The following is a 72,089-nucleotide window of genomic DNA, read 5'->3' as shown; positions in this document are numbered from 1 at the left end:
ATAATAGCACACACAAAAACAGCCATAGGTTGGCAATAATAGCCCACACACAAACAGCCATAGGTTGGCAATAATAGCGCACACACAAACAACCATAGGTTGGCAATAATAGCGCACACACAAACAACCATAGGTTGGCAATAATAGCACACACAAAAACAGCCATAGGTTGGCAATAATAGCCCACACACAAACAGCCATAGGTTGGCAATAATAGCGCACACAAAAACAGCCATAGGTTGGCAATAATAGCACACACAAAAACAGCCATAGGTTGGCAATAATAGCACACACAAAAACAGCCATAGGTTGGCAATAATAGCCCACACACAAACAGCCATAGGTTGGCAATAATAGCGCACACAAAAACAGCCATAGGTTGGCAATAATAGCACACACAAAAACAGCCATAGGTTGGCAATAATAGCCCACACACAAACAGCCATAGGTTGGCAATAATAGCGCACACAAAAAACAGCCATAGGTTGGCAATAATAGCGCACACACAAACAACCATAGGTTGGCAATGATAGCGCACACACAAACAGCCATAGGTTGGCAATAATAGCGCACACACAAACAACCATATGTTGGCAATAATAGCGCATACACAAACAACCATAGGTTGGCAATAATAGCACACACACAAACAACCATAGGTTGGCAATAATAGCACACACAAACAACCATAGGTTGGCAATAATAGCACCCACAAAAACAGCCATAGGTTGGCAATAATAGCCCACACACAAACAGCCATAGGTTGGCAATAATAGCCCACACACAAACAACCATAGGTTGGCAATAATAGCCCACACACAAACAGCCATAGGTTGGCAATAATAGTCCACACACAAACAGCCATAGGTTGGCAATACGGCGCACACACAAACAACCATAGGTTGGCAATAATAGCCCACACACAAACAGCCATAGGTTGGCAATAATAGCGCAGGCATTGATGGACCTACAAATGGCGTCCTCCTGCACCGCACGAACTTCCTTGCATTGGGGACTTCGGATCATCATGTCATTGCAGTCTGGGGACGAGTACGAATCACAGCACGGAGGATTTCACGAGGGAATTCGTACCTGCGGAGCTCCCGAGCGAGGCGAACATGGTGCACGTTTCTCCCTCACGCGCTCGGGGTCAGCCTCGACGATCATGGGTCGTTCGGGCAAACATCCCCTGCACCGGCAGCTCCTCGTGCCAGGACTCGGACCCCCCGGTAATGCCGGAGCGCTCGCGGAGAGTTCGGGGGACGACGGGGGTCTGCGTGCCGAAGCTGCCCGTGCTTTGCGCGCGTCTGGAGTGGGAGGGATGGGGACGCTCGGCTCGAGGAGACGAGGCGGGTGTGGAGTGGAGAGGACGGAGAGCGGGAGGGGCTGCCAATTAGACCGGTGGGTGTTGAGCCTCCGCACCATCATGTACTGTTTGGCTCAAAGAGCTAGAGGACACCATGACGATGAAGGTGAGTATCACCGATATCACTACAACGCTTATCATCACGGCACTAAAAACAACAACAAATATAGATTGACAAAATAATCGTTGTTGGTGGTGGCTGCATCATTTTCTGGGAGCAGTTGATGCAGTGCCCCTCTTACAAACCAATCATGTTGCCAACCTCAGAAGGATGTCAAGCTGAGTCAACCAACCTGGTATTAATTCAATGGGCGTCAGGGTCTCCAACTCAAGAGCCGAAGACCTCAACCCAGCCGGTTAACCGTTAGACCAACAACCAGACTTAAAATAATTGTTACGGATTATGGTTCAAATCAGTTACCTGGTTACGTTTCCATTGAGCTCGGACTTCGGCGGACACTGCACGTGGACACCTGATGGGGCTGGAATTCCATCCTGAGAAATGTTCCATCCCAAAACGGGTCCTGAGGTCGGTGAGCAATGCACAATCCAAGCAGAACGATGGAAAGAATCCTTGAAGAAGAATGAATCATCCCTCAGTGGACCCAATATGTCTAATTGTACAAATGGTGGTGCAAAAGGTCGTGGTCGAAGGTCCGAAAAGCTGATGCAGTACTTATGCTGCACATTGTGCAAACACTCCTCGTTATACGCACTCCATTCCTGGTTAACGTATTCCACCTGATATGCATTCACCAACACCTCTAAAGGGGTAGCGTATGTGCTGAGACCATGAGAACAGAAGGGGTAGTGTATGTGCTCTCGAGGTTGACTAAAGGTCATTATTCCATTGTAAAGCAAAGGGAATGAATATCATACTAACTACTATTATATAGTAACATTCAATACATTGATTGGTGCCATTAAACGGGTTTTTTTTTGTATTTTTAATTCGAACATTGTTCTGTACTTTGGACTGCACTACTTTCGACGTCATAATCGAGTAGTATCAAGTATCTTTTATAAAATTTTCCCCCAAACCCAACAATAAGAGTGGAAAACGCATGCTCACGTGCTCCCACCCCACTCCCCACCCCCCACCCACACCTCGGTATGCAATCTCCTCCTATTATTGGTGAGTACAATTCTGTACTGTTTATTTTTCTTATATTGTGCTGCTGTACAAGTACACCACTAGCTCCTATGGGAGCGGCAGGAAGGGTCAGGTTGTTGTCGTCGTTGTTGTTGTTGTATAGCCCAAGACAGGTCGCTCAAACAAGCTCGCAGCACAGAGACAACCGATCGATCTCGCAGGAGAGCGACCCAGAGATCCTCCACCTACAGGATGGTGTACCCCGCCTTCACAAAGGCGACAGAGTTGGAGAGTTCGGTTAGAGAGAGAAAGAGAAGAGACAGAGACAAGAGAGAAAGGGCCGGTCCATGGGGACCGATCGGCACTCTGACTGTCACTGCGCTGCCCTAACGGATCCAAGCAGCAGGGAAGAAAGGGGAAGATTTGGCCTCAGACTTGCGTTGGGGGGTAGGAAGGGTCATTTTATTAACCTCTCTGGGTATATAGATTACAGTAGATCTTGACTTGGGTCCATTAGTCTGTGGGTGACGTGATAAGCATATAAATGCTTCACGAACGTCGGGTTTCATCCCTTCCAGTTTAGTGTTAAACTGCAGTAGCGACTGTTTAAAAAGGCAACACGTGTTTTTGGTTGATAATATTTACTTATGGTGGGGGTTCCCCCACGAAACGCCCACAATAAGCTCTCATATTAACATAATTCACGATAATTATCGCCATAAGCCACGATAAATCAGATAATTCACGTTAGGGCGTTTGTCCAAGGAGGAAAAAACCCTTGGGGAGAGGGAATATTATTAGTATTAATATTGTTTTGTAATAACATTAATAACGTGCTATTATTAGCCCCCATTGGACTTGTAGTTTGAAATGGAGGCTTATGATTCGGTCTCGTCCGTCCGCAACCATATCTCGGACATGTATTAACCGATTTTGTTCATACTAGGCTCAAAGACAACACACATACATAAGCACATCATTTTGGTTCGCGATGCGATCGAAGATGGCCGACTGGCAGCGATTTTAGTTGTAAAAAACCCGTTGTTGAACACGTCCTCAAACATTTCTCGGACATGCGTTTACCGATCTTGTTCAAACTTCGCACACGCAGATAACGAATGTAGCTTACATAAGCACGTCATTTGTTTTCGAGATCAGATCCAAAATGGCTGACTGGCAGCCATTTTGTTACCTAAACGTGTCCCCAACCATTTCTTGAACATGCACGGTCCGATTTTGTTCAAACTTGGCACAAGCATGCCACATGGCGGCATACACGTGCACCTAACTTTATTTTGCGATCTGATCAAAGATGGCCACTGGTAGACTGGCGGCCATTTTTGTTGTTTAAAAAAAAAAAATCGGCATTGAACACATCCTCAAGCATTTCTCGAACATGCATTTACCAATCTTGTTCAAACTTGGGACAAAGACAAAATATGAGAGTATACATAAGAACTTTTTTTTTTGTAATCCGACCAAAATGGTCGACTGGTGGCTTTTAAATCCATACAGCAGAATTACTAAAACCTTGGAAGCTATGACATTTTATGTCTTTTTCTCCTTTTTATTGGTGTTATTACTTTTATTATTAGAAGCGGCCTTGGAAAAACGCCATGCTTAGCTGTCTTAACACTGATATACACCTTAACACAGATTTTGCCCAAGGCGGTAAACTCCCTTGGGTAAGGGGCAAATTAAGTCTACTAACAACGGTACCCGCCCTACGGGCGGGGCTTCAATTGGGAAGCCGAAATGAAAAGGCAAAATGTCAGAAATTGAAGGCAGATTTTATTTTATTTTAAACGATTCATATAAACATCCGTCAAATCATATCACACGTAAATCATCAAAATCAAAACGGTATCTTTAGAATTTCAATAAAAGCCACATCACTGTTCATGTCGGTAAATATTATTCCATCGTGTTTCAAATCGTGATATCAACTGTACGCTTTCACCTGTGTCTGTACGTATTTGTACTGTACGCTGTAGCTTCACCATGGGGCTGAATCCTGGCATGAAGTGCTCCTTGATTCCGATCGATGCCATGGCCAAGGCATTGTTGAACTGGCGTATCTTCTCAATAAACTCCTTTCGGTCGAACAGAACTTTGAAACCTTCAGGGTAGGTCTCGAGCAGATTGATTGCGATTTTGCCCTTCTCACAGCAGAATCCAGGTCGTTCCTCATTCCAACAGTGGGCCTTGCAGAAGGGGCACTTACGTCCTGTATCATACAGACTTGGCAGCTTGTGACCTTGCTGCTTTGCTGGATAGTCAGCTTCTTCAGACTGCTGGACATCAAACACTGCTCCAATCCTCCTCTTTTGCGTTCGAGCCACTTTAAGCTGGACTTTCCGAGCGCTCTGGTGTGCAGCTGTGTTACGATCTTGTTCAGCAGATCTGTATTCCTCGGACTGCCTCCGAGACTGGTGTGCAGCTACGTCATGATCTTGTTCACCAGATCTCTATTCCTCGGACTGCCTCCGAGACTGGTGTGCAGCTGTGTCACGTTCTTGTTCACCAGATCTCTATTCCTCGGACTGCCTCCGAGACTGGTGTGCAGCTACGTCATGATCTTGTTCACCAGATCTCTATTCCTCGGACTGCCTCCGAGACTGGTGTGCAGCTACGTCATGATCTTGTTCACCAGATCTCTATTCCTCGGACTGCCTCCGAGACTGGTGTGCAGCTGTGTCACGTTCTTGTTCACCAGATCTCTATTCCTCGGACTGCCTCCGAGACTGGTGTGCAGCTGTGTCACGTTCTTGTTCACCAGATCTCTATTCCTCGGACTGCCTCCGAGACTGGTGTGCAGCTGTGTCACGGCTTCAAAAATCCGCGTCACACACACGCCCCAGATCGACGTCTGAATGCGGTGAAAATGTTCGAAAAGAAACGAAACCGCGAGCAAAGCACAGGTCCTGCGCGAGTCAAAATGGCCGACGGCCCGGTCTTGTGGCGCACCAGCACGGCGATGATTCTCTCCTAAATCGATAGCAAAACCTCACACGCAGGTTAATTGGTCACAGCGATGACAACTCGGAATTCCTTTCCCGGAAACCCGAAAGTTCGCTCGTGACTCTTGCTCGCCAACGTTCGCTTCAGAACCCGGAGCAACTCGGCTTTCTTGTCCGACCTCTCTCGCTCCGCCCTCTTTGTTCTCCTTCCGCTTCATCGACGTCCGGTTCCTGTTTCATTTTAAAACAGTCCTTTTACCTTTTGACAATAATAATTGCTATTTCCCTCAAACAACAATAATAATAATGCATGGAACCAGAAATGTCTCAAGTGGATGAAAGCCACCACAACGGAAGTGATGAATCCGTAACACTGGTGTGCAGCTGTGTACTTGTTGTACTTGTTCCTGCCTCCGACAGTCCTCATCTAGCCTAGCCTTCTTTCTTGCAACAGCTTCCTTGGACGTTTTCGTTAATGAGGCTTTCCGTTTGGGAGGCATTTTACCGGTTTATCTGAAACGGTACCCGCCCAAAAACACGTACCAGAGAAAACAAATCGTTTTGGCAATGGCCTCTCCAATATTGTACCTGTTTGTGACGTTTGTCACATTGTCTCCAGTACCCGTTTGTGACGATGTTTTCATTGTGATGAAAATATTTGAATTCGAATTTATTTATTCGTATTTATTCGAATTGCACGATTATGTAAATTGTGATTGTGTTTCATTGTGATGTTTGTGCGGCGACGGGCGGTGTGTACAAAGGGCAGGGACTTAATCAAGGCGAGCTGATGACTCGCGCTTACTGGGAATTCCTCGTTCGTGGGACACTGTCTCAAGCCCCAGTCCCCATTACGGATGGGGCTAAGCGGTTTAGCCGAGCATTACGGCAAAAGGCAAGGTACACACTGGGCCGTCCAATGTAGTGCGCGTGCGGCCCCGGACATCGAAGGGAATTAAACGTTCATTAAACATGAAACTGTGGTGGACACGATGGCTCGCTGGCGCGGTGACATCATTCTGCGCACCAAGAGGGTGTCGGCCACGCCCGAGGGGTAGGCGTGGCCTCGGGATATACACGGGGCTCGCAGCCCCGAGCAAGTCAGTGCTACAGTTTGAGCTTTGTAATAAAGACTCTTTGGATACTACGCGTTGTTGCTTACCTTTTCTGGCAAACAAGTCATGCGCGTAGCACCGCACTACACTGGTGACCCCGATTTGGTTCAGCCGTCGCTGACCACAGAACGCGCCATGGCAAACAACATGGTCGCGGTAAAGCTCCCTGAGTTTTGGGAAGCCCAGGCCGAGGTATGGTTCGTGCAGGCCGAGGCACAGTTCCAGCTTCGAGGCATCACGGCGGATGAGACGCGTTACTACCACGTGATCACCGCCCTCGGGCCCGGCACAGCCGCCCGAGTCGTGTCCATCCTGCGGAACCCGCCGGCCGACCACAGGTACGAGACGCTCAAATGCCTCCTCATCGCCACGTTTGGCCTCACGGAGTGCGAACGGGCCGACCGCCTCCTGGACCTTCCCGGACTCGGCGACACACGACCATCGGTGCGGATGGATTACATGCTGTCGTTGCTGGGTGACAAAGCCCCGGATTTTTTATTCCGGGCGCTGATTCTACGCCAGCTACCGGCACAGGTACGCCTCGCATTGGCCGTTTCCAAAATAAGGGAACCCCGCGCTCTGGCCATTGAGGCCAACAAGTTCTTCGCGGCTTGTGACACGCGGGCGAGTTTCGGTGCGGCCGTCGTGGATCCCGAGGCTGATGCGGCTGCACACCTCGTGGATCCCAAGGCTGATGCGGATGCACACCTCGTGGCCTCCGCCACGCCCCACCCACCACCACCGCAGCTGCGAAAGCCGCGGCCTCCACCTCCGCCGCAAACCTGGTGCCGTTTCCACGCCAGGTTCGGCCACAAGGCTAAGAGGTGTTGCCCGCCGTGCTCGTTTGGCAAGTCGGGAAACGACCGAGCCGGCGCTCGGTAGCGGCCCTGAGCGTCGGCCATTCCGGCAGCCTCCTATTTATCATGGACACCTTGTCCGGGCGCCGTTTCCTCTGCGATACAGGAGCGCAGGCAAGCGTCATCCCAGCCCACACGTCCGACAAGCGAACCGCTGGCCGGGGCCCCGCGTTGCTTGCAGCCAACGGTACACCCATACGCACATTCGGGAAGCGCTGCCTCTACCTGTGGTTTGGAGGGCAGCGCTTTCAATGGACGTTCGTAACCGCCAGCGTGCCCATGGCATTGCTCGGTGCGGACTTCCTATGTGCAAATGGGTTGCTGGTCGACATAAAGCACAGACGGCTCGTCCAGGCTGAAACTTTTAGCTCGCTCGCTTGTTCGCTGAGCAGCTCGTTGAGCGGCTCACCGAGCGGCTCACCAAGCGGCTTGCTAAACGGTTCCGTCCCGGCGAGTTTGGTTTGTACGCTTTCGGCAGTGGATGACTTTACCCGCCTCCTCGCCAGTTTCCTGTCCCTCACGCGGCCCACCTTCCTGGCGGTGGCCGTGAAGCACGGGGTGGAGCATCACATCCCCACCGTCGGGCCACCGGTCTTCGCCCGGGCACGCCGCCTCGAGCCGACGAAGCTCACGGTGGCGAAAGCGGCGTTCGCTATGCTGGAGCAGCTGGGCATCGTGTGGCGCTCCAAGAGCACTTGGGCATCGCCGCTGCACATCGTGCCGAAGCCCGGCGGGGGATGGCGGCTGTGCGGGGACTACCGCCGCCTCAACGATGCTACCACCCCCGACCGCTACCCGGTCCCTCACATCCAGGACTTTTCCGCCTGGTTGGCGAAAATGTCCCTCTTTTCCAAGGTGGACCTCATCCGCGGCTACCACCAGGTCCCCGTCAGGCCGGAGGACATACCGAAGACGGCCTCATTACATCATTCGGCCTCTTCGAGTTTTTGCGGATGCCCTTCGGGTTGAAGAATGCGGCTCAGGCGTTCCAGCGGCTGATGGACAGCGTCTTGCGCGACTTGGATTTCGTTTACGTCTACCTGGACGACATCCTCGTCGCAAGCGCGTCCCGTGAGGAGCACCTCCGCCATCTCCGCGCACTCTTCGAATGCCTGGGCCAGCATGGCCTGATCATCAACCCCGCCAGGGTGCCGGTTCGGCATCGCCAAAAACGACTTTTTGGGGCACCGCGTCACCAGGCACGGGGCCATCCCCTTACCGGCCAAGGTGGAGGCGGTCAGGGGGTTTCCGCACCCCCGCACGATCAAGGGGCTCCAGGAGTTCCTGGGCATGGTGAACTTTTACCACCGTTTCCTGCCCCGCGTCGCCCAGCCCCTGCGCCCCCTGCACGAGGCCCGGGCAAAGGTGACGTTGCTTGGACCGAGCCGATGGACGCGGCGTTCGTGGGTGCAAAGCTCGTCTTGGCTGACGCCACCATGCTCGCGCACCCGGCGCCCCATGCACCGATCGCCCTCACCACCAACGCGTCGGACTACGCGGTGGGCGCGGTGCACGAGCAATGGGTGAAGGGAGCTTGGCAGCCACTGGCGTTTTTCAGCCGGCCGCTCCACCCGCACGAACGGCAGTACAGTACCTTCGACCGCGAGCTCCTCGGGCTTCACCTGGCGGTCCGGCATTTCCGCCATCTGCTCGAGGGCCGTTCGTTCACGGCCTTCGTCGACCACAAGCCCCTGGTCTTCGCGATGGCCAAGGTCGCCGAGCCGTGGTCGGCCAGGCAGCAGCGTCACCTCTCGGCCGTGTACGAGTACACGACGGACATCCGGCACATCGCGGGGAAGGACAACCCGGTGGCGGATTGCCTTTCCCGGTCCGTTGCCCACGCGGTCCACCTCGGGATCGACTATGCCCGGATGGCGGTGGACCAGACCGCCGACCCCGACGTCCAGGCCTTGCGGACCGCCGTCACGGGCCTACGTGTCACCGAGGTGCCGTTCGACGGCGCGGGCATGGCCCTCTTGTGCGACGTCTCCCTCGGCCGGCCTCGCCCCATCGTGCCAGCGGGCTGGCAGCGCTGGGTTTTTGACGCTGTAGGGGAATTTGTAGCTGTGAGACTCACAGGACTCCAATGACCGGACACAGGTTTACAAAAGGTCTGGTTTATTAACTGGTTATTCACTTCATTCCATTTACCAAATAATACCGCATAATATAATGGATCAGGTTAACTCTTTTCCAATGTCCTTCTCGTTCGGCTGATGTTCTTCCGACACTCCCGTTGGTCAGAGCTCCTCGCAGCAAGTACTCCCGACTTCCACGTTTGCTCCCGTTATATGGACAAACTGGATTTTAATCCCCTCTCCGCTGGTGCCCCGAGGTCATGCATGTACCAACTCCTGGTATCAGCTCGCTCCCCTCCTGTTGTGAGTTCCGTTTACCAAACGATAGGGGGGTGCTTCAGCCAGGGGCTGTGACCAGGTGGACAAAAGATTATCATGTTCGGGCGCATTCCTGACTCATTTACAAACTCGTCTTTCACAGAGTTTGCATGTAAAATATATCTGCTTTGTTACCAGGTTAATTAATAAGTTACCAGTGCCAATTAATAAGTTACGCTGAGTTACACTTCCACAATTCCCTCATCTTTTTGTTTTTTGTTTATATTAACCATTAATCTAAACATCAATATAAGTAAACAATCAATCACTACAAGTAAACATCATTACAAGTATAAGTAAATAATCAATCACTACAAGTAAACATCATTACAAGTATACGTAAATTATAATCAATCACTACAAGTAAACATCATTACAAGTATAAGTAAATAATCAATCACTTTGGTAATCAAATTCCCTTGGGCATACACCGTCATCCTGCAAGAATCACAAAACATTTCGTTGGTCATTGACTCCTTCCATATCGTTCAATCTATTGCATTTGCCTCACAAATATATTTTCAAAACAACACTTCACCATCACCAAGATACAACAATTTCACTTCATTTTCAAGTTTTGTAAAGCATCTGCACCATCTGGTAAAAAACGTTTGCCTCCACACAAATGTTGACTTTGTTTGAAAGGAAGGGCTGATCACTTGTGTTTGAATCCTGGTATGAAACATTTTCTCCTAATGTCTTCATAGCTCCTGCACTACTTCGTGTAGGATTTCGCTGTTGTGGTAACATTGCGGAGTCATAGACTGACCCTGCTCTCCTTGTAGCATTCTTGCCACTTTTTTTGCTGTAAACCATAGTAATTCCTGAACACGGCCTTCACCCAGTTGTAGTCGACTTGCCTCCACCCTCATTGTGAGTGGGCAGCAAGTATTGGTGTGACGTTGATTGGCCAGCAAGATGTGGAACAGGGATGCCGGATGCATCCACACTGATGTTGGGACCATGGTGTTCAGGTCATTCATGGTCCTTACCAGGAGCAACCAGCAGAATCGTGCACAGCTGTTGTGACAAGGGCACAGCCGTTTTTTTTGCAGCTCCATGCTGGTTCCCCGGACGTTGGTGAAGTAATAACATATGTCCCCGCATTTCACAGAGGTTGCAGGTAAAATGTCGTTGTCCTGCAACTTCTGATGTGATGAATGTTCGAAGCCTTCGAACAAGAGTAAGTGATCGCCTTTCTTTCATATGTTGCAGTGTGATCCAGGCAAATGGTCACATAAATTTCCTTGGTGAAGGTAAGCATTCATCTCCAAGTTACACGGGAGAATGTCTTCATCATTCTTTGAGAAAGAGGGTGTATGCCACGATTAACTTCATTTTTTAGCCACAAATTTTCTTTCTCGAACTTCTTCCCAATTCCGTTTAGCAATCCCTCCAAAATGTGATCTCGTCTTATCCTTATGCTCAGTCTCATCTGAATCTGCTTTCCGCACACACTGAATCAGATAGGGTACATCTTACCATGAAATCAGCATAATCATGTATGTCTTCCGACAGTTTCACATTCAACAATTTGTTGTTTTTCCTTAACACAAAAAGTTATATTCATTTATATGCGTCACACAAATAATATTCAATCAGGTATGTATTTTATTACTAAACTAAGAATAGCATTGTATATGATTACAATCACAAACGGGAATACCTAATTCCCAACAACAATTTTCCCAAACCAACAAATTAAGCATAATGTATTATTACCATAATTCCTCTCCACTTTTTCTTTTCCCTCTTTTTTCCTAACAATGTGTCACTCGTGGCGATATGAGTTCATTGATATTGTAATTGACACAACTCATAACATTGTCGTTATGCCATTATCTTAATTCTACTGTTTATGTCGCCATAAAAGTCTTCCTTTTCTGGTTCCACATTTCTTTCCTCATTTGTCACTTCATGCGTTATCATCGTGTTGTTGGTTACCTTATTCAAACACACCGTCACTAAGGCTTTCAAGCAAGCCACCACTAAAACAATTGCCAATATAACTACTAAACCAACAAACAAGTCTGCTACTCCTTGTATATATTCATATCTATGACATAGTTATATGTCGATGACATTTAACATTATATACCAAACTAACAAGCTTCCTAAAAGGTAAATAAAGAAAATCCCTTAATATGTAACATAATCAGATTATTTGTCTTACCCTGATCCCCCTATCTCCCGGGGTTGAACTCAATCCCCTGATCATGAGTGTAGTTGTGATACATTTTTCACTCATGTTGTATTAATATCAGCAGGTAATTGTATGTCATGTAGGCAAATAAATGTCACTATCCCAAGTAGGAATACATGTTGAAAATGTAATGTTTATCAATGCAAGGGGTGTTAAAATGTAATTCAAATGACTGTAAATCACGACTATCATTTATCTACCACTGAATGTTCTGCTGGGCTGCTAGGTGCAGCCTCATTTTCTGTGGGATCGTCCACCTTAGCCCCATGTGCTTGTTTGCACTGAGGGGCATGAATCCAACTTTCTATTTTGGGTCCATATTTTTTCTATTCTTATCAATCTCCTATGGTTTATCATTTCGTTCCAAGATACCGCAACCAAAGGTTTTAACCAAAGCTCTACCAAACTATTTCCAATTTGAACAAAAAATGCCAGTGAAACAATGATTCGAAGAATTAACTTCAAGGGGTCAATAAATTTATTCTATAGCCAGATCTAATTTTCCCATCCAATAGTTTGCCTTGCCACATGTCATATTATAACACCTTAATAAACCTTCGAAAAATGTTTCCCATCTCAACAAATTTCCTTTTTTTCAAATAGCCATGTGTAACTTACGTATTTAACTACAATTTCCTCTCAATTTGTTTGGCCTAACTGGCCGCAAAAGTGGCTGCCAGCATGCAGTACCGTTTTTTATCTACCAAGGAAGTGTTCCACACAAGACCTCTACCAAAATGTTGTTTGTAAAAAACAAATCTGGGATTTCTGATTACATGGATGCACACTCTCAGGACATTTTCAGGCTGCTGTTAACAATCCACTACGATGACTTAATTCCTTTACCCACAATCAAATAATTAGTACAAATTGAGGATATTATCCCTATCACATTCTTTTATAGATTCATTATGTTGGATCTAATTTTTTCCAATAATTTTCCACTGCTGTAAGGAAGAACAATAGCTCTCATAAGTCTTAGTATATCGTACTTAATTTGCCCAGCAGAGAATAATTTATTTACTATCCTTTCTCATCTGTTAACCAGTGACTTTGTTTAAACTCCAGAACTGAAAACCCACAATAGTTCAAACCAGCAAAATTTTCTTTACTATTTTCCCATATCATCTATGCCTAAAACACATCCATACATACAGCACAATTTATATGCTGATAAAATTCAAGTTTATATATATAAAATCCATGAGCAGAGTATTCTGGGAAGTCAGTGTAAGACCTCTCCCAAATTTGGATGATTTTGTACTTCCTCATTTCCTTTTATGAAGCTCATATCCATAAATAGATGTTATTCTCATATACATTCTATCAAAAATGGAATCCCAAAATTACTCACAATTTTACTATTAATTAATGGCTGCTCATAACCCAGCACATCAAATTTTTATATTCCATTTCCCTTGACAAAAGAGATAATGTTCATAATCAAATTATATTTCTATTTTATTTTACGGATTCTCTGGATATTCAATCCCATCCACATATCCCAATCCCATCCACATAAAACTATCCATTTCCAGACAGGCACACTGTCGGTGTCAACAATCTTGTAAGATTGATATACAAAACAACAAAAACAAAAAACACTAACATTGACACACATAAACACACACACACATGCATTATGCGTATTTGTTTGCGTTGGAACCATTATTTACAGATCAAGATGGGTGTCAATTTTATTTCAATTTCATAAAATTTGTCCTTCAATTTTATAAATGCTAATACACAAATAGACCAAAAAGTTTATTCTTAGAAAAACCCCTATAATGTCACATTGAAATTACCCTTTCAGTTCCCACCATAATTTATCCTAATTTGACTACACACCCATTTGCATGTCAGTCGACCACTGACCTATCAATCATGCGGAACACTAGTCCGAAATTCCCACCTGATCATCATGTGACTCTTGTCACTTAGTTTCAAAAATTTGCAAAGCAATTGTTCCAACTTTGTAAATTTAAAATTGTGTGCCCAACATAAAAGATCCAATTTCGGCATTTGGTCAATTATTACTAATTTGTTTACAAGCAAAAGAAAGAATGAATAATTCTTGCTCCGAAAACTTTTCAGACCCAAGAATCATCGACAGTTATTCATGTTTGTCCAGTAATCGAATCTGTTGAGGCCAATCATCATTTGGGATTTGCAGCAATGAAGGCCTAATCATTGTCTGAGGTACCGGTACGCACTGGTACCCTTGATCTTGGTTTGCCCCATGACCTTGTCCTCCTGTTGACGTACGGACATCTTCTTCTCCAATGTCCCATCTTTCCACACTCGAAACACCGGTTTCTGTCGTTTTCTGGTCTGTGCACCTGTGCATTTGTATTGCTGGGCTGCATCTCTACATCCCTGAGTTGCCACTGCAATCTCTCGTTGTCTCCTGAAACACGAAAAAATTCTCTGTACCGTCCTTTTTGGGGAGACAACTGGAAATCAGATGGGACAACCGTCACTTTCATTCCTAATTTCGAGGGCAGTTGTGCATTTGTCTCCTCCACTGTATCCTGTATCCTTTTTATTTTAAGTTCTAGATCCGTTATCCGTTCTTGCTGTTCCCGTTGTCTGGATTCACCATCCCAAAGATGGAATGCAAGCCAGTCTACCGTTAGATTCTGTCTCTTCCTGGCTTTCAATCTTTGTTCCAATCTTTCCAATCGACTTCGCTCAAATGTACCATCTCTTGGAAACTCCTCATCATGTCCCTTTGTCCACAAATACCAATTCTCGACCTGCCTTATAGCTTCGGCACCATAACGGTCGTACATATGATGTGTACAAGTACCTTTTTGAGGAATCTCTGGTTGTCCTTGTGTATTCTTGCAGGCTCCATTTCCCATTCTGCCTTTTATCAAAGTAGCGTTGGATGTGTTGTAGTTTGTTCCTCTAAAGCTTCACTCGTACCTTCAGGAAGGATCTCTCCACCTGTTCACACGGTGATTTCCAGAGAATCTCCCTCAGCTGTGGCTTTTGCACAATCCAATCTCACAGATCAGTATTTGCAGATGAGCCGGAGGGTCAGTATGAAATGGGTGAATCCTCAGGTGTCCGCTCTGTTGACGGGGAAATCACACAATGGTAACCGCACATATATATCTGTATATAAACTCACCACCTTGCTCAATTTTCCCAGGTTGTCTCCACATTGATAATATCTCGCAAAGATATCAAAGCTTCTTTCTTGAGACCGCATTTTCATCAATCAAACAATCAATATATTCAATTCAATTTATTCAGTTCAATTTATTCAGTTAAATTTATTCAATTAAATTCAATCAATTAGATTCAATCAATCAACAATTCAATCAATTATTCAATTTCAATTAATTCATCAATATTCATCAATAAATCAAATTAATCATTTTGGATGTCTCCTTGCATAAGCCCTTTCCCCAATGATGTCAGGACAGGTCCATCCATTGACTGAGATCGAATTTCATCGGTCGTCTCCTCGGGTTCGTACCTCATGTCAATTGATGAATCACCGTCCTGTCCTAGGGTCATATCTGACATATTTCCCCATTTTGCCTGGTCTCCACAAATTTTCTTTGCAACCACTAAAGGCAACTCATCCTTCATTCGTGAGACAGCCAAAATGGATGGCAGATATTAAAGTTCATTGGAAAAAATATCTCATCATTTTTTCCTTTAATAGTACCCAAAATCTCTTGGCAATTTAAATTTCGTAAAACTCCTGAAATAAGACTGTAAAATTCCTTCAATCATGCTAAATTTTGAAACTCCATCGCTTGTAACACCCGATTTATCCCATAGGGCTTGAAAGTTCTTTCCCAAGTTCATGCAATCATTCTGCATTTGAACCCTATGATATCATTCATAATAATCATCATGATTTTATAGTCATGGTCCTATCATAATCATCTATTTAAAACGAACATTTCCTTTATCACCACAGCTATGTGGTATAATCAACAATAGAATAAAACTGTACATAGCAACAGGCTACCTCATGGCCACTTAGTATACCTATTGACAATAAGTCATAACAATATCGAATAATCATTGAACAATTCAAAAATCGCTTCCCCTACTCCAGCCGCAGCATCCGTGATATTTGTTTGCTCATTCACTATTCCTGATTCGTCATCAAGGATCTCCATCATCACACAGCGTACTTAATTCCGCATTCTAATGAGAATTCAACAGGAATTTACGACTCAAAGGAAAAGAACGAGCAGACCTTTTGCAGGATGATCGTTACAAAAATCGTTACATATTGTTGCGAATATGGAATTTGGCCTCCATATCCGCTTGTAAATATTCCCCTATTTCCCCAATACTCCCCAACTATCCCCAATCCCCCATTCCCTAGTCCCATTGTCTGTAAACAACAATCAGTAGAGCCGACCTTCCCCTTTTTCCCCCATTAAATGTCGTGCCCAGGTCCACCGCATCTCACGTAGACAACTTTCGGACATCTTGCTAGTTATTCTTAGTCTATGTCAGTTAAGGACTCCTTTCCATTAATTCTGACTCTTCGTTGCACCAGAATGTGATTATATGGCACCAGTAGTGAGTTTAGGACCTTTCCCATACCTCCTTCCATCTTCTTCCCCAAACAACAACTACAACTACAACTACAACTACAACTACAACAACAATTACAACAACAACGACGCTGCACCGGGGGAGTGTGCGTCATCACACCGGCTCGGTTAGCCGCCATTGACAATGCGCGCCGGACCATGCGCTCCACGGGGTTACCACGAAGGGGCTGGCTGTCAGCTCCTCGTCAAGGGCGGAGCCGGTAACCCCCCCGCACGCACCCAATGAGAAGCAACGAGCCGATTCCATCTGGGGCGGAGCTAACGAGCCGAGGGCGTGTCACTCCCCGCCGGATCTACGCAGCCACTTGCCGGATGTGAAGTCAGATGCGCCCCCAGCTTGAGCAGACAAGACGCCATCCGAGCGCTGCGACCTCCCCGCATCTCTAGACCGGACCGGGTCGATCCTGCCCTGAGCCCAGGTGCACCTGGAGCCATCGATAACCGCTTTCCTTGCCATCAATCCCCGTGTGAGTCAGCCTTGTCCCGTTTATCTGTCGTCCGTTGGGGTGAATATAAGATTGTGTTTAAGTGCCCACCTTACTATGCTGTCCCTCTGGTAGTTGTAATCTAACCTTCCGTCACAATATAACCTCCTCCGGAGGGCTTGAGAACTGAACCCTGGGTGTCGTGTCATTTTAATCCCAGCCGGGTGTCCTTTTCCTTTATTGACCTAGCGCAGCGCGATTAGTCAACGTTCGGGTATAATCGGGTAACTTGTGCAGACGTGGTCATACCAAAACCGCTCGGTAAATAACATCTAAGCCACGTCTGTAACAATATATTAAAGTATTTATGATGTCGACAAATCATATCTTAATTCTTACAAGATTTTGGTTCTTTGAATAAATCACAGCACCGGGAGAACCAGCTCCAAAAATGGATCTTTGTGTTTATTCAGCACCCTAGTAATTGGTTCTTTGTGTACTAATTACACAGCACCCAGGCCCCGCTCATATGGATCTTTGTGCAGCGCTACACAGCACCTGAGCAAAAGGGGTTTCATCTACATTTTCCCTATCCGGTGTACCATCCGTGATATTTGTTTGCTCATTCACTATTCCTGATTCATCATCAAGGATCTCCATCATCACACAGCGTACTTAATTCCGCATTTTAATGAGAGTTCAACAGGAATTTACGACTCAAAGGAAAAGAACGAGCAGACCTTTTGCAGGACGATAACTGGAATTTAGTCGTGAAAATATATCCAAATACACAAAAATACACACCCACACAAATAAACAACATTTATTCCGTTTAACAGAACAAACATTTCCTCTATCATGACATGCATGTCTTCAAAATTATATGCCCAAGAGAAAAAGTAAAATTAATTAAAACTGCGGGCAGTGATAATCCGGGGACCATACCGCTCCATCCTGATTGGACGAGTGCGTGCTAGAGTCGTTAACAACGACAGTCCAGATCCGATTGTTCAAAATTTCAACTCAATCGATCGAAAAATGAACGCAGGGATGCATTTTAAAGGTGCAGTGGCACTAACTGAGTTGCCACGAATATGGCCACGAAATTGCCAATATGGCCATCACAAAATATTTTCCTTAATCAATTGGCTCATAGCATAACCAATCTGCAAGTATTTCATCCGAAGATGTATCTCTGAGGACTTTTAATTAAACAAGTCATTTATAAATCAACGAGTTAATTTATTAAATGATTAATCAATAAATCAAAATTTTCCTTGACAGCCACATCACTTGGTCAGTGTCATGTCCAAATATCAGCTTCCTTACTCAAAAGGTGCCTGAGTTAATGTAATGTAATTACTGTAATAAGATTACTGCAATTACTGTAATGATTACTGTAATTACTGTAATTACCGGAACTGTAATTACTGTAATTACCTCAGGTAATTACTGTAATGTAATTACTGTAATTTAATAAGAAATGTAATTTATTATATAAGTACTTCTATAATCGCTCATAATTAAATAACTCGTGAATTCTTATCCGGTTTATTTAACATTTGAGTGTCCCCAAAACGTTGGAGCAAAACGTTGCAACAACGAAAGTAAAACGTTGTAGCGACGTTGTGGAAACGTCAGCAAAACCCAACATTTAAATGTTCACAAAACGTTGGAGCAAAACGTTGCAACAACGAAAGTGAAACGTTGTAGCGACGTTGTGGAAACGTCAGCAAAACCCAACATTTAAATGTTCACAAAACGTTGGAGCAAAACGTTGCAACAACGAAAGTGAAACGTTGTGGCGACGTTGTGGAAACGTCAGCAAAACCCAACATTTAAATGTTCACAAAACGTTGGAGCAAAACGTTGCAACAACGAAAGTGAAACGTTGTGGCGACGTTGTGGAAACGTCAGCAAAACCCAACATTTAAATGTTCACAAAACGTTGGAGCAAAACGTTGCAACAACGAAAGTGAAACGTTGTGGCGACGTTGTGGAAACGTTTTGCAACAACATTATTTCAATGTTGCAGGAAAGTAATGTGAAAAACGTTCCCAAAAATGTTCTCTCTTTTTCTGTCTCTCTTTCTGTCTGTCTGTGTCTCTCTCTCACTTTCTGTCTCCCTCTGTCTATCTCTCTCTGTCTGTCTGTCTGTCTCTCTCTATGTGTCTGACTATCATCTTTATCTCTGTTTGTCTCTATGTCTCTCTCTTTTTCTCTCTCTGTCTATCTCTCTCTGTCTGTCTCTCTTTCTCACTTTCTGTCTCACTCTGTCTATCTCTCTCTGTCTGTCTGTCTGTCTCTCTCTATGTGTCTGACTATCATCTTTATCTCTGTTTGTCTCTATGTCTCTCTCTTTTTCTCTCTCTGTCTATCTCTCTCTGTCTGTCTCTCTTTCTCACTTTCTGTCTCACTCTGTCTATCTCTCTCTGTCTGTCTGTCTGTCTCTCTCTATGTGTCTGACTATCATCTTTATCTCTGTTTGTCTCTATGTCTCTCTCTTTCTTTTCTGTCTCTCTCTCTCTGTCTGTCTGTTTGTCTCTCTTTCTGTCTCTCTCTGTGTTTCTCTCTCTGTCTGTCTGTCTGTTTCTCTCTATGTGTCTGACTATCATCTTTATCTCTGTTTGTCTCTATGTCTCTCTCTCTTTCTTTTCTGTCTCTCTCTCTCTCTCTCTGTCTGTCTCTCTTTCTCACTTTGTCTCACTCTGTCTATCTCTCTCTGTCTGTCTGTCTGTCTCTCTCTATGTGTCTGACTATCATCTTTATCTCTGTTTGTCTCTATGTCTCTCTCTTTCTTTTCTGTCTCTCTCTCTCTGTCTGTCTGTTTGTCTCTCTTTCTGTCTCTCTCTGTGTTTCTCTCTCTGTCTGTCTGTCTGTTTCTCTCTATGTGTCTGACTATCATCTTTATCTCTGTTTGTCTCTATGTCTCTCTCTCTTTCTTTTCTGTCTCTCTCTCTCTCTCTCTCTGTCTGTCTCTCTTTCTCACTTTGTCTCACTCTGTCTATCTCTCTCTGTCTGTCTGTCTGTCTCTCTCTATGTGTCTGACTATCATCTTTATCTCTGTTTGTCTCTATGTCTCTCTCTTTCTTTTCTGTCTCTCTCTCTCTGTCTGTCTGTTTGTCTCTCTTTCTGTCTCTCTCTGTGTTTCTCTCTCTGTCTGTCTGTCTGTTTCTCTCTATGTGTCTGACTATCATCTTTATCTCTGTTTGTCTCTATGTCTCTCTCTCTTTCTTTTCTGTCTCTCTCTCTCTCTCTCTCTCTGTCTCTCTTTCTCACTTTGTCTCACTCTGTCTATCTCTCTCTGTCTGTCTGTCTGTCTCTCTCTATGTGTCTGACTATCATCTTTATCTCTGTTTGTCTCTATGTCTCTCTCTTTCTTTTCTGTCTCTCTCTCTCTGTCTGTCTGTTTGTCTCTCTTTCTGTCTCTCTCTGTGTTTCTCTCTCTGTCTGTCTGTCTGTTTCTCTCTATGTGTCTGACTATCATCTTTATCTCTGTTTGTCTCTATGTCTCTCTCTCTTTCTTTTCTGTCTCTCTCTCTCTCTCTGTCTGTCTCTCTTTCTCACTTTGTCTCACTCTGTCTATCTCTCTCTGTCTGTCTCTCTCTATGTGTCTATGTCTCTCTCTATGTTTCTCTCTCTGTCTGTTCCCAATTTATCCCATTAAAATCTTATTAAAATCCCATTAAATCTCATATCTTGTCACCCTTTGCATTGTTGAAAGTAATTAATTCCATAACTCAATATTACCTCTATTTATATATACTAGGGCGTGCCCGCACGTACGCGCTTGCCCGTACGTGCTTGCAAAAAAAACACACGTGCAAGCAACAACAAAAACTTTGAAACCACGTGGCAGTAACGACCACAGAACCCCCCTCCTATTTACATCAAATGGTTTGGTCCATTCGCCGAGCCTAAGCGAACGGCTTGCGAGTACGGTGACCATACCTTGGGACCCCCTTGTCCGATTAATTTCAAACCTTGACAAATTTCCCATTCCTTCCCTTCCTGATCTCTCGATGTAGGGCTGGGTTCTTTTTTTAGGATCATGTTGCATCGAGCATTATTTTCCAAAACAGTGTGAACATTAACCCACACCAAAACCTCTGACATCCCACCATTAACACCTATTGTAAGCGTGCCGAATCAGTAAGCATCACCCCTTCTATGAGCCTCGACCAGAGGGTGGTTGTTACTCACAAACACCATTTCCTGTTCACATAATCAGGATAAATTTGGAACAGCCCTTAAACTAACACCAAGCAGATCAATTTTTATATTTAGGTTGAGGTTTCACACAAACTGGTTAACTAAATAATACAGAATTATTATTATTATTATATCTCCGCCTTGGTGAACAGTTTATGTTTTGTATCCCACTGATAGGCCGGATCTGGATTCGGACCTGAACCAAAATCCAATCATTTCGTCGTGTCACCCATGCTATTTATCTGGCAAATTTCGTCAAAAAAAAACAAACACAACAGCACTGGTTTTGTTTCACCCATGCTATTTATCTTCCTGCAAAACGCTTTGCTTCTCGCAAAACGTCCGCCAATGGGAAGTAAAGGGAGGGAAAAAACGGGAGCAAGAGACAGGGTGCCGGAATGGACATGAGGGACAATGAGGGACAGTGAGGGAGTGTTGGTATGCAATTTTGATCCAATCGCCATCTTTCATAGTAATTCTGGACCGGCATTAGGTGGGATTGTCTGTCATGAATTTATTTGTTGATCGAACGAGTTTTAATTTGTCTAAATCCGACCAGTCGTTTCCAAAGATATAAGCCTTTTTGTCGCAATACCATATTGGAAATATATATATATATAAATATAATTCCCTTTCCCGGTTCCCTGTCGCTCGCCGAGCGCCGAGCAAGTCGAGTGCTTTGAACAAGAGCAAAAAAAAAAAGAAGTACTTTATGTGTACGGGTGGGTAAACGAGTGTACCGGCCTTACACGTCCTGGAAGCAAACGGTCGCAAGGTGCACGCTTGCTCCGTTTGCTTCCAGGTCACAGTAAGACCCTTAGTGACCAGCGCAAAAATACGTATTTACAGAAATCATTTAGAAAAAAAACGAATTATCATCGTGTTGTTTATCGAAGTACCATTCGTGATGGGTCACGCCACTTATATCGCGGCATCGGTGCGCAAGGAAGCCCCAGACCACCTGCTCCCCCATGTATGTACACATAACTTCCAAGTTCGTAAATCATATTGGACAAAACAAGACACACTCACCTTTTAAAGAAGACTTGTTTGTACAATTGATGTCAGCGGTGCCTCCAGATTGTAGGGGAATTTGTAGCTGTGAGACTCACAGGACTCCAATGACCGGACACAGGTTTACAAAAGGTCTGGTTTATTAACTGGTTATTCACTTCATTCCATTTACCAAATAATACCGCATAATATAATGGATCAGGTTAACTCTTTTCCAATGTCCTTCTCGTTCGGCTGATGTTCCTCCGACACTCCCGTTGGTCAGAGCTCCTCGCAGCAAGTACTCCCGACTTCCACGTTTGCTCCCGTTATATGGACAAACTGGATTTTAATCCCCTCTCCGCTGGTGCCCCGAGGTCATGCATGTACCAAGTCCTGGTATCAGCTCGCTCCCCTCCTGTTGTGAGTTCCGTTTACCAAACGATAGGGGGGTGCTTCAGCCAGGGGCTGTGACCAGGTGGACAAAAGATTATCATGTTCGGGCGCATTCCTGACTCATTTACAAACTCGTCTTTCACAGAGTTTGCATGTAAAATATATCTGCTTTGCTACCAGGTTAATTAATAAGTTACCAGTGCCAATTAATAAGTTACGCTGAGTTACACTTCCACAACGCCATCCACGGCCTGTCCCACCCGGGCACGAAGGCCTCCCAGAGGCTGGTCGCCAACAAGTTCGTCTGGCATGGCCTCTGGAAGACTGTCCACGATTGGACGAGGACGTGCCTCGCGTGCCAGCGCGCGAAGGTGCACCGCCACACCCAGGCCCCTTTGGCCCCATTTACTGTGCCCGAACGTCGGTTCGACCACGTTCACGTGGACTTGGTGGGACCTCTGCCCCCCTCGCGGGGTTTCACCCACGTCCTCACCATGGTGGACCGCACCACCCGGTGGCCGGAGGCCCTGCCTTTGGCGGCGACGACGGCGGCGGACGTCGCGCAGGCGTTCATCGCCACCTGGGTTGCCCGGTTCGGCGCCCCCTCGGACATCTCGTCCGACCGCGGCCCCCAGTTCACCTCGGAGCTCTGGGGGGTGGTCGCGCGGGGGCTCGGCGTCCAGCTGCACCGCACCACGGCCTACCACCCTCAGGCTAACGGCCTGTGCGAGCGCTTCCATCGCTCCTTAAAGGCCGCGCTCCGGGCCACCCTCCGCGACGGCGGCTGGGTCGACAGGCTCCCCTGGGTCCTGCTGGGCCTCAGGACGGCGCCCAAGGACGACCTGCACGCATCCGCGGCGGAGTTGGTCTTCGGACAACCGCTGCGGGTGCCGGGCGAGTTCCTCCCCGACTCCACGGCACCATGGTCCACAGCGCAGCAGCGCTCCGCACTGCAGAAGACTGCCCAGAGGTTCGCCCCGGTGCCGACGGTGCACCACGGTTGCCCGCCAACGCACGTCGCCCCGGAGCTTCGCACGGCGGAGTACGTGTTTGTCCACCACGACGCCCACCGGACACCGCTGCGGCCCCCTTACAACGGGCCCTTCCGCGTGCTGGAGACCGGGGCGAAACACTTCACCCTGGACATCGGCGGTACTCCTGACCGCGTTTCCGTGGACCGACTCAAGCCGGCCCACCTCGACGTGGACCACCCCCCGCCAGTGCCTCGGCCCCTGCGTCGGGGCCGCCCCCCGCGGGCGGAACCCCGGCACCGCCCAGCCCCGCCGGCACGCCACCACCCTGTCCTGCACCCATCCCAGATGCCGCCAGCGGCATCCCAGACGGCATCCCGGCATCCCAGACGCCGCCAGCCGCCAGAGGGCGCTTCGACCGGGTCATCCGTTTGCCCCGCAAACTGACCCTTCAGGTGCGCGGGAATTCTGGGGGGGGGGGGCGCGTGTGGCAGACACGATGGCTCGCTGGCGCGGTGACATCATTCCGCGCACCAAGAGGGTGTCGGCCAAGCCTGAGGGGTAGGCGTGGCCTCGGGATATACACGGGGCTCGCAGCCCCGAGCAAGTCAGTGCTACAGTTTGAGCTTTGGATCCTACGCGTTGTTGCTTACCTTTTCTGGCAAACAAGTCGTGCGCATTACGAAACGAAAAACATTACGAAATTACGTTCACACCGTCACGTCAAACACTACCGTGAACACATACATCGTCACAATGAGAACATCGTCACAATGGACGTTATGCGAACGTGAATGTTATGCAGGAGTCCAAACCTGAGAATACTGGAGACCAAAGCTGAAATTGGGAAAACTAAATAGCCTATTTTACTCCCAGGGGTCCCAGGATTACCCACCCAAAATATCTTCTTTTTTTTTTCTTTATTTTTTGTATACTGAATCGAGGCTCGTGAGAGAGCTAAATGCGATCGGTTGAGCCGTTTTTGCGGTACCTTTGAACAGACGGACGGACATTTGGTGAATTATAGTAAGACGAGTGAGGTACCCGTGCTGTGCACGGGTGGGAGGCCAGAAGCAAACAGGCAATGCAGATACGGTGAATGCTAAAGCATGAAACCAATAAATTCCACATTCCTGTAGCACCTTCAGTCGCACGTCAGACATGGGCAGCAAGTTCGTGAAGGACTTCCATGAAAAACGTACCTGTTCGCAAACAAACGGGTACATTCACGTATCGAAACATCGATTGTGGGTCCGTGGCGATCTGCATATGGGAAAATAACGTCATGCGGGAGTCCAAACCTGAAAATGCTGGAGGCCAAAGCTGAAATTTGCAAAACAATATATCCTATATTACTCAAGGGGATCCCAGGATTACCCACCCAAAATATCGTTGCGATAGGTTCAGCCGTTTTTTGCGGTGCCTTTGGACGGACGGACGGACAGACAGACGGACATTTGGTGAACTATAGTTGTATTTCAACCTGTGGACACAAGGTCGTGTTGAAAGATTTCCCATTAAACCCCCTAATCAAATGCCTCCGAAAGCACAACTCAAAGCCTTTAAAACCTACCCTTGTGAAGGGGGACAGATACACAAATACACACACACAGTGTTTTATATGGTCGATAAAAGACACAACTACACACAACAAAAGACACTTTATCAAAGCTGAAGAGTTCAAGGGGTCATTATCTCGGCCTCGGTGTGTTACGGCCTACGGGCCACACAGTTCCCTCAGCCCTTGTGTTGCTTTGCTCTCTGTGGAGACTTCATCTTCAGCTGGGAGTGCTGCAAGTTCCCCGAAGGTGAGCACTCATGGGAACATGCTGGAACTGTGCCTGGGATCATTGTGATCCTTTGGTATGATGCCAGAGCCCCGTTAGCCGGCAGGTGATGATACACCGCCGTTCACCTAGTTACCACGCTGAGGAGGGGTTGGACTTGTAACCAGGATACACACACACACACACACACACACACACACACACACTCTCACACACACACACTCACACACACACACACACACACACACACACACACACACACACACACACACACACACACACACACACACACATATACACATATACACACATATAAACACATATACACACACACACACATATACACACACACACACACACACACACACACACACATATACACACACACGGCTAATAAGAATGAAAAAGAAAATGGAGGATTCTCCTCCCAGTAGGGACCGTTCGCAAGATCTTCAGGTTAAGTAGGGAAAGAGGTAAAGGGATGAAAGGTACAGGGAAGACAAGACAAGACAAAGGTTGGAAGATCCTTGAACGTTCACTCCGGCTGCTAATCTTGAACACTGATGTGAAAACGGAAATGTGAAGCTTTTAATAACTAAACGCGGACGTCGTCGGAAACACCGATCAGATTTACCATAAAGCTTTTAATAACTAAACGCGGACGTCGTCGGAAACACCGATCAGATTTTCCGTTCGTTCGTGTTTTCTCTTGAACTTCTCCCGCCGTTGTTCGTGTCGTTTGACCCGCAGGATTTCAATAAATTGAAGTGAGTTTCCCTGAAACCTCCGGTGAGTAATCCCCCAACGATCTCTTGTTATTATCCTCCACGGACTTCAAAAACAACATTTACCTCAGCTGAGGGAGAAGATGCGAGAATTTCGCGCGATCCGCAGGTGCTTGGAATACAGACCACGCCCTAAAGGTGAATTCTTGTGTTTTCGAGAAGTCTTCGTCCTGGTTTTAACAATGTTTTATTTATAATTCAGCCATTCTACAATCCATCTGCGGGAATATTCACATTTATTCTTTGACCAAGTTGAACTTTCACGCCTGATGCTTTGTCTGCCACTTCCGCCTCTGCGGTTGCCGAGCAACGGTGTTCTGAGGTAACGGAGGTCGCACGAAGGATTGATAGAAGAAGGAATGGGGGAGAGGGGCGAATGTTGAGAGAAGGAGGTGAGCAACAAAGGTGTGTTCCGTTAGCAAGCAGCTTGTTATCGGTGATAAGAGGTGTCGAGCACTCCGTTCCGTTACCTTGGAGTGCTTCCTCTAGCGCTTTGAATCAAGCGAGCCGCTTGGCGAGCGGTAAGCGAGCTGCTTGCTAACGGAACACGCTTGGTATTGCGGCTGACGTTGTCCGTGGGCTGGAGAGGTGGCCGTGCACCCCCAGTACTCCACCTGGTTGGTATTTTTTTGGTTCTTGGGATGTCCTGCGTGATTACGGTGCAGCGATCGGTGCAGCCGTTTGTGCGGCACCCGGGAAAATAACGTTGTGCGGGAGTCCAAACCTGAAAATGCTGGAGACCAAAGGTGAAATTGTAAAACAATATACCCTGTTTTACTTCAGGGGGTCCCAGGATTACCCACCCTAAATATCGTTGGATCGGTTCAGCCGTTTTTGCGATACCTGGGAACGGACTGACAGACAGACGGACGGACATTTGGTCAATTATAGTAAGATACAACCTCCATCGTGTGACCATTAGTCCTGTCAAATTTGGTTGAGATTGGATAAGGAACGACCGAATGTATCGCGGTCAAAAATATACAGTTATACACAGTCATAGAGACACCAAATTGCGTATTAACATTACCATCATCTCCATCAACTCATCCTCCCCATCAAAATCATCAACATCACCATCGCATTCTTGAACCAAGCATTATTACATTTTATGTTCTCAATGACTTTTATTCATGAAAATAAATATCACAAAAAAAACAATCCACAAACAGGTTCATTAAGGGTACACTTTGGACAAATTTTAAAGTTGAAGTCCCGAACCCTATTTTCCCCATTACCTCCTAAATTTATGGATTTGTGGTTCACTGAGATTTTCAAGAAAGTAACCCCACGAACGGCAAGGCCCTCCTGTACATACTTGAACACTGCGGAGGGTATCGTATTCTATGAACGCTTTTGGTGTGTCTTTTGTATTTTGTTCGGTTAGGTTTGGGTGTGCAAGGTGTCCGCACATCAGCTCCTTCACAGTGTGATCCACCAATACTCAAGGTCTCAGTCCAGCCTTGACCCTGCTTCAGCAACGAGTGAAAAACCCTCAGTGCCAAAGTTCTCAAATCGTGCTCTGCTGTTCTAGCACCAGCTATAGGCCAGTCACCTTGCTTCCGATTATAAGCAAAGTCATGGAATCCATCATTGCTGCCGATGCCATCTTTCCAGTTTTCTCCGAAACAACCTCATCTCCGACCATCAGTTTGGATTCCGTCCTCATGAGTCACTCACCTGTGGACGTGCTTTAGCTCCTCTCTCAGCAATGGTTAAAGGCCCTCAATCTCAAACAAGGGGTTAGTACCATCTCCCTGGACATATCTCTGGAATCCTGCTTTGCTTGGCAAGACCTCTGCCTGAGGCCACCTTCATTCCTGGATTTCTGACTAACTCCACTCACAGTCAATGTGTTGCCATCAATGGAACCCTCTCCTCCACGCTGTGTCATAAACTACCCCATTCCTTTGCTCGGCTGACAACAGCTCATTCTCTCTATGCTGATCTGGAAATGATGAGACAGTTATTTCACCCTTTCGCTCCAGAAACATCGTCAAATGAACCCACCTATTTTCTTGGTCATGCACTGGAAGAGGTTCAGTCTCTGAACTTCAACCATTAACTTTCCTAGACTGACCACATGGCAAAGCTGGCCTCCATAGCCAGCCGCAGACTGGGCATCCTCCGTCGATCTAAAGTTTTCCTTAGAAAATCAGAGCTACTCACAGTCTACAAGACTTTTGTCTGTAGCTCAATGGAGTCCTGCTCTGCACTATGGGCTGGCATCCCAGCATGACATCTATTTCTCCTGGATTGTGTGGAATCTAAAGCTCTCAAAATTGGTGGAATCTTCAGTGATGAGGCCGAAGCACAAGGTCTGTTTCTTTCACATTGTAGCCAGGTCGGTGGTCTCTCCCTTTTTTACAGCATCTTGTGAAGGTTCCATTGAGTGTTGAGCCTGGCATCGGTTGTCAAGCATTGTTATTTTCTCCCCTTATCCAGTTTTTGCCATTTGTATAAAAGGGTTATTGTGGGAGGTCCATGGTCTCCCCAATTAAACAGCTTCTCCGCGTTGAGGTACCGTGCCTCCAGAATCAATCTGTGACCTTTGTTGGACATCGTATGGAGGACACGGGTCCAATCCAGGGCAAATTTATGGCCTGAATGCAGACAATGGTGTGCTCCAGCCACTTGAGCACCTACCCGCCAAGCCAATTTGCTCCAGCATCTTCATATAACCTTTGTTGGACATCGTATGGAGGACACGGGTCCCATCCAGGGCAAATTTGTGGCCTGAATGCAGACAATGATGTGGTCCAGCCACTGCCCGCCAAGCCAATTTGCTCCAGCATGTTCATATAACCTTTGTTGGACATCGTATGGAGGACACGGGTCCAATCCAGGGCAAATTTGTGGCCTGAATGCAGACAATGGCGTGTCCAGCCACTTGTGTCACCGACCCGCCAAGCCAATTTGCTCCAGCATCTTCATCTATCCTTTGTTGGACATCGTATGGAGGACACGGGTCCCATCCAGGGCAAATTTGTGGCCTGAATGCAGACAACGGTGTGCTCCAGCCACTTGTGTCACCGACCCACCAAGCCAATTTGCTCCAGCATCTTCATCTATCCTTTGTTGGACATCGTATGGAGGACACGGGTCCCATCCAGGGCAAATTTGTGGCCTGAATGCAGACAACGGTGTGCTCCAGCCACTTGTGTCACCGACCCACCAAGCCAATTTGCTCCAGCATCTTCATATAACCTTTGTTGGACATCGTATGGAGGACACGGGTCCCATCCAGGGCAAATTTGTGGCCTGAATGCAGACAATGATGTGGTCCAGCCACTTCCCACCAAGCCAATTTGCTCCAGCATGTTAATATAACCTTTGTTGGACATCGTATGGAGGACACGGGTCCAATCCAGGGCAAATTTGTGGCCTGAATGCAGACAACGGTGTGCTCCAGCCACTTGTGTCACCCACCCACCAAGCCAATTTGCTCCAGCATGTTCATCTGACCCGTTTCAAATTTCAACCAGTTTCATCAATGTCGAATTTGTCACAGTCCCTGCATGTGGAATCGTAAGCTACTCCCGATTAGTCGCCAGGTGATGTCCTTTTCTTTAGCTTTGAGATGACGTACGGATGGTGCATAAAGGTTGAAACGCTACACCGATCCGTGCGCTGCATACCACCTTGCAATCCTTTCGAAAGTTCTCGGTAGTACAGCAGCACACAGTGTCCAAGCCTGTCTGGCTCCTTCCGCTGACATTTTTTGGTTATTTTAGGCCGGGGAGTATCCCTCGCCTCCACCAATCACCAAACAGGATTCCTCTTAATTCCACAACTTCTTTAATTACATCCTCTTTGGACGATGACAATCCGTGCCCGAACTGCCAAGGTCCTTGCAGCCCTGTGTTGATTGGGTTGCAGGAGTTAAAATTAATCCAGGAATCCATGTTGGTGAGTTTCCTGCATACTGACGTCTTTAGATAGCAGTCAGGTTTACGGTACATTTCTACATCCAAAAAGACCAATTTACTCTCTTTTTATTTGCGTTTTTACCATGGGTCGTTTACAGGGCTTCACTCGGATTTCAAGGTTACATCGCCCCCAGCCGTTAGAGCAACATATTGCGGGGAACCCATTTTGGAAACAGAACAGCAAATGATCTTTCATCCAATGCCCAATCGGCATAAAGTGAATCATGGTCCATCCAAATAAGATTTCCCTTTGCAGATTCCATTAGGACCATTCTGCAATGCCATCTTGGTTCAGGCAAAAGGTCCAACGCAAGATCTTGGTGAACTGGCAATGGACACATTGTGCAACTTTGTCCAAGCATCGACAGATATGTTAACAAATAGAGACATACTTGGCATGATTGTTATCGCACCTGGCCAAGTGAAGGTAGTGAATACCTTTGTACTACCAATGCCGGTTAAAGGCCCGCAATCTCATGGGCACTGAGGCCATCTTGTCATGTTGAGAAAACCTGGGTTTCCATTCCATCTGAAACTGAAACAGTTGTGTTTTGGGGTTAAAACCTGATTTTCCTCATTTCATGACCTGCATGTGTCAATCACCTCACACAGGATGGTACAGAGCTGGCACACTTATTGTAGAGATGTCTGGTGTGGGTTTCCCAACTCGTATATAAACTGTGGGATTGGTGCTCCATCTTTGGGGAAGACAATGGATGATAAAGTGCCCCATGCCTCAGATCGACTACAGACTGGGTGTTCCGTCGACTAGTATTAGCTGGCAGGATGGGCAAGAGGCACACTCCCCTCCGAGCTGTCTCGCCTGGGTTTGAATGTCGACCCAGGTACAAACTGTCATCCTGGTGTTTCACAGACAGTCATTCAATGTGTGTGCCGTCCCACGGATGAACGTTAAGTGGGCGTCTGCCAGCTGCCAGCATTAGTTGTTGGACATTAAAGATACCACGGTTCCCTCATGAAGAGGAGACGGGCTATTGCCGATGCTCTCAACAAATTCTAAATTTCTGCCACAACCAGCAGAGGGTGTTGCATCAGCGGCAAAGCCATGCCCTCGGCCACACACGCTAACCCACAATCTTGTGCTGCATACGTAATAAGAAACTAGGATGCAAAAGACCCAGATGGCATTGTTTTGCAAAGAGTAAGTGAGGTATCACCGGTACCCTTTCTGGGATACAAATTCCTGCCACCAAGCCTGGCCCACTGGTGCTGAAAACCTGGACTGAAACGTGTCCCAAGCCAACTCCACAAAGTGAGAAAAATTAAGGCCTTCAAAATAGATATTGTGGTGGTGGATGTATTTCAATTGGGAAAGCTTCAACAAATGTCTACTCACCACTCCACCAATGTACAAAATCCACCAATTAGTTGGCTCATGACAAACAATAGATGAGTGTGGCTGTCTGTTTGCACGATGCAACCTCTGTTAGCGTTTAAAATGAACCAAAATGTACAATGAAAAGCCTGTTTTTAATGGACAATACATAATTTTGGAAAAAGCATTATAAAAAATAATAAAGAACGGCACTCGGTGGAGCGCATACCTCCGCCAAGCTGAACATTGGCATTTTGTACCCCACTGATAGGCCGGATCTGCATCCAGACCTGAACCAAACTTGAACCGACTTGTTCTCGTCAGCAAACCAACTCATTCACCTAATTTTGTCACAATCCGTGCACAACTTTTTGAGATATCATTCTATATATCGTTTTTGGCGCTATCTCTTATTGGTGAAAAGGCCCTTTAATATCCCAATATCCGGATCTTCACCAAAATCGAATCAATTTGTCCTCGTCACACACCCAACCTGTTCACCAAGTTTCGGCCGAATCCATCCATAACTTTGAGATATCCTGCAACAAGACAAGACAGACAGACAAATAAAACTAGGCAAATAGGGCTGAACACATAATCTTGGGCCACCATCGGTGGCGGAGGTAGTAAAAATAAAAAAAGACAAAAATTAAAAGCCATGCAATTAATTAAGTAAATTTAAAATTAACTGTTCCTTCTCGCTTTGCTGTCAAAGATATTCAAAAGAGCACGTGATCATCCAATAAGAAGGAAGTACAAGGCCATTTTATAAACGTTCTCACGGCATCCATTGTGCAAAGCAAAATTTAAGAGACAATTTAGAGAGGTAGAACATCCAGTCAACTGGAAGCCGACACATCAGAAACGAACATGATCACGCCTTCTGATAAAAAAGAAGAAGAAAAAAAAAGAAGAAGAAAAAAAAAAGAAGAAGAAAAAAAAAAAAAAGACGCAACAACAATCATGGCCACATCACGCAGGCATCTTTCAACGTTGAAAAATATTAATGAGCACATTTGATTGTGAATGCAAACACCAGTAAGAGCACAATACAGCTCATGCGGTATTCCACAATGACGCGGAGAGGGAGCGAGAGACTAAACGTGGGTTTAATTTGCCTCATGCTGCGAAATTATCTTCAGTTTCATCTCGCGCGTAAAGGCCAAGCATGCCCAGCATACCGGCCCAACTTGGCAATAATCCCCAAGAGGGAAAGGTCAACGGCAAAGGAAGTTGGATATGCAAATAAAAGGGCTAAAAGAACTGCTGAATAGAAAGAAAGAATTTTTTTTTACAAAATGACGGACTACGAAGGATAAAAAATGTGACATCTTTTATTTTTAGATACACTTATGATGCATTTCCTTTTTCGTTCAAGGGTGACGCCTACTTGGATTACATTGTACAAAGAAAGCATTAAATGACTCGAGCATAATGTTACAACTACATTCGTTCCCAAAAGCGAAGAACAAACAAAAAAAATGAAGAAGGGAGTCAAAAGCAAGATGCAAAATTGCTCCACAACGTTTCCCAAACCGCACGTCTGGATTAGGAATTGCAAACAAGCCGGGATGGAGTGCAAGAGATCGGAGCTTTTCGATGCCCTGTATGGTAATGAGACAGGTGAAGCATGACGAGGTACGGTATCGGGGTTGGACTTCACTCAAAGCGGCGATCCAACGGCACGAAAACGCCGCTTCAGGTCAGTGTCTCTCCTTTGGTCACCTGCCGGAAGATCATGACAAACCGTTAATGGACGCAGTGAAAACAGACAAAACAATAATTTCCATGAACAAGTGGAGAACGAAAAGGAGGTTGGGAAAGATTAATTTGAGGTTGATATGAGGTAGGAAGCAGGGTGTATACCTCACCATTTTGTGTGTGCAATTTCTACATGTGCACAAAGACAAAGCGAGTTCATCCGCCAAAAAGACAGTTCAGTAAAATACACGACATGTTTCTTTCCCAGGAAACTGCTTTCTAACGCGTCGTCCTATCCATCTCTTATGAAGATCAGAATTCACTCAAATTTAACAGGAAAGATGGTTTTCATTCATATGGCAAACAAGACCAATCACCGCGTATGCGAAAGCTACAAAATTGTCAAATATTTTCATGCAACAACAGCAACATTTTCTTCTTCAAAACAAAAACAACTTTTTATAGTTGAACCCCCATATGGACATGCAATCAATTATATTGATACACCCAATCAGGCCAGGTACTGAGGTTGTTCACCTGTCACTGTCAGTGGGTGCAAACACAATCAGGCCGTGCATTGGGGTTGCTCACCTGCGACTACCAGTGGGTGCATACCCAATCAGGCTGTGCACTTGGGTTGTTCACCTGTGACTACCAGTGGGTGCACACCCAATCAGGCCGTACTTCGGGGTTGTTCACCTGTGACTACCAGTGGGTGCACACCTAATCAGGCCGTGCACTTGGGTTGTTCACCTGTGACTACCAGTGGGTGCATACCCAATCAGGCCATGTGCATTGGGGTTGTTCACCTGTGACTACCAGTGGGTGCATACCCAATCAGGCAGTGTGCATTGGGCTTTGTTCACCTGTGACTACTAGTGGCATACCCATCCTTTTTCGCACCTTCGCCATGAGACAGGATTGTGAAATTGCACGTGTGATTGTGTGCATGCATGTAGGCCACAATTTTTCCCACATTTGAGATTTTATCAAATTTTCAACAAACTGCAAAGTCGATATTGCTAGTTCTCGCAAACTACAACAGGCTAAAAAGCAAAAAGAGAAGGATGACGTTGAAACATAGTCAGGTTGAGGTACCTGTGGAATTATCATGCTCATGCTCAACAGAAGTCACAACATCCAGGTCGGAAAGCTCCACGAAAAACATCTTTGTGATATATAGGTGTATGCTGCCAAAGCACACCAAACATCCCGGCTGTGACCGCTAAACATCCCGGCTGTGACCGCTTTCATATCATTCAGCAGAATTACTCTTGGGCCCGTTTCAAATCGCACACCATCTATCTTGAAGATCTCAAAATGAGAAGTCGCATTTTGAAAATGATCGATGCTACTGCTGATCCATTTGCAGCAGAAATTAGGTATCACCTATCTTCCTGGAAAACGTATGTGAAACCTGTATTTGCCACAAGCAATCTGACATCTGAGCAGCTTCATACATGTTCACAAAGTATGTTCAAACAGCTATCTTTGAGAATGGGGAACCTAGATCTTTGAAAGGACTGCTACTAGATTACACTGAAATGCTGTAAATTGTTGGATGGGATGGTAGCGTCATGAGAGCAACAACTATCAAGGAAATGCTCTTCTCAGAATTTGGCAACAAAACCGGACACCATGATCGATTTCATGTGAATAAAAACACAATTGTTTGCGACATTGTAGCTGAGAGAGCTATGTTTGGTGTTGACTGGATGACGACAAATTATTCAACATTGGTGCTTGAAGAATCTGTGCAAGTCTCGATGAAAAATGCCCTCTTACCTGGCCAATTGACCTGATTGTGGCCTGATGTTCCCAGGTGATGACAAGGATGACACAATACTTGAGTGTAGACTTAAGGGCGTCCTTGTAGCGATTTCTTTATCCATCATGTAACCGTTTACCAAATTCAAGTTGTCCATGCAAAAGCGCTCTTGGGATTCTATGGTCTTCCATGTGTGTGAGGTGCCCTGACCAGTGACCAGCCAAGCTGGGCTTGCATCAGGAAATAATCAATTCCTTGGATACGACAGCGGTCTCGGATTGATGTGTTAGGTGTTCTGTCTTGCCAGGTGATGCCAAGAATCACATATGGAATTGATCAAGGTGTTTGATTATGGGGACGACAGGGTGTCCAAGATTCAAATCCGTACAGGAGTGTCGCTAAGACAACGGCACGATAGACACTGATCTTGGTGTCCAGGCGTTATCCTTTAATTATCCAAGACTAGGGCATGCCCGTACTATATATATGCCCGTACTATATATCTATCTAAAATTATATCCCCCCCCTCTATTTACATGAAATGGTTTGGTCCATTCGCAACGCCAAAGCGAACGGCGAACGGCTTGCGAGTACAGTGACAATCCCCCCCCTCTATTTACATGAAATGGTTTCGTCCATTCGCAACGACCACAGAACCCCCCCCTCTATTTACATGGAATGGTTTGGTCCATTCGCAACGCCGGCACACGCGATAGTTCGCTGCTCTCTGATTGGTTGAATCGTTTTTTGGACATAGCTCGGTAAGTAATTGTCCGATTAATATGAAACCTTGAAAAGGCACATCCTCGGGTCCCCAGCAATATACCTGGCAAGTTAAAAGTATATCGGACCCGTGGTTGTCGAGAAACAGCGGTCACAGACAAACAAACGTACAGACAGACAGAGATTACTGGAATTATAGATAGATAATGATGAATTTAAGGACAATGATCTAACTGTTGGAACAACTTCGCATTGTACCAGCCCGATGTTTGTACTGCCAGAACATGTTGGAACTAGAACGGCACTCAGTAGAGAGCATACCTCCACCTGTTGAAAAGTTTACGTTTTATATCCCACTGATAAGCCGGATCTGGATTCGGACCTGAACCAAAATCTAATCGGCTTGTTCTTGCTACCGACCCAACTCATCCACCAAGATTTGTCATAACTCGTCCACAACTTTTTCAAATATCATACTACATATCATTTTTGGCCAAAATGATTTGGCGGATGTAGGAAGGGCATCCGGCCATAAAACATTGCTTCAAAAAGGGGACCAAGGTGCCCGAAAAAGGCCAACCCCTGCTCTGCGGGGAAAAATGGCCTCCAAAGGTGGTTATATCATTTTGGCCAAAACACTCAATGGTGAAGAATCACTTTCAAAAATTTTAAATCCTCGCATCCGGATTCGGATCTTCACCAAAATCTAATCGATTCGTCCTCGTCACACACCCAACCTGTCAACCAAGTGTCGTTCGAATCCGTCCACAACCTTTTGAGATACCTGTTCACAAACAGACAAACAGACAGGGGTGAAAACATAACCTCCATCCACCTTCAAACAAACAAAATTTGATTTCTTCAAAATGCCAACAGGGTTAGAACAGCACCGGACAATGTCAGGTACCCTTGATAGTAATAACATAATTTACAAAATAAATTAATCAGACAAAACTTAGACAGACAGATGGACAGACGTCGTCTCACCCTCGCTTCGATGTATTCAACACGTCGCTCCAGACTGGTAAGCTTCTCATTGAGTGTGGCCAGGCGAGAACGACATGACATATCTAAAAAACAAAAACACATGTACAAGCAAAACGGAAAATGGTAAGGATATGATGAAATGATAAAGATATCGCAGGCATCATAGGAAATGCAATAAACGTGCATGTCCCTCAGCAAAGTGACGTCATCATTAAATCGCTCGAGGACGTCAGCATAGTTTTTAAACACTCACTACTCAAATATATAATCAAATAAGCTCACATTAAATTTTGCTTGCTCAGATTTTACTTTGTCAGCCGCTAAGTTGGATTCAAATTAAACAGCTGGTTTAACACATGTCATATCATAACCTTGCGCAATCACAAAAAAAATTACATATGATGCACACGACCTCCACAATGCCGGAATAAAAATCATTCCCTTTCCTGTAATTGAGAAAGAGCGCTCGCAATCATGGCGAACGATAACCAACTGATAAACAATGGCCGAATGAGAATGGTTTCCAGAAAGTAACCAGGCCCACATTCGGCAAAGTTAAGCTGACATAAACAGCAAAAGGAAAACGCACAAAAGACATTGTTCGACAAGTATTACTTCGAGAATTCGCCAAGTACTGCTGACCGAATCCCGAACAGTTAAAGACGTACGGCTTGTCCACAACATTTCATCACGAGAGTCGCAGTCGATGGCGAAGAGTGTCGCAGAACAACGCCGTTATACTCAGCCGATGAAGCACTGACCCTTGTTTTCATTTCCTCAATAGTCTTTGACTTACCTTGAAAGGTAACACTTCATATCCTGTTTCGAGCTTTAAAAATGGACTAAACCGCTCCAAGGATAGTTTCAAGGTTGATATGGGCTATTTAAATAATTATTATTCTTCGTTTGTATGCACCAAAGGCTGCGGGGTATCATCATTTACCGAGATCGCGGCTGTACCGCTGATGCAGTGCCCTCTGTAGGTTACGGCAGCAATTTGTTCATGGAGCTGGCGATAGATAGCCTACTCTCCGTGAATGGCACTGTGGGATCTTTAACATCCACCAACTAATTGGTGTTGGAATTGGAACCCTGGTGTTGGGCTAGCGGCTAGGGTGCCGGCTTAGGATCCTAGGATCCTGGGTTCGAATCCCGGTCGATCGCTGAATTAACGCCAGGGGGGTTGACTCAGCCTGTCATCCTTCCGAGGTCGGCTAATTGAGTACCAGTTCACTGGTAATTCCCTGCTTGTCGTTAAAGGCGGCAAAAAGGGTTGGCGTCAGGAAGGGCATCCGGCCGTAAAACTGCTTCAAAAAGGGGACCAAAAAAAAACAACAACCACGGTTCCCGAAAAAGGCCAACCCCCGCTTTGCGGGGAAAAATGGCCTCTAAAGGTGGTTATTTATATATATTATAACTAATGCCGGCAGATGGGACACACAATTAACATCCAACCGAGGGACAGCAGAATCCCTGTCTATAAAACACTGGGATGAGAGTTTATAGCTGGGTCAGGATTCAAACCCAGGATAAACAGCTTAGAGGTGAGTGTGCATACCATGATACCATCCTGTCAGCCATATTTAAATAATAAGAGTTTCCTTCCAAGGAACTTTAATTTAGGAGGCCATTGAGCCCATTAAACCTGTGTAATGGTTGCAAACTTATGGTTGTTTTTGTGCATGTTCTATCCTTTTTTAATTCGAAGCATCAAGGTAGGAAGCAGAATGGACCATTTTTAAGTCCTTGGTATGACTCGGCCATTGTTTAAACCATCGACCTTCCAGACTCAGAGCGGACGCTCCAAACATGACACCACAAAGGCTGGTCATACTGTATATGCAAAAAGAATAGTTCACTGGGAAATTTTGTACAAGGAAATAGTCTACTCGCCAGTCCGAGAGAAATCGCCTCATTAAGTCAAAGGTCAGAGAAACAGCTCGTGATAGCAGGATATGCGGCCCTGAGCGAGGCGGTGAGGCCAACATATACGTCGGGACAGTGAACGGTCCATGTAGCGACACCCTTCGTAGGAAGAAAGCGATTGGGAACATGGTGGGAGACATACCACATTGTGCGAACAACCGAGGGAGCTACCGGAAGGCCTCGAGTGGTGCAACGGAAGCCCGGTTTGTTACGCTCGCCTTTCCCCTATCCTGTTTTGCCAGGCCCTGGACCCACTAAGTAATCTCATTAATGAGCAAGGACACGGATACACCCAAACATGCAATAACATAACAACCAAACAAACAAGAAAGGTGACACCTACTGTATATGGATGATTTAAACCTCTTTGCACCGAACGATGACAAATTGGCTGAACAACTGAAATTAGTGAAACGGTTCTCTGACGACATCCAAATGGAATTTGGCAGAGATAAAAGTGTGCCAAATGCACATTCGTGAAAGGTAGACCAACAACAACAGACAACATAAAAAAAACTAGAGCAATGTGACTGTGCCACCAGCATGCCTCCACAAAGTCCAACGGGTAGATACCCTCGTTCACTGTCCTAAAAATAAATAAATTTGATTCAAATCCCTTCAGCTGTTTTCAAGTATCACATTTTCACCAGCCATGACAGGTTTCACATTGATCAGTGAAGCAGTTTCAGAGAAGGGATTTTTTTTTTAATACCGGCTTTCAAGCTAATATGGCTGCCATAACACATGACATATGACCTTAAAAAATGTACACACTGCATATGTATGGGTCGGGGATCACGTTTGTGAAGTTTCGTATTGATCGGATAAGGTTGGTTTTTCTATCCAAGATGGCTGCCAAACCACGTTACCTCCGACATCATCATTTTCAAACTACATGCAACAGTGGTGTTAGATATTTGTAAAATTTCGTATCGATAGGGTAAGCGGTTTCAGAGATATAATTATTTAAAATTTTCCTTCAATCCAATAGGGCTGCCACATCATGTGAACAATGATGTTTTTGTGATCATCTTTTAATCGCCATGCCTCGTCAATGACACACGGAAAGTTGAGTCAATCGATTTGGTGGTTCGGGAGAAGATGTTTTTTTAAGGTTTTAGGTTAAATCCAATATGGCTGCCAAACCATGTGATCTATGCCGTCAAAAAATTTGTATTTCAATGCAAATGGGTCAGAGATCATATTGTAGGGTCAATAAAAAAACCACCTTTAGAGGCCATTTTTCCCCGCAAAGCAGGGGTTGGCCTTTTTCTGGCACCGTGGTTGTTGTTGTTTGTTGTTGTTGGTCCCCTTTTTGAAGCAATGTTTTACGGCCGGATGCCCTTCCTGCCGCCAACCCTGTTTGTCGCCTTTTACGACAAACAGGGAATTACCAGTGAACTGGTACTCAATTTGCCGACCTCGGAAGGATGACAGGCTGAGTCAACCCCCCTGGCGTTAATTCAGCGATCGACCGGGATTCGAACCCAGGATCCTCGGATCCTAAGCTGGCACCCTAGCCGCTAAGCCAACACCAACACCAGGATCCCAAACCACCAGCAGGATGGTCGTGAGATGTGTGGCAAAGAGTAATTTTTGGGCACATTCAGTGGGGTTGGAGGTCAAACCACCAGCAGGATGTTATTGAGATGTGTGGCAAAGTTAGGGTTAGGTCAATATCAATATACGAAAAATAGGGTCAATAGGGTCAATATACAAATATTACAAAAAATAGGGTCAATATACGAAAAAAAACTCACCTAACCCCCAAAAAATTGATACAACAGGTTTTTCAATGGATTCTGGTACCATTGGGCATGCTAAATAACATACTAAAAATCTAGTAACATCTGACTTCCGGAAAGGGGTCATTTTCAAGATGGCGTCCAAGATGGCCGCCGGGAGCTTAAAATGGCCATATAGACTCAATTATTATTCAACCTAGAAAGGTGGTTTTGGTGTCTAACCCTAGGTTTTAGGGCCCAAGGAATCCAATTGAATCAATAAAATTACCATCAGTTAATTATTTATTGACAAGTCCAAGATGGCATCCCAATGTGACATCCTGATCCACTAAAATGGCTCTGTCGAATAGTAGTCAACCTAGAGAGATATTTTCAGTGTGTATACCTAGGTTTAAGGCACCCAGGAAATCAGAAAAAATTACTTAAATAAGCACAAAGTAATCAGGTAATCCAGTAAGCCAGGTTTACCAGCCCATTAGGCATTTGTTGTCTTGTACAACAACAACAACAACAACATGCATTTTAAGGCCATGTTCCCTGCTAGAGCGGGGGTTAGCCTTGCGGTCCCCATGACAATCTTCTCCATTTTGCCCTATTTTCTGCATCTCTCCTTGTTAACCCCCTTGCCCGCATTTCTTCTTCCACCATCTTTAGCCAAGTCTTTCTCGGTCTTCCCCGTCCTCTACTTCCTTCTACATTAACTTCCATCACTCTTCTCAACCAGTCACTTTCATCCTTCCTCAATACATGACCAAACCATCTCAACCTGTTCCTCTTCACAGCATCAATCACAGGCAATATTCCCATCATCTTTCGCAATTCATCATTTGTCTTCCTCTCTCTCAACGATACTCCGCACATCCATCGAACCATTCGCATTTCCACCCTTTCCAGCCTTCGTTGCTGCTCTACGTTCATTACCCATGTCTCGCTCCCATAAATCATAACACTTCTCACACATGCAGCATACACCTTTCCCTTCAGCTTCAGCGACACTCTCCTCATCAGCACGCCACTCAGTTCCCGAAACTTCTTCCATGCACATCTCACTCGAGCAACCGTTGCCGAGTCTGATCCACCTTCTCCATTCAGCATGTCTCCGAAGTAGCAAAATGTTTTCACACCTTCCAGCTTCACGCCGTCTCCAAGATCCAACTCAACATTTCCTCCATCTGCAGCTCCCTCTGTGCACACCTTACATTTGAATGTAGCTGCCACACTGGTTAATGACCCTCTCAGACCACTACATTTTTGATGAACCCACTCAGCACACATTGTACATTGAATGGAGTTCACTCCGACACCCTTCCTGCACACAGCACACGGCCACTTCCCAGTTCTTTCCACCTCACCACATGCTTTACCACTTGCCATCACCTTTGTCTTTCTGATATTCACCTTCAGACCTTTTGTCTCCATACATTCCTTCCACTTGTTCATCTTTTCCTTCAGTCCATCCATACTTTCCGCAATCAACACCAGATCATCTGCATACAACAACTCCCACGGTAAACCCTCCTTTACGTTCTGAGCCAGCACCTCCATCACAGCTACAAATAGTAGTGGACTTAGTACCGACCCCTGATGCACTCCCACCTTCACCTCAAACTCACCACTGTTCCCGTCCTTCGTCCTTACAGCTGTGCGTGCTCTTTTGTACATTGCCATCACTACTCTGATCAACCATTCCTCCACTCCTAACTTCCTCAATGCCCATGTCAATACTTTGCGTGGAACCCTATCGAATGCTTTCTCCAGATCAACAAACCCAAAAAACAACTTCTTCCTCTTATCCATGTACTTCTCCTGCAACTGCCTCACAATGAAAAGCGCATCTGTCGTTCCTCTTCCTGGCATAAATCCAAACTGCATTTCGTCGATCTTCACTTTCTTCCTTATCCTCCTCTCCAACACCCTTTCCAATACCTTCATTCCATGCTCCAATAACTTTATCGCTCGGTACGAGCCACACTCCAGAGGGTCACCTTTCCCCTTGTATAGAGGGACGAGGGTACTCAGTTCCCAATCCACTGGAATGCGGCCTTCTTTCACCACCAGATTACAGATCTCTGTCATTCTCTTCACACCCCAACTTCCTGCTGCCTTCAACATATCTCCCACAACTCCCGTCGGCCCTCCCGCTTTTCCACTCTTCATTGCTTTTATCGCTTCCTCAACTTCCTTCTCAGTTATCTTCTCTGCCGGTCCTAAAACTGGGTTACTCTCTATGTTGCCATCCCATTCATTCTCTGTATTCAACAGCATTTCCATATATCTTTTCCATCTTCCTTTAATTCCATCTGGGTCGACAACGATTTGTCCCACTTCATCCTTCAAGCAACTCACCCCCATCACATCACACCTCTCTTTCGCTATCTGCTTTGCAATCCTGAATACTGCTTTCTGACCCTCTTCCGAATCCAAGCGTTCTCCGAACATTTACCTACATGCCTCCTGCGCCTTTGCTACCTCTTTCTTTGCAGCCTTCCTGGCTGCCTTATAACTTTCATGCTCTGCTGTTTCTGCTCCCGTACCCTTCGCCTTCTGCCACTCTTTGAACTTCTTCCTCTTCTCGTCAATCCTCTTTCCAACCTCAACATCCCACCACCATGTTTCCGAGTGCCTCGGTGGTCCTTTTGTCCATCCACATACCTCACCAACGGCTCCCAACAGACTAGCTTTCATTGACATCCAACCACTTTCAAGCTCAACCACATCATCCTCTACCCTACTCAGCCTCTCTTTTAATGCCTCCCTTACTGTCACCTCTTTCAACCTCCACACCTTCATTCTCGGTTGGTACTTCACCCGCCGAGCTCTCCTCGCACCTTTCACCCTTATGTCGCAGACAACCAAGTGGTGCTGTGAAACAGCCTCCTCCCCCGGGATCACCTTTGTGTCCCGGAGGTGCCCCCTATCTCGCCGACGCACCATCAGGTAGTCAACGGTTGTCGTCGACCCACCTGACGTGTATGTAACAAGCTTATTGTCCTCTTTCTGGAACTGAGTATTACAAATCAACAAATCAGCTCCATCAGCAAACTCCAAAATCCTTTCACCTTCTCCATTTCTCACACCATATCCGTAACCCCCATGAACTCCCTCAAAACCATCCATACTCCTTCCCACATGTCCATTCAGGTCTCCTCCCACCACAACAACTTCCTCATCTTTCACGGTTTCCATCAGCTTCTCTATCGCACACCAGAACTTGTCCTTCTCTTCATCGCTTCGACCAACCTGCGGAGCATATCCCGAGATGACGTTCACCAAGAGCTTTCCAATCATCATTTTCACCATCATCAACCTATCACTCACTCTAGTCACACTCACCACACTGTCTACAAACTCCTCAGAAAACAGGACACCAACACCATTCACGCCCTCCGGGCACCCTTGCCACACAAACTTGTATTTCTGTCCCTGCCTACCCTTCACCATTCTCACACCACTTCCCTTCCATCTTGTCTCTTGCACACAACATATGTCCACTCTTCTTCTGACCAATACTTCCACCACTTCTCCTGATCTCCCTGTCATTGTCCCCACATTCCATGTCCCAAACCTCAGAAACCGATCTCCACTTCAGGCTGCACCCTGCCCATATGTACTTGTGATTGTCATGGTTCTCTTTTTGAGGCAATGTTTTTATGGCCGGATGCCCTTCCTGACGCCAAACCTCTTAGTCGTCTCTTACGACACGCAGGGATACGGTGTACCTATTCTGACCAGGGTACACACTGGGAAACGTTTAAAACATGTAAATTCTGGGGGGTGGGGGGGGGGGGTGTCAGCATCACGGCTGCGGTTTAAACATATTCCAACAATATCCAAACAGAACGATGAAAAAACAATCCGGGAAAAGTCTCCAAGCGAGAACGTGGATTTGAGAAAGAAGGAGCAGAGGCGGAAGAAAACGAGATACAGGGGGCGGGGCACAAGCCGAGACGAGGAGGAGAGCGAACAAGCACGTGTCCGGGAGGAGAGAAAGAATCAATATATAATTATTTGTCTAGGGAGGTGAGGTGAGGGGGAGAAAACAAAATAAAAGAAACAAGCAATACAGCGAAGGAAATAACCCAAACCGACAAAACACCGACGGGGGGGAGGGAAGCCCCAAGTCACCAGGCCGCACACGAGGTACGACTCAGAAAACGATTAACTACACACAAGTTTGCACGAACCACAAACCAACACCAACTAGAAACACACAATAACACGTACACAGCAAAATAACCAGTGGAAATTTGACAAAGCCAAGAATGGGAAAACACTCAAACTTCGATGCCGTGGAGAGCTCGAAGCACGCCTCACTCGCCCGAGGAACCGGAAGTCAAGTTGTCTTATACAGTTAGTCGCTATTCATCGTCATCCTCCGACTCCTCTGGAAGAAACTTGTTATGTGGATTGTCACATTCTTCAAGTTGGCACGGTCCACAGGCAGTAGTACATGGTAGTCCATATCGTCTACAAGAGCAGCGGAGTGTCTTGCAGGCAGTGGAGCAGTTACAATGAATGACCTTCAAGAGACTGTCTGGAGCAGCGTTCATTCTTGACATAAGTGGGACAAACTGATTATCCTGCAGACTCCACCCCCATTTCATGGCATCCATACCCTCTTCTTTTCCCATCCACACCATGATCTGGTAGTACGCTCTACGACAGTGACGTTTGGTAGCAGATTCAGTTGGGGGCAGACGTTCGGGTGTTACAAAAGACGAAGCAGAGACAACCTTCTTGCTGAAGGTGTTATATCGCATTGTTGCAAGGGAATCTTTGCACTTGCCACCAAAGAGGATAGCCATTACTCGGCATCCAAGGTCATCGATCACCTCTGTGGTCTGGTTTGGGATGGTGAATGTGTTGGCACAAGACCGAAGGACAGGGTCTCCTTTTACAAGCTTCTGGAAAGCAGTCTTTTTGCCAACACCAAAAATCCGAGAAGTCGTGTCACAACCAGTCATGGCATGGATGAATATCAACTGAGAACACGTCATGTCCGAGGATTTATTTTAGACGGTTGATGTCATACAGTCTTCCCCAATCTTCCTCCCCAATATAAAATAGTCTGTCCCGTGCCATAACCTCTCAAGCTTTGTACAAACCTTTGTCTGTAATGATCACTGAATACTGTGGACTGGAGTCACAGGTGGCAGTGGTGTAGACACATTACACTCTTATCTCCAATCTGAAACACACACTTGGTTCATTAGCTGGTGAGTCGGAGGATGACGATGAATAGCGACTAACTGCATAAGACAACAAATGCCTAATGGGCTGGTAAACCTGGCTTACTGGATTACCTGATTACTTTGTGCTTATTGAAGTAATTGTGATGATTTCCTGGGTGCCTTAAACCTAGGTATACACACTGAAAATATCTCTCTAGGTTGACCACTATTCGACAGAGCCATTTTAGTGGATCAGGATGTCACCTTGGGATGCCATCTTGGACTTGTCAATAAATAATTAACTGATGGTAATTTTATTGATTCAATTGGATTCCTTGGGCCCTAAAACCTAGGGTTAGACACCAAAACCACCTTTCTAGGTTGAATAATAATTGAGATATGGCCATTTTAAGCTCCTGGCAGCCATCTTGGACGCCATCTTGAAAATGAACCCTTTCCGGAAGTCAGATGTTACTAGATTTTTAGTATGTTATTTAGCATACCCAATGGTACCAGAATCCATTGAAAAACCTTTTGTATCAATTTTTGGGGGGTTCAACCATATATTGACCCCTCTAATATGCATGCAATTTCAGATATTTAGGATAAGGAATTTGATCAAAACATTTTTGGCTGGAATACCACTTCACCTATGATGTCATCATTATCATGCTTTTGTTCCCCGTTGGGAGTACTTAACAATGTGTCAAGTTTCAAATTTTTACATTCAGCGGTTTCCGAGATATAATTCTTTAATTATTTGCGTTTAATCCAATATGGCTGCCATACCACATGACCTATGACATCACAATTACAATAAAAACATTCTGCATGGGTGTCACTCCTACCCTGAAAGTTTAGTCTGAATCGGACATATGGTTGCTGAGAACAACGAGGCTTAGCCCATACGGACAACGCGAAAACATATTGCCTCCGGCCACCTTTGGGGGTGGAGGCATAAAAAATAATAATCAATCAATACAACACACAAACTAGACAACGAAGCATCATTCAAATACCTTGGAGGAGAAGAGGGCCACCAAATTTGTCACAATAAATGCACAAAACTATTACCAAAGAATACCTGCATGGAGCGATGCTGATCATGAAAACATACCTCACCCCAAGAAACAAAATCAAACCCATAAACCAACTAGCAGTACCAGTGTTCCAGTACAGCTGCGGAACAGTAAACTGGCCAAAAGCAGATGTCAAAAAACTAGATATCAAAACAAGGAAACACCTCACTATCCACAAAATGTTGTACAAAAATCAGTGCATCCCAAAAATGTACCTGCCAAGGAAAGAAGGTGGCGGCCTGATGGAACTCAATAAAGTGCACAGAGCGACGACTGCATGATTAGCAGAGTAGATGAAAAGCTCAACAGACTACCAAATACAATTTGTGTGCAAGTATGAACACAGCAAGCCAGAAAAGGTATCTCTCACTCACCTTGCAAAAAACTTCCAAAAGCAGGTGTGATTAGAACATGTCATGCACCAAACTGAAACAGCAACGAAAACAGCACCAACGATTGCAAAAAAAGACAAAAGAAAAATACAAGATGAAATACCAGCAGATATATAGTGACAACTGTGAGAAAAACAAAAGAGCAGGGAAATAAAAATATATAGTTGGACAGATTGGGGATAGACAAAGAAGGATCAGTGGAATGGCGAAGAAGAGGTCAGCTCTACTGAGACGGAGAACGAATCATTATTAATGCCCAAGACCAAGGACATTACACGAATGGCTTTAAGAAGATGGTGGAACTGAGTCAATTGGACAAGTGTAGGTTCTGCAAGGTAAAACAGAAAGCACGAGTCACCTCCTATGGGGATGTAAAAAACTCATGCCAGGATAGCTGCACACACAAAGGCACAACAAAGTATGTCAAGTAATGCGCTGGCACGTCTTCAGAAATTTCAATATCCCAGTTCAAAACTCATGGAAACACGAACCAAAAGCAATCATTGAAAACAAGGACATAATGCTCACGTGATGATCCCATCCAGCGTTAACATATAAAACAAAGCATTGGGACCGGACATAGTACTCAGGAACAAAAAGGAAAAGGTATCAATGCTGATTGAGATATTAGTACCCAGTGATTTTGGCCTAAATAATGCAGAAATCAAGAAAATGACCAAATACCAGGACCTCAAGAATGAAGTGAAAAGATCCTGGAAGCTGAAGAGCACTGAATTGTACCAGTGATAATTGGGGCAACGGGAATGATAAAGAAGAACCTTACAGAGATTTAAAACCATCCCTGGGAACATTACCCCCAAACTACAGTGGGAGGCTGTACGGGGCTCAGCGACGATCCTGAAAATAACTTGGAACAAAACTCTGAGAACAACAAAACTTCACAACTTAGCCCATGAATCGTAATCCTTCACGGAAGTGAGGGTGGATACTTCCAGTCCTGGCGGGACTCTGTTCCACCTTCTTACACCTAAACTATGGAGATAACAACCAACTAAACATACACATAAACACACAGACAGACAGACCCACAAACACACCAGCGCGCACACACCCACACAGACCGACAGACACCGACACACCCAGAGAGGCGCACACACACCCAGAGGAGCACACACACCCAGAGGCACACACACACACACCCAGAGGCACACACACACACACCCAGAGGCACACACACACACACCCAGAGGCGCACACACACACCCAGAGGCGCACACACACACCCAGAGGCGCACACACACACCCAGAGGCGCACACACACACCCAGAGGCGCACACACACACCCAGAGGCGCACACACACACCCAGAGGCGCACACACACCCAGAGGCGCACACACACACACCCAGAGGCGCACACACACACACACCCAGAGGCGCACACACACCCAGAGGCGCACACACACCCAGAGGCGCACACACACCCAGAGGCGCACACACACCCAGAGGCGCACACACACCCAGAGGCGCACACACACCCAGAGAGGCGCACACACACCCAGAGAGGCGCGCACACACCCAGAGAGGCGCGCACACACCCAGAGAGGCGCGCACACACCCAGAGAGGCGCGCACACACCCAGAGAGGCGCGCACACACCCAGAGAGGCGCGCACACACCCAGAGAGGCGCGCACACACCCAGAGAGGCGCGCACACACCCAGAGAGGCGCGCACACACCCAGAGAGGCGCGCACACACCCAGAGAGGCGCGCACACACCCAGAGAGGCGCGCACACACCCAGAGAGGCGCGCACACACCCAGAGAGGCGCGCACACACCCAGAGAGGCGCACACACACCCAGAGAGGCGCACACACACCCAGAGAGGCGCACACACACCCAGAGAGGCGCACACACACCCAGAGAGGCGCACACACACCGAGAGGCACACACACCCAGAGAGGCACACACACCCAGAGAGGCACACACACCCAGAGAGGCACACACACCCAGAGAGGCACACACACCCAGAGAGGCACACACACCCAGAGAGGCACACACACCCAGAGAGGCACACACACCCAGAGAGGCACACACACCCAGAGAGGCACACACACCCAGAGAGGCACACACACCCAGAGAGGCACACACACCCAGAGAGACAGACACACCCAGAGAGACAGACACACCCAGAGAGACAGACACACCCAGAGAGACAGACACACCCAGACAGACAGACAGACACACCCAGAGACAGACAGACACACCCAGACAGACAGACACACCCAGACAGACAGACACACCCAGACAGACAGACACACCCAGACAGACAGACACACCCAGACAGACAGACACACCCAGACAGACAGACACACCCAGACAGACAGACACACCCAGACAGACAGACACACCCAGACAGACAGACAGACACACCCAGACAGACAGACACACCCAGACAGACAGACAGACACACCCACAGACACACACCGAAGGTGGATACTTCGAGTCCTGGGAGGGCTCCGTTCCACCTTGTGAAATCCACATGACATATGGAGATAACACAACAAACACACGGGTACAACCCCTCGGATGTACATTAAGCCGGGTATCCCGTCTGCTATCATATTAGTCTCGTACCTTTTCGTTGACATCCCATAGTAATTAGTATACTGTATAGTTAGTTACTCCTGCCCATCTCCTCATCCTCTCCCTTTCCCATAAAGTAAAGACATCCGAACGAGTCCTCTCAGCCCAAGCATCGCAGAGTTCTGCAGAAATCTCTCATTTTAACTAATCTAATCTCCTGCATTGTATAATTGGTTATTCGATCGTTCGGGTTTCATCAACATTGTCTTACAGCGAAACCCAATCCAATGCCTGTTTTTTTTAATGACTTCCACACCGACAGAGTTCCAAAGCACACATATCATAAAGGTCTCCTAGCCCAAGGTCGGCGAGCTTACCGAAGGAATTAAGAAAGTCAGCGATCTTTTTAATGCTGCTCGAGATTACTTCAATGTACTCCCGATTCGCCCAGTCCTGATGAATCTCCCGCTGGACAGGATCGAATGGACCCGCCATGTTTCATCCACACTTCCGCAATTCAACAGTTCGTTCTCGCGACTTGCTGAATAATTTTTTCTTTTTAATTAACATTATAACATAATATATAGGCCTAAGTGTTCTGTTTGCTTGTATTTCGATATAATTAAAAAAACTCAACCTTACCACATAAAGGCACAAAAGTAGCCTTATCGCCACTGCTCCGGCTATACACCGCCTTAATGATAGTGCTCCGGCTATACACCGCCTTAATGATAGTGCTCCGGCTATACACCGCCTTAATGATACAGTGTTCAGGATATACACCGCCTTAATGATACTGCTCCGGCTATACACCGCCTTAATGATACAGTGCTCCGGCTATACACCGCCTTAATGATAGTGCTCCAGCTATACACCGCCCTAATGATACAGTGCTCCGGCTATACACCGCCTTAATGATACAGTGCTCCGGCTATACACCGCCTTAATGATACTGCTCCGGCTATACACCGCCTTAATGATACAGTGCTCCGGCTATACACCGCCTTAATGATACAGTGCTCCGGCTATACACCGCCTTAATGATAGTGCTCTGGCTATACACCGCCTTAATGATAGTGCTCCGGCTATACACCGCCTTAATGATAGTGCTCCAGCTATACACCGCCTTAATGATAGTGCTCCGACTATACACCGCCTTAATGATAGTGCTCCGGCTATACACCGCCTTAATGATAGTGCTCCGGCTATACACCGCCTTAATGATAGTGCTCCGGCTATACACCGCCTTAATGATAGTGCTCCAGCTATACACCGCCTTAATGATAGTGCTCCGACTATACACCGCCTTAATGATAGTGCTCCGGCTATACACCGCCTTAATGATAGTGCTCCGGCTATACACCGCCTTAATGATAGTGCTCCGGCTATACACCGCCTTAATGATAGTGCTACGGCTATACACCGCCTTAATGATACAGTGCTCCGGCTATACACCGCCTTAATGATACAGTGCTCCGGCTATACACCGCCTTAATGATAGTGCTCCGGCTATACACCGCCTTAATGATAGTGCTCTGGCTATACACCGCCTTAATGATACAGTGCTCCGGCTATACACCGCCTTAATGATACAGTGCTCCGGCTATACACCGCCTTAATGATAGTGCTCCGGCTATACACCGCCTTAATGATAGTGCTCTGGCTATACACCGCCTTATTGACTCAATAGGATTTTCAGATTTGCGAAATGAATTCAACCACCAACTATTTTTGAGATAAACATCGGCCGAAGGTCAACGACTTATTAAAATTTCTAAAATACTCAATTTTCATCCGATTGACTTGAAATCTGAATAGGCTTTGCACATCAGCGAACTGAAACCAACCACATATTGAGGTCAACATTGTAAAGTTCTGATGTAGAATAGATCACGAGGCGATGTCAGAGAACAATCATTTATTGCAACACCCGGAATCATGTCCATGTCGCGACCCCGTACACACACCGCCTGGCACTCCACCTTCATCTATCTTCTATTCTATCTATAATTCCAGTATTATCTCTGTATGTCTGTGTGTATGTCTGTGTGTCGTTTGTCTGTGACCGCTGTTTCTCGACAACCACGGGTCCGATATACTTGAAACTTGCCAGGTATATTGCTGGGGACCCGAGGATGTGCCTTTTCAAGGTTTCATATTAATCGGACAAGTAATTACCGAGCTATGGCGATTTCTTTACCAAACTCCGCAAGCCGTTCGCTTTGGACCAAACCATTTCATGTAAATAGAGGGGGGGGATTGTCACCGTACTCACAAGCCGTTCGCTTTGGCTTTGCGAATGGACCAAACCATTCCATGTAAATAGAGGGGGGGGGATTGTCACCGTACTCGCAAGCCGTTCGCTTTGGCTTTGCGAATGGACCAAACCATTTGCGAATGGACCAAACCATTTCATGTAAATAGAGGGGGGGGATATAATTTCAGATATATATATAGTACGGGCACGCCCTAGTACTCCAAATTGGAGCAAGCACTTCCGGTTCCACACAACTGATGTAATACCATCACATCTCCCTTTCCTACAAGAAAAGTAATAAAGTAAAAACAGCAAACCCGTGTAATATTATCATTACATGTCTGCACTGTCATTAGATCATTACAACACTACACCAGTAACCCAGAGTCGTTAACATGAGTTAACCAAAGTGTATAAATGCAAAGGAACATCAGATAAGAACATCAGACATCAGACAGACAGACAGACAGACAGAACATCAGACAAAGGAACATCAGATAAGCAAAGTGTTTTATAGATCAAGACGGCATGGCGCTTTCACAGCTCGGCCAGACCTCGTGTGGACAGGTGTCAGGTCCTGTGACGGAGGCAACATGTGGCTAAAACTGGCAGAACGATGGGGAGATTGATGAACCATCTCTGCTCTCGTCGCACAAGTGACGTCACAGTCATGATTCACAGGTTCATTTCCTGACCTTGCAGATGGTTCACTGTTCCCACTCACTGTGGCTTCAGAACTCTTGTTTTGGCTCGAAGATTGATGGGGCACCGCAGCACACGCCGGGAGCTCCTGAATGTGAATTCGGTTGCGTCGGAGTGTTTGACCATTTGCTGATGCAAGCAAATATGACCGTGGCTCTTCACACATGCCGAGAACCGTGGTCGGCTCCCAACAATGGGTGTTGTGGTTCTGAGGAGAGAACCGTGGCCGGCTCCCAACAATGGGTGTTGTGGTTCTGAGGAGAGAACCGTGGCCGGCTCCCAACAATGGGTGTTGTGGTTCTGAGGAGAGAACCGTGGTCGGCTCCCAACAATGGGTGTTGTGGTTCTGAGGAGAGAACCGTGGTCGGCTTCCAACAATGGGTGTTGTGGTTCTGAGGAGAGAACCGTGGTCGGCTCCCAACAATGGGTGTTGTGGTTCTGAGGAGAGAACCGTGGTCGGCTCCCAACAATGCGTGTTGTGGTTCTGAGGAGAGAACCGTGGCCGGCTCCCAACAATGGGTGTTGTGGTTCTGAGGAGAGAACCGTGGTCAGCTCCCAACAATGGGTGTTGTGGTTCTGAGGAGAGAACCGTGGTCGGCTTCCAACAATGGGTGTTGTGGTTCTGAGGAGAGAACCGTGGCCGGCTCCCAACAATGGGTGTTGTGGTTCTGAGGAGAGAACCGTGGTCGGCTCCCAACAATGCGTGTTGTGGTTCTGAGGAGAGAACCGTGGTCGGCTCCCAACAATGGGTGTTGTGGTTCTGAGGAGAGAACCGTGGCCGGCTCCCAACAATGGGTGTTGTGGTTCTGAGGAGAGAACCGTGGCCGGCTCCCAACAATGGGTGTTGTGGTTCTGAGGAGAAAACCGTGGCCAGCTCCCAACAATGGGTGTTGTGGTTCTGAGGAGAAAACCGTGGCCGGCTCCCAACAATGGGTGTTGTGGTTCTGAACGTGAACTCGCTGTCCAGGGTATAGGCCCGACATTTTGTGTGCCCGAGCATGCCAATCGTGGTAGAGTTTTTGTAAGTAGCGGCGCCTCTCCAGCTCATGGATGAGGTTGTCATCGTCGTGCACGTTGGTGATTCTGGTTGGTACCAGCGATTTGATTTTTCTGCCCATTATATTATTCCAAATTTCCTATTGTTCGCAAACTGCCCGAGTCTGCTCCCAGTCGCACGATTATTGCGACCTTGGGACAGATTTTTTCTGAGTTCGGAATTCCTGATACGTTTATGAGTGATAATGGTCCTCATTTCTCCAGCGCAGAATTTCGTTCATTTGCTGGGAAATGGAATTTTGACCACGTCACTTCATCCCCAACATCTAATGGATTCATTGAGCGCCACGTCGAGACAGTGAAATCTATCCTCCGCAAATCAAAAAGTGCAGGAAACGATTTTCATCTGGCATTGCTAGCTTGGCGGTCCACCCCGGTGAGCTACAGCTTGGCAGGTCCTGCTCAACTGCTAATTGGCAGAAAAAGACTGCTAAGAAGGGACTAATGGGATTGGTCAAAACGTCATAGGATGACCTCAGAGCCTTGACTATAAAGGAGCGCTCTGGCCGACATTTTGTCCTCTTGAGTGAGGGACATTGGACATTGGACGTTGGATGTGCTCTTGAGCGAAGGACATTCCTTGAGACAGCACGATTTTCTCTTCCCCTTGATTTCCTTGCATGTTCTGGGTTTGGTAGTGAGCGGTCATCTCCCCGAAATTTTGTGCTCTTGGCTTCATTCTCTCCTCACGATTTCCGCTCTCTTCTTCGTCCTCTCGAGTCCTGGCTTTGATGACAAACGGTCGTGTCCCAACATCGCTCCTCTTCGTCTTCTCATGGCTGGCTCACATCATCTGGCTTTGGTGTTGGTGAAGAGATCGTGCGGACAAGCGTGGCTGGAAAAGCAAGCTGCGCGCCAAGGCCTGTTCGCTTCGCGCACAAAGCCAGGAGTGAGCAGACCGCACGGTGAGGACTAGTTCGCGCCCGCCGGAGTGCAGCCTGCAGTTTTCACGCGCAAGGACGAGGGGCCCGGAACGATTCCTGACGAGGTTCAAGAGCCGATTAGAGCTAAGTGCCACTAAGCACACATTTATTTTCCAGTTATTTTTCCCTTTGTCTGTATTCGGGTCTGTTTGGGGGCGCTCCAATTAAGAATTTAGTGTTATCGTGCATTCTTTATGATCGGCATTTTCTTTAATGAAGCCGATATTTTTGTACATTTTACTTCTGTGTGGTTTGAGCTAATTTATCCAGGTGCGGAGAAGTCGGGTGGAAGTCGACCAGGTAAGTTAGTCATCCTCCTTTCCCTCGCATGTAACAAATACCGTCATTTTTGGATTGAACGCCTGGGAGTAAAGCTCGTTTGGTCATCCGTGTTACCCTGCGGTGTTCACTACAGGGTAGTCACACGACAATATAATAAAGGGAGCGGGAGACAAGAGGGGGAGAGAGAGGGGGAAGCACAACAGTAGGAAACAGGGACATCTGGAGATCTGTAGAAGGGAGAGGGCTGGGTACATGTTATAAAACAAATGGACACTACTAGGACTTTCAGTACGCCGGAGAGAAGTCGGTAAAAGAAAGGCCGCCAACCTGCCTGCAGTGAGCGAGTGAAAGGCCCTCATAATCAGATTCTACAAGGGTGATACCAATGATTCTAAAAGCCTTGGTTTCTACAACCAAGCTAGGTGTGAGGCAGGAGCACCAGCCCAGAGGGGAGAGCAGCACTCCATCAAGCTGCAGATGAAAGCTTTGTATGTAGTGGGGAGCTGAGTAATGCCAAGGAAGGACTTCACACGATGGAGGATGCCCAGTCGGCGACTGGCTTTGGAGGCCAGCTTGGAAATGTGGTTTTCCCAGGAAGGATCATGGCAGATAGCGAGACCCAAAATCTTGAGTGGCAGAACTTCTTGGAGAGGATTGTTGAGAAAGTAGATGGCAGGGTTTTCCAGACGGTCTTTTCGGAGAGACATAGTAAGAGTGTGAGATTTGTCAGGATTGAAAGACATGTTCCACTTGTTTGACCAGTTTGTGATTTTATCCAGGGCCGCACAGAGTGAAGAGGCTGCTGTCTGCCGATCTGAGGAACAAGGCATGGAGCGGAAGAGGGTGGAGTCATCAGCAAAGAGAAAGAGAGGATCCTCCAGAGAGTCGGATACAAACAAAAGAGCAGCCGATATTTCAATAATTTATTCGCACGATTTTTAGAGGGTGAAAGTTAATTTTTATTTTTTTTCCCTCAAAACCTGTCGGTCAAAACACGATACCATCTATTTTTTTTTACATAAGCAAAAATGTTAGAATTACACTTTTTTACTCTGCACTGTATTCTCCATACATGAGGGGTGGTGGACTAATGCGATACATGCTGTTTCACAGAGGGGAGGGCACACGTGACCTCAAAAATTCCTGTCACATGCATACGTAAACCTATCTCTATCCATAAGATTGGTAATCCCATCAGCGAAGCGACATGTCTTATATTCTAGTATTGATGAATCACTCGTCCTGTGGAACACCAGGATGACAGTTTATAGCTGGGCTGAGATTCGAACCCAGGCTAAACAACTTAGGAGCAGAGTGTGCGTACCTCTAGTCCATCCTGTCAGCAAACTCCATAATCATATGCTCCAAATTATATGATGAGGTGAATGTGCATCTTGTAAACCACGGCCAACTGTTCAACTTTCACACCATTCTTAAGCTTAACCAAAATGTACAGACACCTGGAGGCATTGCTGACTGTGCACTCAACCCATTTATCCACATACCCAACACCTGGTCAGCCATAGTCCACATTAGTATTGAGGTGCTATCACATCAAATCACAAAACTGAGTCGGCCTAAAACAAAAGAGCTTAATTATTATTTATTCCACAAGCCAGATACAGCACACATATGTTGTATATTCACAAATATAACCTTTCTGTGTTTGGTTGTGTGCATAAGTCGATGTGGCACATTTTGATTCGTTTCCAAGGAGCACAAAACCCGCGGGACGGCAATATGAGAGGTTGTGCGGTTAACAGGTGGGGAGGGCGTGGAAGTAAAGGGATGGAGGGGAGACTGCAGAGGAACAAAGAAAATAATGGAAGGGAAAAGGGAGGAAAAAAAACCATATACGGTGGATAGAAATTGCACGTCTGAAAATTTGTGGATTTTCACTCAACACGTAGAACGAATGTACCAGGCATAGGGGACTGTGTGAAAATGTCTCAGGCCGACTTAAGAAGATTTTTTTATGGTAAATTTATTTTCCTTTTGTTCAACAATTTTAAATAACTGACCAAATGCAGCACTTGGGTATCAGGAAGAATGCAAAAAAGACAAAGTCGGAGTATTTGGAGGAATGTAAAAAAGACAAAGATGGAGTATCAGGAGGAACGCAAGACAAAGATGGAGTCATCAGGAGGAACGCAAAAAAGGCAAAAATGGAGTATCATGAGGAATGCAAAAAAGACAAAGATGGAGTATCAGGAGGAATGCAAAAAAGACAAAGATGGAGTATCAGGAGGAATGCAAAAAAGACAAAGATGGAGTATCATGAGGAATGCAAAAAAGACAAAGATGGAGTATCAGGAGGAATGCAAAAAAGACAAATATGGAGTATCATGAGGAATGCAAAAAAGACAAAGATGGAGTATCAGGAGGAATGCAAAAAAGACAAAGATGGAGTATCAGGAGGAATGCAAAAAAGACAAATATGGAGTATCATGAGGAATGCAAAAAAGACAAAGATGGAGTATCAGGAGGAATGCAAAAAAGACAAAGATGGAGTATCAGGAGGAATGCAAAAAAGACAAATATGGAGTATCATGAGGAATGCAAAAAAGACAAAGATGGAGTATCAGGAGGAATGCAAAAAAGACAAAGATGGAGTATCAGGAGGAATGCAAAAAAGACAAATATGGAGTATCATGAGGAATGCAAAAAAGACAAAGATGGAGTATCAGGAGGAATGCAAAAAAGACAAAGATGGAGTATCAGGAGGAATGCAAAAAAGACAAAGATGGAGTCATCAGGAGGAATGCAAAAAAGGCAAAGATGGAGTATCAGGAGGAATGCAAAAAAGAAAAAGATGGAGTATCATGAGGAATGCAAAAAAGACAAAGATGGAGTATCAGGAGGAATGCAAAAAAGACAAAGATGGAGTATCAGGAGGAATGCAAAAAAGACAAATATGGAGTATCATGAGGAATGCAAAAAAGACAAAGATGGAGTATCAGGAGGAATGCAAAAAAGACAAAGATGGAGTATCAGGAGGAATGCAAAAAAGACAAATATGGAGTATCATGAGGAATGCAAAAAAGACAAAGATGGAGTATCAGGAGGAATGCAAAAAAGACAAAGATGGAGTATCAGGAGGAATGCAAAAAAGACAAAGATGGAGTCATCAGGAGGAATGCAAAAAAGGCAAAGATGGAGTATCAGGAGGAATGCAAAAAAGAAAAAGATGGAGTATCATGAGGAATGCAAAAAAGAAACAGATGGAGTATCGGGAGGAATGTAAAAAAGACAAAGATGGAGTCATCAGGAGGAATGCAAAAAAGACAAAGATGGAGTATCAGGAGGAATGCAAAAAAGACAAATATGGAGTATCAGGAGGAATGCAAAAAAGACAAAGATGGAGTCTCATGAGGAATGTAAAAAAGGCAAGGATGGAGTATCAGGAGGAATGCAAAAAAGACAAAGATGGAGTATCAGGAGGAATGCAAAAAAGACAAAGATGGAGTATCAGGAGGAATTCAAAAAACACAAAGATGGAGTCATCAGATCAGGAGGAATGCAAAAAGACAAAGATGGAGTATCAGGAGGAATGCAAAAAAGACAAAGATGGAGTATCAGGAGGAACGCAAAAAGGGCAAAGATGGAGTATCAGGGGAAATGCAAAAAAGACAAAGATGGAGTATCAGGAGGAATGCAAAAAAGACAAAGATGGAGTATCAGGAGGAATGCAAAAAAGACAAAGATGGAGTGTCATGAGGAATGCAAAAAAGGCAAGGATGGAGTATCAGGAGGAATGCAAAAAAGACAAAGATGGAGTATCAGGAGGAATGCAAAAAAGACAAAGATGGAGTATCAGGAGGAATGCAAAAAAGACAAAGATGGAGTCATCAGATCAGGAGGAATGCAAAAAGACAAAGATGGAGTATCATGAGGAATGCAAAAAAGACAAAGATGGAGTATCAGGAGGAATGCAAAAAAGACAAAGATGGAGTATCAGGAGGAATGCAAAAAGACAAAGATGGAGTATCAGGAGGAACGCAAAAAAGGCAAAGATGGAGTATCAGGGGGAATGCAAAAAAGACAAAGATGGAGTATCAGCAGGAATGCAAAAAAGACAAAGCTGGAGTCGGAGTAATTGGAGCAAGAACTCCAAATAGTTCAACCCGTAGATACACATCAGGGGGGATGCAAAAAAGACAAAGATGGAGTATCAGGAGGAACGCAAGACAAAGATGGAGTCATCAGGAGGAACGCAAAAAAGGCAAAAATGGAGTATCATGAGGAATGCAAAAAAGACAAAGATGGAGTATCAGGAGGAATGCAAAAAAGACAAAGATGGAGTATCAGGAGGAATGCAAAAAAGACAAAGATGGAGTATCATGAGGAATGCAAAAAAGACAAAGATGGAGTATCAGGAGGAATGCAAAAAAGACAAATATGGAGTATCATGAGGAATGCAAAAAAGACAAAGATGGAGTATCAGGAGGAATGCAAAAAAGACAAAGATGGAGTATCAGGAGGAATGCAAAAAAGACAAATATGGAGTATCATGAGGAATGCAAAAAAGACAAAGATGGAGTATCAGGAGGAATGCAAAAAAGACAAAGATGGAGTATCAGGAGGAATGCAAAAAAGACAAATATGGAGTATCATGAGGAATGCAAAAAAGACAAAGATGGAGTATCAGGAGGAATGCAAAAAAGACAAAGATGGAGTATCAGGAGGAATGCAAAAAAGACAAATATGGAGTATCATGAGGAATGCAAAAAAGACAAAGATGGAGTATCAGGAGGAATGCAAAAAAGACAAAGATGGAGTATCAGGAGGAATGCAAAAAAGACAAAGATGGAGTCATCAGGAGGAATGCAAAAAAGGCAAAGATGGAGTATCAGGAGGAATGCAAAAAAGAAAAAGATGGAGTATCATGAGGAATGCAAAAAAGACAAAGATGGAGTATCAGGAGGAATGCAAAAAAGACAAAGATGGAGTATCAGGAGGAATGCAAAAAAGACAAATATGGAGTATCATGAGGAATGCAAAAAAGACAAAGATGGAGTATCAGGAGGAATGCAAAAAAGACAAAGATGGAGTATCAGGAGGAATGCAAAAAAGACAAATATGGAGTATCATGAGGAATGCAAAAAAGACAAAGATGGAGTATCAGGAGGAATGCAAAAAAGACAAAGATGGAGTATCAGGAGGAATGCAAAAAAGACAAAGATGGAGTCATCAGGAGGAATGCAAAAAAGGCAAAGATGGAGTATCAGGAGGAATGCAAAAAAGAAAAAGATGGAGTATCATGAGGAATGCAAAAAAGAAACAGATGGAGTATCGGGAGGAATGTAAAAAAGACAAAGATGGAGTCATCAGGAGGAATGCAAAAAAGACAAAGATGGAGTATCAGGAGGAATGCAAAAAAGACAAATATGGAGTATCAGGAGGAATGCAAAAAAGACAAAGATGGAGTCTCATGAGGAATGTAAAAAAGGCAAGGATGGAGTATCAGGAGGAATGCAAAAAAGACAAAGATGGAGTATCAGGAGGAATGCAAAAAAGACAAAGATGGAGTATCAGGAGGAATTCAAAAAACACAAAGATGGAGTCATCAGATCAGGAGGAATGCAAAAAGACAAAGATGGAGTATCAGGAGGAATGCAAAAAAGACAAAGATGGAGTATCAGGAGGAACGCAAAAAAGGCAAAGATGGAGTATCAGGGGAAATGCAAAAAAGACAAAGATGGAGTATCAGGAGGAATGCAAAAAAGACAAAGATGGAGTATCAGGAGGAATGCAAAAAAGACAAAGATGGAGTGTCATGAGGAATGCAAAAAAGGCAAGGATGGAGTATCAGGAGGAATGCAAAAAAGACAAAGATGGAGTATCAGGAGGAATGCAAAAAAGACAAAGATGGAGTATCAGGAGGAATGCAAAAAAGACAAAGATGGAGTCATCAGATCAGGAGGAATGCAAAAAGACAAAGATGGAGTATCATGAGGAATGCAAAAAAGACAAAGATGGAGTATCAGGAGGAATGCAAAAAAGACAAAGATGGAGTATCAGGAGGAATGCAAAAAGACAAAGATGGAGTATCAGGAGGAACGCAAAAAAGGCAAAGATGGAGTATCAGGGGGAATGCAAAAAAGACAAAGATGGAGTATCAGCAGGAATGCAAAAAAGACAAAGCTGGAGTCGGAGTAATTGGAGCAAGAACTCCAAATAGTTCAACCCGTAGATACACATCAGGGGGGATGCAAAAAAGACAAAGATGGAGTATCATGAGGAATGCAAAAAAGTCAAAGATGGAGTATCAGGAGGAATGCAAAAAAAGACAAAGATGGAGTCATCAGATCAAGAGAAATGCAAAAAAGACAAAGATGGAGTATCATGAGGAATGCAAAAAAGACAAAGATGGAGTATCAGGAGGAATGCAAAAAAGACAAATATGGAGTATCAGGAGGAATGCAAAAAAGACAAAGATGGAGTATCAGGAGGAACGCAAAAAAGGCAAAGATGGAGTATCAGGAGGAATGCAAAAAAGACAAAGATGGAGTATCAGGAGGAATGCAAAAAAGACAAAGATGGAGTCTCATGAGGAATGTAAAAAAGGCAAGGATGGAGTATCAGGAGGAATGCAAAAAAGACAAAGATGGAGTATCAGGAGGAATTCAAAAAACACAAAGATGGAGTCATCAGATCAGGAGGAATGCAAAAAGACAAAGATGGAGTATCAGGAGGAATGCAAAAAAGACAAAGATGGAGTATCAGGAGGAACGCAAAAAAGGCAAAGATGGAGTATCAGGGGGAATGCAAAAAAGACAAAGATGGAGTATCAGGAGGAATGCAAAAAAGACAAAGATGGAGTATCAGGAGGAATGCAAAAAAGACAAAGATGGAGTGTCATGAGGAATGCAAAAAAGGCAAGGATGGAGTATCAGGAGGAATGCAAAAAAGACAAAGATGGAGTATCAGGAGGAATGCAAAAAAGACAAAGATGGAGTATCAGGAGGAATGCAAAAAAGACAAAGATGGAGTATCAGGAGGAATGCAAAAAAGACAAATATGGAGTATCATGAGGAATGCAAAAAAGACAAAGATGGAGTATCAGGAGGAATGCAAAAAAGACAAAGATGGAGTATCAGTAGGAATGCAAAAAAGACAAATATGGAGTATCATGAGGAATGCAAAAAAGACAAAGATGGAGTATCAGGAGGAATGCAAAAAAGACAAAGATGGAGTATCAGGAGGAATGCAAAAAAGACAAAGATGGAGTCATCAGGAGGAATGCAAAAAAGGCAAAGATGGAGTATCAGGAGGAATGCAAAAAAGAAAAAGATGGAGTATCATGAGGAATGCAAAAAAGAAACAGATGGAGTATCGGGAGGAATGTAAAAAAGACAAAGATGGAGTCATCAGGAGGAATGCAAAAAAGACAAAGATGGAGTATCAGGAGGAATGCAAAAAAGACAAATATGGAGTATCAGGAGGAATGCAAAAAAGACAAAGATGGAGTATCAGGAGGAACGCAAAAAAGGCAAAGATGGAGTATCAGGAGGAATGCAAAAAAGACAAAGATGGAGTATCAGGAGGAATGCAAAAAAGACAAAGATGGAGTCTCATGAGGAATGTAAAAAAGGCAAGGATGGAGTATCAGGAGGAATGCAAAAAAGACAAAGATGGAGTATCAGGAGGAATGCAGAAAAGACAAAGATGGAGTATCAGGAGGAATTCAAAAAACACAAAGATGGAGTCATCAGATCAGGAGGAATGCAAAAAGACAAAGATGGAGTATCAGGAGGAATGCAAAAAAGACAAAGATGGAGTATCAGGAGGAACGCAAAAAAGGCAAAGATGGAGTATCAGGGGGAATGCAAAAAAGACAAAGATGGAGTATCAGGAGGAATGCAAAAAAGACAAAGATGGAGTATCAGGAGGAATGCAAAAAAGACAAAGATGGAGTGTCATGAGGAATGCAAAAAAGGCAAGGATGGAGTATCAGGAGGAATGCAAAAAAGACAAAGATGGAGTATCAGGAGGAATGCAAAAAAGACAAAGATGGAGTATCAGGAGGAATGCAAAAAAGACAAAGATGGAGTCATCAGATCAGGAGGAATGCAAAAAGACAAAGATGGAGTATCATGAGGAATGCAAAAAAGACAAAGATGGAGTATCAGGAGGAATGCAAAAAAGACAAAGATGGAGTATCAGGAGGAATTCAAAAAGACAAAGATGGAGTATCAGGAGGAACGCAAAAAAGGCAAAGATGGAGTATCAGGGGGAATGCAAAAAAGACAAAGATGGAGTATCAGGAGGAATGCAAAAAAGACAAAGCTGGGGTCGGAGTAATTGGAGCAAGAACTCCAAATAGTTCAACCCGTAGATACACATCAGGGGGAATGCAAAAAAGACAAAGATGGAGTATCATGAGGAATGCAAAAAAGTCAAAGATGGAGTATCAGGAGGAATGCAAAAAAAGACAAAGATGGAGTCATCAGATCAAGAGAAATGCAAAAAAGACAAAGATGGAGTATCATGAGGAATGCAAAAAAGACAAAGATGGAGTATCAGGAGGAATGCAAAAAAGACAAAGATGAAGTATCATGAGGAATGCAAAAAAGAAACAGATGGAGTATCGGGAGGAATGCAAAAAAGACAAAGATGGAGTCATCAGGAGGAATGCAAAAAAGAAACAGATGGAGTATCATGAGGATTGCAAAAAAGACAAAGATGGAGTCATCAGGAGGAACCTGGATAGGATTCGGGTTTAAACTGCTACTCCTCTACCATCAATCCATCCAGGCTCCATCAAGTGAACCCTACAAAAGCAATATGTGAGATTCACCATTCCACAAAGAAAAAAAACAAGAAGGAAAGAAAGGAGAGATGGAGGACAAATAAACAAATAAATCATGCTTAACACCCGTGTAGATACACAATGACACACGTAACCTAAACCAACCTAACCACACCTGACCTGACCGATCTTAACTTGATTACCAAGATTGAAAAGAGTAAGGCAATCACTCAGTCTCTCGTTTGTCGAACTTGTTGAAAGTTCATTGTCTAATGAGATTTTCCTTCTTCATGAGGAACAAAGGACCATACATATAATTAATTATCTCCGCAAAATGGTGACATTTTCACTTCCCTTCCTCAGACCTTCATGTTATTATGTTTTTCTTCTGAGGATCATTGTGGAGCTCGTACACGTCACACACTGGATCAAGACCTGAGTAGTGTATTTATACCTGAACTACAACCCGTGAGGCCATGACTGGACAATGGACGAGCATATGGTATATAGGATGTTAACCTGGGTTCATCCGCAGATGACGTTATCATTGTCAGCCAGGGGTTCACAGATCTGAGCACAAACAGGTGAACCCATTCATCCCATTCATTCTGTTTCATCTTCTTCACCTTTCTCCCGTGTTTCCCCTTACACACCTTCCTCCCCCAATGCCCTCACTTCTCACTCATTCCCCCTCCCTTCCAACTTCCATTGCTCCTGCAGCATCACTCCTTTTTTATACTTTAATTTTTTCCCCAACTTCCCATGTGAAATAGAGAAGTATTTTAATTTTTCATTCCCAGCCAGGTGTCGTGTGTCAGTAAGAGCATCCAAGTCCTATTGAGCACGGTGGATAATGATCCATGCGAGGCTATCATTGGCCCTGAATTTTGCAACAGGTGCACAGATATAACGCTGTTGTTGCTGTGCACGCTGACAGTTGTGATCATACAGCGATGGCTCAAGGACGGGATCACTGAGGTACAGCTCAGGTATGGGATCCGCTAGGTATGGCTCAGATGCAGAATCACTTACGTATGGCATCGCTCAGATATGGGATTGCTCAGGTATGGCATCGCTCAGATATGGGATTGCTCAGGTACGGCATCATCAGGTACGGCTCAGATACAAATTCACTTCGGTATGGCTCAGATTCAGGATTGCTCAGGTACGACATTGATCAGGCACAGCTGAGATAGGGGATCACACAGGTATGGCTCAGATACATATGGGATCGCTCCAGTACAGTTCAGGTATGGGATCACTCAGGTACGGAATCACTCGGGGACAGTTGAGGTATGGGATCACTCGGGTATGGAATAAACAGGTAGAGATCATTCAAGTGTGGCTCAGGTAAAGGACCGTATAAATAAGCGATGCACCTGGATTGGGTGGGATGCATTAACAGCTATGGTGATTGTAGCAACGAAAGGTAATATAATTATCAAATTATTGATTGGACACAATCCAGATTTTATTCCTATTAAACCATGCTGGCTTCAAGGAACACTGCGGCTGAAATATGTTGTTTAGAAATGATCTTTCCAAACGTGGATCATGTGATCCATAAAGGGTAAATAATGTTTGTTTTTTAATCAACAATTGATGATCATCCCTTTACCTTACACACCTTTAGCTTCGTTCAGCATTCCTTTCTTCCCTCCTTCGTCAGCCCTGCAGCCAATCTGTGCTTCCCACCTCCACCTCGATTCCTTCCTCTCCTCTCACCTCCCGAGGAGGTCCCCATGCGAGGCTGCAGGGCCACGGAGTTACCCTTGGGGCTCCTCGGGAGGCACGAGGGCCGACACTCCGCGCTCGACAGGCACACCTTTCATTGCAGGTGAGGCTGGAAGGTTTTGCCAGAGATCACAGGCAGGAGAGACCGTCAGGTACGAAAACTATGCATGCGAGGAGATGGGTAAGTATTTATAATGCACATCGCTTCTTTTTCTAGAATAAACCGTTGATAACGACTTGCAATTTGCATCTGTGGAATTACCTGTTTCAATAATATAAATATTTCCACTTTTTTACTTCATATAATGTGTAGAAAGAAAAACACCACCTGAAAACGGAGACGGAGTATATTTGTGAGTCTAATTCACATTATTGATCGAATTGTTTAACGAAAAGTGTCTAATTCACATTATTCATCGAATTGTTTAACGAAAAGTGTCTATTTCACATTATTGATCGAATTGTTTAACGAAAACAGTGAGTCTAATTCACATTATTGATCGAATTGTTTAACGAAAACAGTGAGTCTAATTCACATTATTCATCGAATTGTTTAACGAAAACAGTGAGTTAAATTCACATTATTCATCGAATTGTTTAACGAAAACAGTGAGTCTAATTCACATTATTGATCGAATTGTTTAACGAAAACAGTGAGTCTAATTCACATTATTCATCGAATTGTTTAACGAAAACAGTGAGTCTAATTCACATTATTCATCGAATTGTTTAACGAAAACAGTGAGTTAAATTCACATTATTCATCGAATTGTTTAACGAAAACAGTGAGTCTAATTCACATTATTGATCGAATTGTTTAACGAAAACAGTGAGTCTAATTCACATTATTCATCGAATTGTTTAACGAAAAGTGTCTATTTCACATTATTCATCGAATTGTTCAAAGAAAAGTGTCTAATTCACATTATTGATCGAATTGTTTAACGAAAACAGTGAGTCTAATACACATTATTCATCGAATTGTTCAACGAAAAGTGTCTAATTCACATTATTCATCGAATTGTTCAACGAAAAGTGTCTAATTCACATTATTCATCGAATTGTTCAACGAAAAGTGTAATTCACATTATTCATCGAATTGTTTAACGAAAACAGTGAGTCTAATTTACATTATTCATCGAATTGTTTAACGAAAAGTGTCTAATTCACATTATTCATCGAATTGTTTATCGAAAACAGTGAGTCTAATTCACATTATTCATCGAATTGTTTAACGAAAAGTGTCTAATTCACATTATTCATCGAATTGTTTATCGAAAACAGTGAGTCTAATTCACATTATTCATCGAATTGTTTAACGAAAACAGTGAGTCTAATTCACATTATTCATTGAATTGTTCAACGAAAACAGTGAGTCTAATTCACATTATTCATCGAATTGTTTAACGAAAAGTGTCTAATTTACATTATTCATCGAATTGTTTAACGAAAACAGTGAGTCCAATTCACATTATTCATCGAATTGTTTAACAAAAACAGTGAGTCTAATTCACATTATTCATTGAATTGTTCAACGAAAACAGTGAGTCTAATTCACATTATTCATCGAATTGTTTAACGAAAAGTGTCTAATTCACATTATTCATCGAATTATTTAACGAAAACAGTGAGTCTAATTCACATTATTCATCGAATTGTTTAACGAAAACAGTGAGTCTAATTCACATTATTCATCGAATTATTTAACGAAAACAGTGAGTCTAATTCACATTATTCATCGAATTGTTCAACGAAAAGTGTCTAATTCACATTATTCATCGAATTATTTAACGAAAACAGTGAGTCTAATTCACATTATTCATCGAATTATTTAACGAAAACAGTGAGTCTAATTCACATTATTCATCGAATTGTTTAACGAAAACAGTGAGTCTAATTCACATTATTCATCGAATTATTTAACGAAAACAGTGAGTCTAATTCACATTATTCATCGAATTATTTAACGAAAACAGTGAGTCTAATTCACATTATTCATCGAATTGTTTAACGAAAAGTGTCTAATTCACATTATTCATCGAATTATTTAACGAAAACAGTGAGTCTAATTCACATTATTCATCGAATTGTTTAACGAAAAGTGTCTAATTCACATTATTCATCGAATTGTTTAACGAAAACAGTGAGTCTAATTCACATTATTCATCGAATTATTTAACGAAAACAGTGAGTCTAATTCACATTATTCATCGAATTATTTAACGAAAACAGTGAGTCTAATTCACATTATTCATCGAATTGTTTAACGAAAACAGTGAGTCTAATTCACATCATTCATCGAATTATTTAACGAAAACAGTGAGTCTAATTCACATTATTCATCGAATTATTTAACGAAAACAGTGAGTTAAATTCACATTATTCATCGAATTATTTAACGAAAACAGTGAGTCTAATTCACATTATTCATCGAATTGTTTAACGAAAACAGTGAGTCTAATTCACATTATTCATTGAATTGTTCAACGAAAACAGTGAGTCTAATTCACATTATTCATCGAATTGTTTAACGAAAACAGTGAGTCTAATTCACATCATTCATCGAATTATTTAACGAAAACAGTGAGTCTAATTCACATTATTCATCGAATTATTTAACGAAAACAGTGAGTTAAATTCACATTATTCATCGAATTATTTAACGAAAACAGTGAGTCTAATTCACATTATTCATCGAATTGTTTAACAAAAACAGTGAGTCTAATTCACATTATTCATTGAATTATTTAACGAAAACAGTGAGTCTAATTCATATTATTCATCGAATTATTTAACGAAAACAGTGAGTTAAATTCACATTATTCATCGAATTATTTAACGAAAACAGTGAGTCTAATTCACATTATTCATCGAATTATTTAACGAAAACAGTGAGTTAAATTCACATTATTCATCGAATTATTTAACGAAAACAGTGAGTCTAATTCACATTATTCATCGAATTATTTAACGAAAACAGTGAGTCTAATTCACATTATTCATTGAATTGTTTAACGAAAAGTGTCTAATTCACATTATTCATCGAATTATTTAACGAAAACAGTGAGTCTAATTCACATTATTCATCGAATTGTTTAACGAAAACAGTGAGTCTAATTCACATTATTCATCGAATTGTTCAACTAAAAGTGTCTAATTCACATTATTCATCGAATTATTTAACGAAAACAGTGAGTCTAATTCACATTATTCATCGAATTGTTTAACGAAAACAGTGAGTCTAATTCACATTATTCATCGAATTGTTCAACGAAAAGTGTCTAATTCACATTATTCATCGAATTATTTAACGAAAACAGTGAGTCTAATTCACATTATTCATCGAATTGTTTAACGAAAACAGTGAGTCTAATTCACATTATTCATCGAATTGTTCAACGAAAAGTGTCTAATTCACATTATTCATCGAATTATTTAACGAAAACAGTGAGTCTAATTCACATTATTCATCGAATTGTTTAACGAAAACAGTGAGTCTAATTCACATTATTCATCGAATTGTTTAATGAAAACAGTGAGTCTAATTCACATTATTCATCGAATTGTTCAACGAAAAGTGTCTAATTCACATTATTCATCGAATTATTTAACGAAAACAGTGAGTTAAATTCACATTATTCATCGAATTGTTTAACTAAAACAGTGAGTCGCATTCACATTATTGATCGAATTATTTAACGAAAACAGTGAGTCTAATTCACATTATTCGTGGACTTGTTTTTACGAAAACAGTGAGTCTAATTCACATTATTGATCGAATTATTTAACGAAAACAGTGAGTCTAATTCACATTATTCATCGAATTATTTAACGAAAACAGAGTCTAATTCGCATTATGCATCAAATTGTTTAACGAAAACATACTCGCTCTCAAATAATTCCTTTTCTTGGATCAAATATAAATTTTCCCGATGGTTTCTGGACTCTGTTAATTTAGAGCTTTTTTAAATACAGCTTTGCAATTCATTCTTAACCGACTGAAGAATATTTTCTTTGTTTAAAAAGTCGGAAACGGTGGGATTCCAAACATCCGTCCACCATGAACATTAAAAAAATGCGCAAAATGAAGTGATCAGGATCGAGAGACCGAGTGAAATGAAGCAAGGGAATCGTGCATGTTCAGCACATCAGTGCACGATGGAGAAAGGGGAAGGGCGTGGGGGGGGGGGTGAAAGTAATAGTAGTAGAAGTGGTAGTAGTAGTGGTAATAATAGTCGTAATAGTAGTAGTAGTGGTGGTAATAATAGTCGTAGTAGTAGTCATAGTAGTGGTAATAATAGTCGTAGTAGTAGTCATAGTAGTGGTAATAATAGTCGTAATAGTAGTCATAGTAGTGGTAATAATAGGAGTAGTAAAAGTAGTAGTAGTGTTAGTAGTGGTAAAAATAGTAGTAATAGTAGTAGTAGTGGTAATAATAGTCGTAGTAGTAGTCATAGTAGTGGTAATAATAGTCGTAATAGTAGTCATAGTAGTGGTAATAATAGGAGTAGTAAAAGTAGTAGTGCTAGTAGTGGTAATAGTAGTAGTAATAGTAGTAGTAGTAATAGTAGTATTAGTGGTAGTAGAAGTGGTAATAATAGTCATAATAGTAGTCATAGTAGTGGTAATAATAGGAGTAGTACAAGTAGTAGTGCTGCTAGTAGTGGTAATAGTAGTAGTAATAGTAGTTGTAGTAGTGGTAATAGTAATAGTCGTGGTAATAATAGTAGTAGTAATAGTATTAGTAATGGTAGTATTAGTGATAATAATAGTCGTAATAGTAGTCATAGTAGTGGTAATAATAGGCATAGTACAAGTAGTAGTAGTGCTAGTACTGGTAATAGTAGTTGTAGTAGTGGTAATAGTAATAGTAGTGGTAATAGTAGTGCTAATAATAGTAGTAGTACAAGTATTAGTAATGGTAGTATTAGTGGTAATAATAGTCGTAATAGTAGTCATAGTAGTGGTAACAATAGGAGTAGTAAAAGTAGTAGTAGTGCTAGTAGTGGTAATAGTAGTATTAGTGGTAGTAGAAGTGGTAATAATAGTCATAATAGTAGTCATAGTAGTGGTAACAATAGGAGTAGTAAATGTAGTAGTAGTGCTAGTAGTGATAATAATAGTAGTAATAGTAGTATTAGTGGTTGTAGCAGTGGTAATAATAGTAGTTGTAATGGTAGTAGTAATAGTGGTAGTAGTGGTGGTAATTGTAGTATTAAGAGTAGTAGTAGTAGTAGTGGTAGTAGAAGTAGTAGTAGTAGGAATATCAGCCATAGTTGTAGTGGTAATAATAGTTGTAGTAATACGAGTAGTAATGGTAGTAGAAGTAGTAGTTGTTGTAGTAATAATAGTAGTCGTAAGAGAAGTAGTAGTCGTGATACTAGTCATAGTAGTGGTACTAGAAATAGTAATAGTCATAGTAGTAGTAGTACTGGTGATAGTCGTAGTATATATATATATACACACACACACACACACACACACACACACACACACACACACACACACACACACACACACACACACACACACACACACACACACACACACACACACACACACACACACACACACACACACACACACACACTAGCCGAAAGCACCCGGCGTTGCCCGGGTTCTTTTTGAATGAATTTACTACTATAATTCAGCTTTTACTCGCGGCCGTAGAAGATTGACGACTATAATTCAGCTCAGCTTTTAATTGCGAAATGGGCCCAGCCCGGCCGAGGAGGGCCTCGACCGGCCTCGCCACCTAGCCTATAACCTTCACGGGGCCCGTCTCGACATTTTTTGTTTTAGAGGTTTCCTCCTATGTTTCACCGTTCAGGAGATTAGCTTGCGCAAACAAACAAACAAACAAACAAACAAAAACTTTTTTATATATATAAATATATATACCCATAGTTATAATTACGTTTCTTAACACCGACCACCTTGGTTTTACATACACATCATATAAAAGGTCCACAATATCACTGGTGATATTGTGAAATCAATACGATATAATTTGCTTGATTGTGTAAGATTATGAATGTAGGAAACTTAAATTGCTGTATTACTTACATCTGTAGCAGAGAACACTCGGCTATATTGCAGACCCGGGGATGAGTGGAATCTCGTCCAGAGACCCTGGCCCGAGGAAGAAGAAGCCTTCATACACTGGGACCGCTTCGCGGATACCGGGGGCAGGTGGGATCTCGTCAGCGGACCATCCGGGACCACACTCAATTTTCTATACCGACAATTTAAAACCAACAACTCAACTCAGTTATAATATTAAACAGACAAGCAAGTTGTCCGGATGGAATTCTAAATGGGTAGGGATTGTGGCGGCAAAAATACAAATGGCGCCTTGTGTCATCAAGCCGGCAAGCTGGGAGTGACAATTCTCATTTATTGACACATCTGATGTAATTTAAATACTCTAATGGCGGTGACATGTCCATTTGACACCTTGTTCGATACATGTAGCGTTTTGATACATATAAAAAATAAAAAAATTAAAAAATTGTATTTGTGTAAATCCCCGACCAATTTAAAATGAATACTTGAATTTAGTTGAAAAGTCATAAATTTTATGATTGTTATTAATTTTTTACTAATTGGTAGATGGAGAGTTACCATAGTCTTACACATCACGCAAGTCTGAGTCAAACTACATAATAATTCCGAGAGCATGCCTTCTGTCCAAGGGGATACATTAAGCTGGCTGTCCAGTCCACCTGTAGGTCCACCCAATAATCAAGATCTAACTACTTTATATTGTGAGGACAGGGATACGTACAGTTCATCCCCACCTTTTGGTCGGTACATCTGAGGAAGGATAAAGCTGCCATGGAGAGGGTTTGGCATATAGTGACTAGATTGGTTTGGGCCTAACTAGACTGGGCTATGAAGAGCAGCTGAAGGAGACAGCACTGTATACATTA

At 44.3% G+C, this 72,089-nt stretch overlaps 1 protein-coding gene across 2 annotated transcripts; it reads right to left on the bottom strand.

The window, feature by feature from the left end:
* Positions 1 to 32,734: 32,734 nt before the first annotated feature.
* Positions 32,735 to 49,976, bottom strand: BRK1 (BRICK1 subunit of SCAR/WAVE actin nucleating complex). 2 transcript variants are annotated; one of them, XM_068133184.2, is made up of 4 exons: positions 49,829 to 49,976; positions 36,596 to 36,678; positions 36,309 to 36,392; positions 32,735 to 33,141 (listed from the first exon to the last, which is right to left on the bottom strand). In XM_068133184.2, exons 1-3 carry the CDS (start codon positions 49,944 to 49,946, stop codon positions 36,333 to 36,335), a joined length of 261 nt encoding a protein of 86 aa, XP_067989285.2. In that variant the 5' UTR covers positions 49,947 to 49,976; the 3' UTR covers positions 32,735 to 33,141; positions 36,309 to 36,332. The 2 variants fall into 2 exon arrangements, with proteins under 2 accessions (XP_067989285.2, XP_067989286.1); XM_068133185.2 differs by lacking the exon at positions 36,309 to 36,392.
* Positions 49,977 to 72,089: the final 22,113 nt, after the last annotated feature.

This window comes from Myxine glutinosa, chromosome 12, assembly GCF_964187855.1.
Source record: "Myxine glutinosa chromosome 12, kmMyxGlut1.1, whole genome shotgun sequence".
NCBI classification, from domain to species: domain Eukaryota; kingdom Metazoa; phylum Chordata; class Myxini; order Myxiniformes; family Myxinidae; genus Myxine; species Myxine glutinosa.
The sequence above is the reverse complement of the archived record's forward strand: the minus strand, read 5'-3'. Positions and strand labels throughout refer to the sequence as shown.

Coding starts and splice junctions, on each gene's coding strand:
- BRK1 (XM_068133184.2), bottom strand. CDS start 49,946: ATGGCGGGTCCATTCGATCCTGTCCAGCGGGAGATTCATCAGGACTGG. Junction 36,679..49,828: donor TGACTTTCTTAATTCCTTCG/GTAAGCTCGCCG, acceptor TTTGTTTTTTAG/ATATGTCATGTCGTTCTCGC. Junction 36,393..36,595: donor TTGAATACATCGAAGCGAGG/GTGAGACGACGT, acceptor GTTTGTGAACAG/GTATCTCAAAAGGTTGTGGA.